Below are 59,013 nucleotides of genomic sequence, written 5' to 3'. Positions count from 1 at the left end.
GGGCCTCTCACTGTTGTGGCCTCTCCCGTTGTGGAGCACAGGCTCCGGACGCGCCGGCCCAGCGGCCATGGCTCACGGGCCCAGCCGCTCCGTGGCATGTGGGATCCTCCCGGACCGGGGCACGAACCCGCGTCCCCTGCATCGGCAGGCGGACTCCCAACCACTGCGCCACCAGGGAAGCCCTGGCAGGCAGATTCTTAACCACTGGGCCACGAGAGAAGTCCCATGCCTCTTTGTCTCTTGGTTTCCCCATGTGTTGAGAATGTAGAATTATCCACGTGTCTCCCTGTCGATTGAAAGAAAAAATGCACAAACTAAAAGTTGAGAATTTTGTTTTATTTGGTGGATTTTCTGAGGACTTAAGCTCAGAAGACAGCCTCTCAGGTAGCTCTGAGGGACTGCTCTGAAGAGGTAAGGGGGGAGCCAGGATACAAAGGAGTTTCTGCAAAAAATCCCAGGTAGTCGGAACGTCAGAAATTACTGTTGGATTCCCTGGCGGTCCAGTGGTTAGAACTCTGTGCTTCCACTGCAGGGGGCCCGGGTTCCATCCCTGATCAGGGAATTAAGATCCTGCATGCCATGCGGTGCAGCCAAAAAAAATAAAAATAAAAAGCTTACTGTTAATTAAAGAAAAACCACCAGACATCTGAAGTTAATGAATTTAGTGCTTTTCTATGCATGGGAAGATGCAAGAGTCTGGGTTCAGTGAAATCCATCCCTTTGATATGCACCTTAGCTATCTAGGGCCAGTATATACCTAGGGCCTGCTTTTCTCCATCCTGCACCCCCTCTGGGTACACAGTCGGGGCCTCTGCAGTGGCTGGTGGCTTGGCGGCCACAACATCCTTTGTTTACTGATACTGCAAGCAACATTTTTCATCCAGACGGAAAAATGAGGACTATAGCCTGGGAGACAGCCTCTCAGGTATCTCCGAGGAACTGCTCCAAAGAGGTAGGGGGCAGGTCAGTACATGTATGATTTTAGTGAAGGGGGATCCAGGCAGTGAATCCCACATTTTGGCAGAAGGTTGCTGCTAGTCACGAGGGACAGATATCTCTGTTAATGATTTTAGCGCTTTTCTAGATACGAGAAGCTGCAAGAAATTGGGCTCATAAGATCTTCTCCTGAAAATATCTATCTGAAGGCCTGTTCTGCCAGTTTTTCCCAGAACACAGAGACCCTCGTTCCTGATCTCCACCCTGGACTCCTTTCAGGGTGTGGTGAGGGTCAGCGGCTGCAGTGGCTTGCGACTTCATCCTTGTAGAACAAGATGTTGAGCGACAATTTTTAGCTGGCATCCCTGACTCCCAGGGCAGCACTGAGGGTCAGCTGGACAGCCCAAACTCTGCTGAGATCTATGCGTCCTTGCAGGGGGTGGTAGAACAGCCCGCACTGGGTCCCTCACTGCCTGACTTGGCCAAAAGGTCAGCTCTGCCTCCGTGGGGCGTTGCAAAGTAGAGGGGCTCCTATCCTGGAATAAGATCTGATCCTGTGTGCATCGCCACAGGGGAAGCAGATGGTTTGGGGAAATCCAATTTAAAAGGAAAGAAATCGAATTAGCTCTCCAGGGGTCTGCCAGCCAATGCCTGAGTGAAAACTATTACATTAGCTGCTCAGGTCTCTCCAAGCCAGCATTAAAACTGTGGGTGGGGTGGGCTGAGCCGGAGAGCAGAGAACTTAGCTTGGTGGAATAAAGTCCTAAGACTCCGATGATCCCTGGCTTGGGACCCAGGAACCTGCAGCTGACTCTACCACTGACTTTCCACGGTTCTTAGACCCCCCCCTGTAACTTCCCTTTCCCCAAGACCCACACGCATAATCCCAGCCCTCCCGGAGTGTGGTCACACTTATGTAAGGAGAACATCCTTCAACAGGCCTATTTACTCCGAGTATTCCATTGAAGATCCCCTTGGGGTGTGAGTGCTATGCGGGGGGGATCATCTAGGGAGGCTGTCCCAGGTGGTCCTTGAGCCAGTCAGCTCTAACCAGGAAAGGTGTCCAAGGAAGTTCTTTTTGCCTAATTTCCTGTGCTGGGGAGACCATGGGGCATCCTGAACGTGGACACTGCTCCCTTCACCATAACCCCTGGGACCAGGGATCAGTGTCCTGACAAGAGGTGCCAGTAGGGATGCTTCTTATCGGATAGTGCCAACTACCGTTTAGATCCGTTTCTTTGGGCTGCGTCGGGTCTTAGTAGCGGCACGCGGGGTCTTCGCTGAGGCGAGCGGGATCTTTCGTTGCGGTGTGGGCAATGATCTTTGTTGTGGCGCGTGGGCCTCTCTCTAGTTGTGGCTCCAGGGCACGTGGGCTCTGTAGTTATGGCACACGGGCTTAGTTGCCCCGCGGCATGCGGGATCTTAGTTCCCCGACCAGGGATCGAACCCGCGTCCCCTGCATTGGAAGGCGGATTCTTTACCCCTGGACCACCAGGGAAGTCCCTAGATCCTTTCTGCTAAGGGAGCTTCATTGCGAGATCAGAGAGAAGCAGAGATGCCTCATGCAGAGCTGGGATGAGCCACTGTCTCGGGCTTCTGTCAGGTCTGTTGTACGACCCAGACTAGAAGCGCAGAAACGCAGAAGTCATGGTGTGGCTGCTGAGACGCTGAATATCCTCCCCCAAAACCCCATTATTTAAGGGTTGGGGTGTTCTTTTCTTTGCATCTTTGTTACCCAAAAATTGGGTTCGCTTCTCGCTGGGTGTCGAGCCAAAAGACTCAACCAAGCCAAAGAGCGGGAAAAGGAAGGATTTATTACCTGCAGCAAGTAAGGAGAACACCGGGGGTCTTTCCCAAAGCAGGGTCCTTTCCGAAACAGCAAAATCGGGGAAGATTTAAGCTAAGGGTCCATGCATATTCAGGAAGGGGCTTGAGTTGAGGAGAATTCAGCCTAGAATTGGGGCAAAGGTCGACGGAGTCCCAGCTTTAGTTGATTGAAATCCTAGGGTCAGAAAAGGTCAACATCTGGGAGTTCCCTGGTGGCCTAGTGGTTAGGATTCTGGGCTTTCACTGCTGTGGCCCGGGTTCAATACCTGGCTGGGGAACTGAGATCTCGCAAGACGCACGGTGCGGCCAAAAAAAAAAAAGGTCAAGATCATCATTCCGATCTCCACCTGTGTTGGGGTCTTAGTTCAAAGGTATGTATCAGACTGTTATGCTCCTTGGGGAGGAACTAGGACCCTGTTTTATGGCTGAACTCTTGTTTCTTGACTGCTTTTCCTGTGTTCCTGCATTCCTTTGTTCCCTTAAGATCACTGATTACTGAGACCTGTTCGAGGGCAAGCGCTGTGGCCAGGCTTAGATCACAAAATGGCTTAGGCCAGAGATGGCTTCTCTGATGCCAAGAAAACCATGCCTGGTTCTCTTCCTCTGGGGACCCCCTACCCTATCTGCTCACATCTTGAACAGCCCAACCATGGCACTGAATATGGAAAAAACATGCAACGATTTCAGAGATAAAGCATTATTTTGAAATATTTTGGGGCTGTCCATGGAAATAGTCACCATTCCTATTACTTTAATCTTTGAAGGGGAGAGAGGTCCTCCCCTCACCCTTGCTCCCACCCCTTTCCCCCAGTGAAAAAAAAATAGAGCACTGGCTTCGTGAGTATTCGCTGGGAGACCTACGTCTTTATGAGATCTCTAAGATGCAAGGGATGCAGGAGTTCCTCAAGTCCCCGTCTCCAGACTCTCCTGCTCCCCCACCGCTCCCCATTGCCCAGGGCCCACTGCTCTATTAGACAGCCCTGGTTTCAAGGAGTTTTCATGGCATAATGTTCCCTGTGAGTTCCACCCATGAACTCTCGCTGTGGCCCCTGGGACAACATATACCCCTGGTCCACCTTATAGTTCTCTAGATACTTGCAAACAAAGTTTGTTGTGTTGTTGGTTCCCCATCCTTGCCGAGGTTCGAATCCCCTGGTCCCTCACTCTCTTCTTGGAAGACAGGGTTCTAGGTCTGCCCCCTCCAGGTCTCTGAAGTTGGTCACCTTCCTTTTTGAGGAGGCCCCAGACTGGAGCAACATATACTGCTCTGGGGCCTGACTGCTGCATCTGTGGCTTTATTTTCTCCCTCCCTCTTGACATCTACCTTTCTGGATGGAGCCCAGGACGGCCTTACCTCACAGATTTGGCTTCTGTTAGGTTTGTGATAAGCTACATTTTCATGTCTTTTTCCAAATGATATTGTTTTCTATCTTGTATTTATGGAATTGAGGTCTTCCAATCAAAAGGTGTTCCAGTATGTTTTTGTTAAATTTCCTCCTGCGATATTAATCCTGGGAGGCACCACTGTGTAAAACGTGCAATAAGACCAAAAAAGTACAGACCAATCTGTATCTAGCATATTAACTGGATGATCTTGGGACAAATATGTAACTTCTCTGAACCTCAAGTTCTCCAGCTGTAAGATGGAATAAAACACATCTGGGAATTTCCGGGCGGTCCAATGGTTAGGACTTGGCACTTTCACTGCCAGGGCCCAGGTTCAATCCCTGGCTGGGGAACTAAGATCCCACAGGCCATGTGGCACGGTCAAAAAAAAACCAAACCAAAACAACACCAGCGAGACACTCACATCTCATTTGCCCCTTTTCCACTTTCACTATAGACTGGAAAAACTAGATACTCATGTTCTCAGCTTCCTTTATAGCTCTCAGTACCCATGTGTCAGATTTTGGCTAATGATTCACAAATGGAAGTTGGCTTCCAGTCTGTTGGGAGAAGCTTTTGCATTTTAGATAGAAAGGGTAGTTGTATGGGGCATTTGCCCGTCTCTCCCACTTCCTGCTGTGAATGTAGAGATGTTTGGAGTTGTGGCAGCTACCTTGTGACCATGGGGGACAAGCCAAGAGAATCACAGCGATGCCATTTTTGACAGTGCCTTTTGCTACTAAATCAACACCTGTGGTTGCCTCTGGACTTAACACATGGGGGATAAACACTATTATCCAACCAGCCAACCATGTGCTTAACTTGCTCAGCTCCTTGAAGTGTAAGGATCAGGAACTCTGCTAAATGCATTATACTGATTGCTTGATCTCATTTACTGATTATTTATTCCTGTTAAGATATATCCTTTGGGTGTTATAATCCATTATTCTAGACCCTGAGATCTCTTTGAACTATAATTTGTTACCCAAGTTACTGGATATTTCTCAGAGCTTTGTGAAACCTACAGTGTTTAATAATATTCCAAGTTATCATTAAAAACATTGACCAAGGTAGGGCAAAGCAACATTGACCAAGCAGGGCCCTGTAGCTCCCCAGTGGAGCCCTCTGACCTTGCACGGGGGCGGGATTCACCCAGCTATAGATCTGCCGACCTGCGCTGTTTAAGTCCACTCATACTTTTCCATCTTGTGCCCAAGAAGCTCATAAGATGCCCTAGCCTGTCAGTGAAGTAAGAATTCACTGTACCCCTGGAGTGTCCTAATGCACTAGTTAAAACCTCCTTCCGGGGGCAGGGAAACAACAGAGGTCTGGAACGAGTGCTGGGATACAGGGGAGGTCTTGGCTCCAACCTTGCACCACTTGACTCTGCTCTGGAGGACGAGGGATGTGGAGAGGTGGGCCCTTGTGAGGAGAGTGCCAGGGGTGTGGGGGTTTTAAAGCACTTTCTGTCCTCGAAGGGCACCAGGTGAAGCAATAACCCTTTACTATCCACTATCCGGCTGTCTCTATTCATGTTTGTTGCCCTCGGGCTGCATTTCACAGTTGAACCAAGAGGCCAACATACCAGCTATATCCTTTTTTTTTTTTTTTTTTTTCGGTACGCGGGCCTCTCACTGCTGTGGCCTCTCCCGTTGCGGAGCACAGGCTCCGGACGCGCAGGCCCAGCGGCCATGGCCCACGGGCCCAGCCGCTCCGCGGCACGTGGGATCTTCCCGGACCGGGGCACGAACCCGTGTCCCCTGCATCGTCAGGCGGATTCTCAACCACTGCGCCACCAGGGAAGCCCAGCTCTATCCTCTTTTGCTCAAGGGGATTCTTTCTGGACCCACAGCTATTGTTGCTATTGGCTGTCAACTGCCTTTTTGTAACCTGAAACTTCCTGAAGGCCTTTGCTTCCAAAGCCCCCCAGGTCCTGAGAGCTCTGGGCCATCTTGGTTTTCCCTCTGCTGCAGAGCTTCCCCTGGTCCTGGTGGCCAGCAGTCAGAGAAAGCTCGTTCCGGCTGGACTGAGGGCAGCGAGGGCGGACCAGCTGGCTCCTTCCCCGCTGTCTGCCGGCTCTCACGATCCCTCCTCTCCCGGCCGTGGGCCCGGCCTGCAGGTCAGAGGGTGGCCGAGTCCTTATGACATGTGCTGACACCCCCACCCTGACAGCTGACTGGTCAGGGGTAGATAGTCCACTGCAACTGGGTCAGACTTTCTCTCCTAAAAACGTCAAGTGGGGCTGGTGGAGGTTGTCTCTGTGTAAGCCTGGGAGCTGAACACCTGCTCTCTTTCCACCCCTCGTAGACTGAGTAGCAGAGACAATTGGTGTCTTTGGAGAGCAAAACACAGCACCCAGAAGTGGAGAGCTGCAGGAGTGCCCAGTCCGTGGTTCCAGCACCTTCTACAGCTTAACTGTGTTTCCATGTCTGGGTTCCATGAGATACTACCTGTGTTCTTAATAAACTGTTCGCTTCTGCTGAAGCTAGCCAGGTGGTCCATTATTTATGACAAACGGAAAGACAGGGTATAACTCTGAGGTATTCCTCAGTTTATGGAGCAGCAATCTGTTTTGCTGACCCCACTCTCTCCAGCAAAGAAGCCAGGACTGGAAGTGTGTATATGGGACCTGCTTTTCCTAGAGGGAGCTGGCAGTCACGAGCAGGGTGGATATTACCTTTTTGTTTGTTTGTTTTTTGGCATGCGGGATCTTGGTTCCCTGACCAGGTATTGAGTCCACGGCCCCTGCGGTGGAAGCACAGAGTCCAAACCACTGGACCGCCAGGGAAGTCCCCAGGGTGGATAGTACCATTAATCAGGGATTGTGATGCCGTGAATCAAGACAGTCTCATTCACTGTGAGATAAAACCAACGACTGACCTGTTATTTCCACAACTGAAATAAGTAGTTAGCCTTCAGGTGCTCAGATTAGTAAGGGACTGAGGCCACAGAACAGCAGAGAGACCCAAGGATGCTAACCCAGCTTGGATTTTTTTTTTTAATTGTGGTAAAATAAACCTAGCACACAACTTACCATTTTAACCACCTTTAGGTGTACAGTTCGCTGGCACTGAGTACATTTCACAGTGTTGTGCAGCCATCATCACTATCTACCTTCCACGCCTTTTTCTTTATCCCCAACGGAAACTCTGCACTCATTATACAATAACTCCCCATTCGCCTTTCCCCAGCCCCTGGTTACCTCCAATCTACTTACTGTCTCTATGAATTTACCTATTCTAGGTACCTCATATAATTGGGATCGTCCAGTATTTGTTCTTTTGTGTCTGGATTATTTTGCTTGGCATAATGTCTTCAAGGCTCATCCGTGTTGTAGCATGTGTTGGAATTTCATTTCTTTTTGAGGCGAAATAATACAGTAAGTCCCCTACATACAAACGAGTTCCATTCCGAGACGACGTTTGTTAAGTCCAATGTGTTCGTATGTCCAACAAAGTTAGCCGAGGTACCCAACTAACACAATCGGCTACGTACCGCTGCTTTTACACTTGCTTCCGGACATCCTGGGCTTGAAATAAAAATACCGTACTACTATATACAGTACTGTACAAAGTACACAAAAGCACAACCACTTGTAGAGGATGCACGCACGCGACAACGTACGCCAGACACGAGAACTAACTTAGGTGATTGGACACGCGAAGGCACGTTCGCATCTTTGAAAGTCTGCAACTTGAAGGTTCGTATGTAGGGGCCTTACTGTGTTCTGTTGTATGGATCTACCACATTTTGTTTATCCCTTCATCTGCTGATGGACATTTTGGGGTGGTTTTCACCTTTTGCCTCTCGTGAATAACACTGCTGTGAACATTGGTGTTCTGGTTTTTTAATGTAATGGCGTTCAGGGCCATTTTGGTTCTCTCTCTCTTTTGTTAATGTTCAGAAAGAGCCCAGACTGAATCAAGGAGTGGAAAATAAAAACAGGTTTCCTACGCTTCTGTACTTCCCCTCTGTGGTGTTTATCTCACTCTGTCGTAACTGCTGGCTTGATGCTCTGAACTGCTCACTAGATTGCAGACTTTCTGAGTGAAGATCGTCTCCCCAACGGTGGCTTGGTGAGGGTGACTGGCATCCGCCAGCATGCCTCTTCCTGCTCCTTTCTGGTTAGAGTGGAGTACAACCGGAGGTGGAAATGGAGTAGCAGGCATCCCGCAGCTCACACGAATCGCTGCTGCTTTGCTGGCTTACTCAGGTTCTCCACATCCCAGCCAGGGTGTGTTCGGGTCCACCGCGTCGGGTCCTGGCCTCTGCAGGGCCCGCACCACCATCATCAAGAACGAGAACAGACGGGGATTTGTCTGTCCTCGTGGGCTCCGCGTTCTCGATCTCGCCCACGTTACATCCATCTGTCCTCTCTGACTCTCTGCCCGTGGGCGTCAAGTTCCAACGTCGGAAGCAAAGATCATAGTCTTATAGAGACGGCTTAACCAGCTCCAGCGATCGTGTAAGGCCAAATCCCTGTAAGAAAAGTACTGAATATTCTGCTTCTGTTTCAGCCCTGGTGAGTATACCCTCATTTACTCAACCAACAAATCTTGAGTACCTACCATGTACTAGGCAATAGGTGCTAGGTGCTGAGGGGATAGCAGGGAATAAAACAAAGTCTGGGCCATCGGGGAGCTCATGTTTACTACTGTATCCTCAAGACACATCACATTGCTGCAAGAAAGAGTCCCGGGCTAGGCTCCAGTGTCGAAGTGTGAACGATGGTGAGATCCTGGATCAAAATCCCTTCAACCCTGCACGCCCTGATTTCTTCGTTAGTAAAGTAGGGAGACCAACCTTCCCACCTACTTCTCATGTACGCACAGAGCAAAGAGCAGGTGCAAAACATTTGAAAAAATAAGTAGCTCTAAGAAAAATTGAGGGAAGCAAAACCCCAGAATCAGTTTGGGATGTTGTCATCATCTTTTATTATGTATCAAATTGTCTTTAACATAAGTTACAACCTGATTAAACTTGATAGACATCTTTTATCTATTTAAAGACACACACAAAAATCTCTTTATATACAATATCTTTCGCCTAGAGTCTAGCAAATATAGTACCTTTCATTGCAGGATTTCTGCTTAACATAATAAGCAAAAACAAATGACCAAAAAAAAATATAAACCAGAGCAAACCCAAATCCCTTAACTACAAATATCAATATTGAATAAAGCATTAAAAACAAACACGGAATAACTTTTTTGTTTAGAAATGCAGAATGAATACTAAAGTTAGTGGCAAAGAAAACCAAAACAAAAAAAAAAAACAAAAAGAAAACACAGAACCCCGAGAAAATAAGCAACAGTCTTCAGGGGTGAACTTTCCCGCTCACGGCTGCAGCGCTGACTCTAGACCATCTCTCGGTTCCTGCGGATGGCACAGCACAGGATCATGCTGAAGATCATGCCAAATATCTGCGAGACAGGAAGGGGTTGAGGAATTCTGTGGCTTTGCTGCGGGAAGGCGGAGGGAGAGGGGGAGACAGGAGACATGCTGGCCGCTACGAGTGACAAGGAGAAGGTGTCCACGAGGCAAAGGGTGTGAAGCAGGAGGAATGGAAGTAAGACGCTGGAGGGACTGCTGACCAGCGGGATTCTGAGTCTGCAGCCATCGGCCACTGCAGGCTGCACAAGCCAGCTCCCTGGGAACTCTCAAGGTGAGCATTCTTAGATTGAACGCTCCAACGCCAGCTATTCCCACAGTGTCTACAGGCCGATACCTTCACTTCCCTCTTCGTGTATGTCTGTGCTTGCTATTCTAGTTTTAAAGGTATCGTCACGCCTTCTACTGAAAGCTGCTTCAAGCCTTTCCTAGATGCAGAGCAGGGGTGTCAATTACCACTAAGACAGGAAGCATTCTCTCTCTGGGGGAGTCTTTGCAAGGGGCAGAGGAAGGCCGTGTCCCCTACAGAGTCTCGTCACTCCCTCGTGGGGGAAGACGGGTGACCCCAGGGAAGCTGGCTGGCCCCTGGTGGCTTCTGGGGGCTCCTGACACGAGAGGAGGTCGTGGGAAGCTTTCAGTCTCCTTCTGGTTGTCCGCCTCTGGGTGTCTTTCTGACCAGAGTGGGAGGTGAGACAGTTCACATCCATGTAGCTTTTACTGAACTGCTTTCGCGGGGCAAAGAAAAGCAGGTGCACGGTGAAAACATGTTCTTAAGATTATCCCGGGATCACTAACAGGTCTGGGTGATCTACATCCTTGCTGTTCCAAGTGTGGTCCGTGGACCAGACACAGTGGAATCACCTTACATTTATCCCTGCACCTTAATGGTCATGGGGATCGATTCTGGAGACACAGTGAGTTCACATCCCACAGATGCTTCACCCCTGACCTCAGAGACTTTGATCAACGTACTCAACCCCTCTGTCTCTCCGGGCCCGAGTCTGTAAAATGGGAATACGAACAGTTCCCACTTCGAGGATACGGCGAGGCTTAAATTGGTTGATAAAGTAGTTGACTAGTTAAAACAGTGCCTGGCCAGAGCAAGGGCTCGATCAACCTTAATGACTAAGACTCCCTCCCGACGCCCCCCAGCACTCACCATCACCACCGCTATCCCGATGCCTACGGCGCCGATGATGTGGAACTTGTTTTGGAAGACCTCTTCGATGGCTTCAGGGCAGGGCTTGCGGGGGGCAAACCAAGACCCAGGTCACACACGGTCCTGCTCCAGGCTCCCCCCACCACCCCACGGCACCCGTCTCATGCCCGGAGCGCTGGCGGTCCCAGAGCAAGGGCTGGGGACTGGCTGGTGGATGGAAAGGAGAACCAGGAGAGAGATGGGAGGTGGGTCCCCAAAATTTGGGCAAGAAATCAGGGAAGGAAGAGGGGTGAGCCCTTGTTTTGGGGTCCATGTCTTATCTGGCCATAGGGTTACCTCCTATTATTCTGCAGTTTGGACATTCGCTCTAGCTCACAATCATGAGCTGCTCACAAGTCTATAAAGCAGGAGTCCAGGCCTGGGAGCCATCGCCCATGCACGAAGGCTGGAGGGCCCAGTCGTTGCAGGGAGCTAGAACACTTTGTTATTTCCCTGGCCTTTGTTTTGCTGCCCTTGAGGAAACAGAGGCCCAGGGCAGGGGAGAAAGGAGATGGCCATCTTGGGTCCTTCCCAGGGGGAAGAGGTGTCTAGGAAGCCCTGGGATGCTGTCCTCCCAGAACAAGGGGGCTGAATGCAAGTCCACTTTGGCAGGATTGGCCCAGAGCAGCTGGGCCGGGCACGAGGGTCTTGCGCGTAAGCTTACCTTCGTCGTGAGGTTGTCGATTATGTCCTTTTTGGGGCAGATGTCTGAGATAAATTGTTCCACTCCCCCAGCCAAACCACAGCAGTCCAGCTGCAGAGGGAAGGACAGGGATGGGGGTGGGAGAGATAAATAAAGAGGACTGAAATAGAGATGCACACACGCTCTGAAGAAAGGCAAGGAGGAGGGTCTTAGCGAAGCCGGTGTACCGCGTAGTGGATGGCTTTCAGCGTCTCCCGCTGGGGCTCGTCCTTGTTTTTCAGCTTGTTGTAGGTGTCCCTGTAAAATTTCTGGACTTCCTTGATCACCTGGGATGCACAGACAAGACAGGAGCAGAGATGGCTTCGTTATGAACAAACGTCACCTGTTCCGTCTTGTTCACGTGCAGCCACAAATTCCCGGAGCGGACGAGACACTGGACCAGGACCTCCCCGCCTCGGGGCCTCCGGGGTCCCCCCTCATCTCCTCCCACGTCCTCTAGGAACCGCTCCAGCCATTTCCCCTTCTTTTTGCACCTTTGGTTGGTCCCTTCAGCCCCACCTGGCTCTTTCCCTTCTACCTAGAAACAAAATTAAATTGCCTCAATCTAAGGAGCTAAAAACAAAAATCCTACCCCTGATTCGGCTAGTTTCTCAGGCTTCCATCTTTTTTTCTTCACTCAGAGACTGGGTGACTTTTGACAAATTACCAAACCTCTCTGTACATGAGTTTCTGCACACGTAGAACGGAGATTATAATAGTCCCCACCTCAGAGGTTACGGCAAGGATTTAAAGGTGATACCGCATTAAGCCTGTCGCACAGTGTCTGGTGCAAACAGGGGTAAGGACTAGCTATTATTTTACAATACGAAGGGAGTATCGTTGTGCTTCTGCACCTGGGTGCAGCCGGGTTTAAGAATGCCTGTACCCACTATCTCTCTTCTTTTGCCCCTCCTGCTAAACATGACAAGACAGCCCTTCCTGAAACACCGTTCTGATGCAGCCCACCCTGGCCCCCCACTGAGCCCACCGCTCAGCTGTGCTCAGACCCTTTCTTTGCCGGGAAGGCCCAGCCTCCACCAGCTTTCCTCCTGAAATCCTCTCTCTCCTTCCGGGTTTAGGTCAACACCCCCCTCTCCCGGTGAAGCCAGAAGAGGGTCCCCTTCCCCACGCTGGCTTTCAAATCCCACGGGGCTTCTGATTATAAATGACTTCGTGACACTAGTCAAATGCATGTCTTTCTCCCACACTGGGTGTCAAAGCTCCTTGAAGTGGGGACCACCACCCACGCATCTCTGGACCCCCCAGAGAACGGGGTACAGCTCTTGGCTGGTGGTGGCTCCCATTTAGAGACGAGGGGAGGGGGGTGGGTGGGTCCGGGCCAGACAAAGCCATTCTTCCCTAAGTCGTGTTCCAGAGAAGTTGAGGGGAGGGCTGCTGAGGTGTGAGGGGCAGACACACCGACCCAACAATACTGCCCGAACACCCGCCCCGTGCCAGCGCCGTCCAGGGCACGGGAAGCGGTGGCCGGCACCCCCCCGCACAGGGTAGTGTGAACGCTCGCATCCCCTTCCCTGGGGAGCTCCCGGGACACCTTTCCACCGCCATCACCCCATCCCCCGACTCCCAAGAGACCTTACGGGAAAAACCTACCTCATCCTTGTGGGAGTATCCCCAGATGGCCGCAGCTATTTCAATGGCAAATATCACCAAGAGGAAGCCAAAGAACTGCAAGGGAAAGGGCTGGGGTGAGAGAGGCACAGCCCCAGCCGGCCGGCCGGCCGGAACAGGCATCTGGGGACCCGGCATCTGGGGGCGGGAAGGGATGCCTGGAAGGACGGGAGGGCGTCCACAGAACTGCCAGCGCTCAGCCACGGCCAGGAGGGGAAGGCCGCAGCGGGAGAGAGTGGCACACACCCCAGAACTGGTATCTCTGAGGTGCCAACGAAGAGTCAGTGATAAAACACCCTCACCTGCTCACAAAAACCACAGAGATTTGAGGAAAGAAGGAGGTGAATACAATCCGGAGTTTGAGGAAAACTGTAACAAATTCTGAAACAAGAAGGGGAGGTGGAGGTACCTGTGGATTCAGGGACAAAAAGCAAACGTGGTCCTCGACAAAGGGAAAAACAAGCTCCTGGCATTTAGTTGCCTAAGGGAAGTGATAAGACCGAGGCTCCAGAAAGGAAGAGGAGGAGCGTGTCATCACGGGGGCCAGGGATGGGGGCAACGAGATGGGCACTCGCTCTGCCCTGCCCCGCCCCCTGGGACACCAGGGGCTGTGGGCACAGAGGGGACACTCACCAGTCCCAGCATGCACTGGGACTCCTGCACAGCCCCACAGCAGCCCAGGAAGCCCACCAGCATCATGAGGGCGCCGGCTCCAATCAGAATGTAGACTCCTGAGGGCACAGGGCAGAGGACAGGACAAGGAGCTGTTAGCGGGGACGCGTAGGTGCTTCCGGATCCCGTTCCCTCTCTGCATCCTTACTGCCCCCCGTCTCAGGGAACAAGAGTCCCAAACAGCCTCCTCCCACCTGTCTCTCCTCTGGGACCCACCCATCAAGCCCCCATTCCCACCTCACCCTCAGCCCTCCTGGAAGGTGCCCATTACCCCCGCCCTGGGACAGAGAACATCCACGGGAGCCCCAGATCCTACTCAGGACAGACCGGTGCAGTCTGTCAGCTGTCTCCAGCTGGATGGACCCACTCCCGCTAGTTAAATCAGACTCTCCAAACTCGGGCTAACTTCCTGAGGCTCTGACAAACCTCCTGCTGGCCTCTACCCGACACAAGAGGCTAGGAGAGCAAGCCTTCAGCAGGAAGGGGCTGTGCACACGCAGACACCCACGCTCCGGGCGGGCCAGCTCTGCCACGTTCCCAGAGGGGGTGCCTCGCCGCCCTGCTGCCTGGTGGCAGCCAGGCCTGCACACTTAGCAACGTCCGAGGGCACGAGAACCCTGCTCTAGTGCAAAGAACAGCCTGGGTGTCAGAAGACCCTTGTTCTGGTTCCAACTCTGCTACTAACTGCTGTGGGATCTTGGCTAAGATCACAATTTCCTTATTTTCTTATTAGTGAAATGAGAAGTTGGTTGCTAGAAAATTTCAAAAGATCCCTTACAGCACACCAGTGAGATCTGACAGCTGCCATTCAGTTACACCAGGTTAAGAGTGGAAAGGATCCTCCTTGCTAGAGGGAAGGTGAGTGACAAGGTTTCTAAGCACTCAGTTGGGGTGTCCGATGGAGAAGGGGTGGTGAAGGGCTGTTGAGTTCCACAACTCTGGCCTGGGACAGGGGAACACAGTGGGACACAGCCCCGGCCCTAGTCATTCCACACTCCCCCAGGGAATGCCCAGAGGGGACCATCGTGCAGTTATATTCTTGAGAAGCACACCTGACCTGCGGTGACCACACCCCCTTCCCCGGTTCCCTCCTCCACCCCCCACCGGCCCCGGCCCCCCCGGGAAAACTGGCAGAGAAGTCCTAGGCCTCCCTGGCATGCAGGCATGTTCTGTCCACTGCTGGGAGGGGCCTCCTGTCACACGCCGAGAGCCCCAAATTCCTGGGTTTGAAAGCCGGCTCTGGGACCCTGGGAAGGCCACTTATCTCTCTGTGTAACTGTCTTCCATCTGCAAACTGGGGACAGGAAAAACGCCCAGCGCAAGGATTGCTGTGAGGATTAGGCCATATGCTCCAAACGTCCACAACAAGTGCTAGCTACTGCTAATCTAAGTTTCATTTTAAAATTTTTAATCTTTTTATCAAGGTATAGCTGACGTACAATCAGCTACTGCCAGTCTTCACAATAAGAAGGATGGACAATTGTGAATAATCACGATTGTGACGCTGAGCCTCACAGATGTGCTGCTCCCTCCCTGCTGTCCTCTCACCGGGAGCAGGGAGACCTCCCTAAAGTAGGCATGCTTCTTCGCCGCAACACACAACGGGACACTGCGACGAGCACGCCGGCAGGTGTCACGGTGATTTCACCGTCCCACATCCGTACCCTCCTCCCGGGCCGGAGCTGTGTAGGCAGCAGACCTCGCAGCGGCCCGTGGCTGAGACTCCCGGGCAGCACAGCGAGGGGCGCACACAAGGGAGCGTTTGTCCTCTGCCCGTCCCCTCCCCACATCTGTCGTGATGTCAAGTCACGTGGCCTTGCTGGCAAACCCCGATGAATATGGGTATTGTTCCCGTGCACGCCCGGCCCGGCCCGGGCAAGGGGACAAATGCAGCTTGTCCTGGAGTCAAGTCCCATCCTGCTAGGTCGTCCACTCCATGGGGCCCCAGGCTGCACTTGGGGAGGCAGGTCCGCCCCGCCCACACACGGGCACCGCAGGAGAAGTGGCAGCGCTTTCGGGTCTGGGCTCTGACTTGGGGACCCCGGGGAGCGGGGGCAGTAACACGGCCCCCGTTTCTCCCCGTCTCCTCATCTCTCCCCACTGGGGCAAAACAAAGGATGAGGTCCCTCCTTTGAGCTCCGTCGCAGGGGCTGAATAAACAGGGGGTATCAAGAGATCAGGAGGATTTACAAGCACATAAAATAGAGTTGAGGGGGGATGATCACATCACACAGACGCGTTTTCTCTCCGTCCAGATCTCAGCCTGGCCGGGCAACCCTGGCAGAAGGCAGGGGAGTCAGGCTGGCGGCAACAGAGAGCCACTTAAAGGAAGAAGCGTTTCCCACGCAGAGAGAACATTCTCCTCATGGGCCTGTGGGTTAATATTTAATATCCAATCTTGGGCTCAGCAGATGAAGATTTTAGGACCAAGGGTCTTGGTTTTAGATCTTGCTCAGACAGCTGCAAGATCTGGGGTGTCTTGGCTTCACCCTCTCCATCCCGTGGGGGATAAAGATGAGCAATTCCTTGGCGGCTGTTTATGGGGATTTTTAAAAATTTATTTATTTTTTTTTCTGTACGCGGGTCTCCCTCTGCCGTGGCCTCTCCCGTCGCGGAGCACAGGCTCCGGACGCGCAGGCTCGGCGGCCACGGCTCACGGGCCCAGCCACTCCGCGGCACGCGGGATCCTCCCGGACCGGGGCGCGAACCCGCGTCCCCTGCCTCGGCAGGCGGACTCTCAGCCACTGCGCCACCAGGGAAGCCCTGTTTATGGGGATTTTTTGACAGCAGCCGTCAGGCCACAGGGCGGCTCAGCTATGAGCAGCAACCCCAGAAGCCTTCCATCCACTGCAGGGTGAGGGCTGCCGCTTCAAAGGGCCATCCAGGGCTTCCCCTGGGACAGGCTCCGCCTGGTCTACACCCCGAGCTTGTGAGCAGGGGCTGATGGTGATCAATGACAAAGCATTCCCCTTTATAAAACAAGTGGATGTTAGCCTTCAGTCTGACTCATGGAAAAAGTTATTTGTCACGGAGCCTTCTCTGGGATGACTGTATTCATTTGCTTAAGGGCTGTTTATTCTGCTTTTTTCAGGCTGACATTATAGGCCTAGTCCAAAAACAAAAAGAAAAAAAAAAGCTTTTAGTGAAGCAGTAGCATCTGCCGTGTCCTTTACACAAAAGCCTTCTTTTTCACCTGTTTACTGGGGCTCTTGGCCTCGGGAAGGCAGGGGACACATCAGCCTCTCGTCATCACCCCCATCCCATCTTGCAAACAGTGCTCCCCACACCCGTTTGTGTGCAGAACAAAATCTGGCAGAGCCTCTGGCCTCCACTTGCCGAGAACAGTTTATTGTCTCCAAAGAAGTCAAGCGGGGGTTCCGAGGAACCTAAGTCTGCTCCCCGATGGTTCTCTCCCAGCCCCGTCCATCCCACTGAGGGCTGGACCAAGGACTTAAGAAGGGCTGCTGGCCTGGGACCAAGGAGAAGAAGTTCCCCAATTTGTTTGCAGCCTGGGATTATGGATACTGTTGACGGCCTGAATCGCCAGGGCCCGAATTGGAGAGAAGGCCCATATAAGGCTGTCAGCCGTTCTGGATCCACTAGAGACTGTTCTGAACGTTGCAAAGTTTCTTCCCTCGCTTCTCTGCCTGATTATGCTTTCGTTCTCCGCTTTGAAAGCTGTGGCCCCGCTGGAGAAAAGACACCCCTGGGTCCTTCAGGTTTCCTGAAGGGTCAGCTGCATGGCCAGGCTGGCCTGTGGGTTGCCCTGCAGATGGCTTGTGCCCAAGTGCAAGGGACGGTCACCCCATGATGTCAGGAAGAGCAGCCGGGATGGAGCTGGCACTCTCTGCTGGAAGAGGGGCTGTGGGTCAATGCAAAGGCTGATGTCACAGCCCGAGGGGGAAGGGGACACAGAGAACGAAGCCTCCTTGGCCCTTTGCCCGGGGATGACAATTATTCAGTTGCCCAAAGCACTCAGCGAAGCGCGGGGCCCAGCCAGGCCCAAGTGGTCAGTTGCTGACTGTGTTCTATGTGATGTCACTTGCATCACCCTCCAAGCCCTGGGCTTCTGCCAGCAGAATGAAGTCTTCAAAGCTGAGCCCTTTCCCAGGAAGGGGGTCCAGTGCAGACGGTTTGTATCTGTCTATGAGAGCTCAGGGGGCAGTGGCCACTGGTCCCTGAGTAGGGGTTGCTGTGTCTCTTTGGGATGTGCCTTCAGACCAGCTCCTGGTCACCTCAGGTAGGACCACGGGCCATCAGAAGGACGCCGCAATGACCAGGGGACCTGAGTCCTGGGAGATTCCTGGAGGCAGGCCTGGCCCCTCTGGCTGTATGCTTGTCACTCTCTTGTCACCTGCCTGACTTTCCTACCTGTCACCTGCTGGGGTGCTGGTGCCGGAGGCCTGTCTCCCCTGACCACAACTGGGGCAAAGTCAAAAGGCCTAGGGAGGGACTTCCCTGGCGGTCCAGTGGTTGGGACTCCACGCTTTCACTGCAGAGGGCCCAGGTTCAATCCCTGGTCGGGAAACTAAGATCCCATAAGCCACGAGGCCAAAAAAAATAAAAATAGAAAAGAGTGGATATATGTATAACTGACTCACTTTGCTGTACACCTGAAACTAACACAACATTGTAAATCGACTAGACTCCGATAAAAAAAAAAATACACAGAATGAGCCAGAGTCCTAGACAACAAGACAGAAACTGGTTGTTGGAAGCGACCAGAGGTATGGAGCCAGGCACCTGCAGAGCATGGGGAGGCCGGGGACTCGCTCTAGGACAATGCCACCCGCTTGCACACGCCTGCCCCCAGGTCTGCTCTCCCGGCGGAGGGTCCCCAGCTCCCTGTTGTGACGTGACTTGGAGAGATCAAGGCCTGCCCTCAGCCCCTGCCCCTACCCTGCAGTCCCACTGTCTCAGCTCACAGGGTGGCCTTCCAGCCCTGCCGAGGCCGCCAAAAACCTCACAAAAGAATGCTCTAGCTAAACAAGTCAGGGCCCTATGGAAACCTGCTCCCTAAAAACTGTGTGTGTAGTTTTCAATGTACTTTTTTTTTTTTAAACTTTATTTATTTTTGGCTGCGTTGGGTCTTTGTTGCTGCGCTAGGGCTTTCTCTAGTTGCAGAGAGCGGGGGCTACTCTTCGTTGCGGTGCGCGGGCTTCTCCTTGCGGTGGCTTCTCTTGTTGCGGAGCACGGGCTCTAGGAGCGCGGGCTCCACTAGTTGTGGCTCACTGGCTTTAGTAGTTGTGGCTCACGGGCTCTAGAGCGCAGGCTCAGTACTTGTGGTGCACGGGCTTAGTTGCTCTGCGGCATGTGGGATCTTCCCGGACCAGGGATCGAACCCGTGTCCCCCGCATTGGCAGGTGGATTCTTAACCACTGTGCCAACAGGGAAGAGCGTGTGTGTGTGTGTGTGTAGTTTAAAAAAAATAGTATGCTGTGCTTTTCTTTCCCTTACTTTCTTTCTGACAATAGGGAGACACGCCCTAAAAAACCCCAACTAACACCACCACCAAAAAGAGATGAAGGCAGGGAAACCATCCCCAGACCCAGGCGCCTGCGGGGCCACCAGCTGGAGGCTGGCCCTGGGAGGCGGGAGGGGGTCATGCACCACTGGCCACTGCGTTCTTCCTGAAGGTCTGGGTGATAACGCTCTTCAGACTGTTTGCTCTGTCTTTTTTTAAAAATAACTTCTTTGGTGGGTGGAAAGGAAGTGACCAAACTTACACTTTGAGCCTGATGACATGACAGCATCCTCCTAAAAATAGGGGGCTGCTTTTGTTTCTCGCAAATGAAGTGTTTCCCATCCCCCAACCAGGCGAGGGGAGAGGCGAGGGGATCTGTGAGCTGACTCAGAAACCAGGGAACTGCCTCAGACAGGCCCCGGCCCTCCCACTCCTGTTAGAGGTGCTTACACGGCAATATGCTGGTGAAAGTGACAGAACGATGCTAGAAGAAGATGCCAAAGGACCCATGTGCAGAAAGAAACCCGCTAAATCTATTTATCTTCAAACTGGAAGCCTTTGCCCTAAAACAAAATCACTTTAGAAAACAGATAAGACTTAACATGCATGGCCTGTGCCCCAGCGCAGGGGTCTGAGGGGCTGGTGTCTCTTCTAGTCTCTGCTATTAATCTGAATGTTATCCAGGAGGCAGGTCCTCTGGGTCTCTGAGCCCCTGTCTGAACCGTGGGGGAGATGCTCCCCCTCTCCTTCCCCTGGCTCTGTGGGTCCCCAGGACAAAGTTTTTTAAATTAAAGAAATGAACAAGCCTTCTTAGACATGAGATTCAGAGACAAGAACAGAGGTTCTGAAACCCTCCAGGGTGGCAGCAGCTTTGGCAGAGCTGACTTCACATCAGAGAATGGTCCCAGTGCCAGGCTCGGTCAGCTTGGAAAAAGAAACCACATCAGTCTAATGCAAATGCGTGGGCACGACTACACAAAAGCACAGCTGGAAAAGGACCCGACTGGCAAGGCAGCTGGAGCAAAAGTCCTCCCCAGCCCAAGTCCTTGGATCAACATGGACTCTCCACAGCTGGAGGGAACAGCAAGGTCCCCGCCTCACCTGTGTAGAAGCTGGAATTATTATTCTCTTGCTCGAAGATGCTCTTGGTCTGCGAGTCGAATCGGAGCCATAGTCCGACGGCAAGGACCGCGATCCCGGCAAGCTGCAAGACACACAGGACGTGGGCGTGAGCCTGGCCGTCAGGAGCAGCGCGGCGCCCTATCTCAGGTGAGCCGCCCTTGGCCTCTGCCCCTCACCGGGCACCTGGAAGTAGCAGCAGCCAGGTGGGGGTGGGAGCAGGGGATCGAGCCATTTGCTAAAAATACCAGCCAGTTGGGAATAAACAATTGTCTACCAGCAGTACAGGGACGGATACCTCGTGGACAACAGAATATTATACAGCCGTGAAAATGAACCAGCCACAGTTGGTGCAATACTGTGAGTGCCTCTCACGACGTTAATCAGAAGAAGCAAACGCACCGAACACGTACAATACGATTCCATACAGTTAAAAACTCTTGTTTAGGAGTGCAGGTATATCATAACAGAAAAAGAAGGAAGTGATGATCGTAAAGTCCAGTGAGTGGTGGTCTGTAGGGAGGGCGGGGTTTCTGATGAGGGAACAGCACTGGGGGGAGGGAGGGGGGAGGCGGGTCTAGGGCACTGGCAATATTCTAGCTTTGACTTGGGCAGTAGTGGCCCGGATATTCACTTCACAATTATCCTTCACACCGTGTTTTCTGCACTCCTCTGTATACATACCAGACAATAAAAAAAAGGAAAAAAATCGCCCAACGCGTAGGTACCTCCCTGGGCTGTGAGGGCAGCTGTGATTCCGGACTAAACCATGCTGCTCGGTGAAACGTACCCACATCCGGCGCCTCTCTCTTCACACAGGGAAGCCTAACAAGCTGACCCACCCGACTCCAGGCTTAGGTGGACATTTACTTATGGCTGATCCTTGTAAACATCAGATAAGAAATCTCCAGAGGATTGTCTGATCCTATAATTGAGTGAAAATCCCGTTTCATAGGTGGGCAAGTTGAGATACTGGATCCTAAAGGGCAGACTCTCCCAGTAAGGAAAGACGGAGGCATCAATCCTGGCCCTGGCCCGTCAGGCACTGCTGAACTTGATGCCAGGGAGGAGGCCCCCTGCCAAGCCCCGCCAGGCCAGCTGAGCTCCCCTCCCCACTGCTGCTGGCCTGTACCAGGGCTTGCTGGGGTGACTCACAGGCTGTGGGTGGTGGCCGGCTGGATGAGGGTGTGTGGGCTCAGGACCAATGCCCAGCCCCAGGTTTTGCTGGCCCACCCTCCTCAATAGAGGCACCCTGTGTCAGAACCCTCCTCCTCAGGGAGCTGGGTTCTTTGCCCCAAGGGCCAGGACAGCCTGCAGTATAGACAGGCCTCTTCTCTCTCTCTGCTTCTCTCCTTTTCCCATGACTTTGCAGCGGGTTTGGACGTGCTGGGTGGAGAGTGGAGACAGCAACAGTGGGAGGGGCAACCCAAGACTTCACACTGCAGTAGAGTTAAAACCTTGTCTACAGGGAATTCCCTGGCGGTCCAGTGGTTAGGACTCTGTGCTTCCACTGCAGGGAGGGCGCGGGTTCAATCCTGGTCGGGGAAATAAGATCCCGCATGCTGCCTGGCGCGGCCAAAAAAAAAAAAAAAAAAAAACAAACAAACAAAAAAAAAACACCACCCTTGTCTACTCCCGTAGCGGTAGTGAGGGTCTGGAATTCCTTAGAGTTCTGTTCACTTCAGTTCTCCCATCTGGCAAACAGGCGTGGTGAGCTCGGATGCTCTGGTTCAGTCTGGGTTCTCCTGACTCTCAGGACCTCTTAGAACAAGGGCCCAGCTGGGACATCTCGGTGCACCGGGGACTAAGACCCAAGACCCTGGTCTAGCTCCCCTGGGGTCTTGGAGAGTTATAAGAAAGAAGGTAGTGGTTCCCCCTTCTCCACCCCCAACACAAGTAGGCCCAATCAGATTCCTGGAAAATGGAAGACGGAGGCCACTGGCTTCTTTGGGAATATGAAAGCATTAACCTGAAAAGCCTGGAGGCTGGAGCTTCACACGCACTTGCAGGTAGTCCTAGATTGTGGTTAGCACTGAGCCACAAGCCCCGGCCTCAGTCTCCCCTCTCGCCCTTATCTTGGCGGGGCTGTCGCTGAGAGCACCTGGGCCTGAGAGAGCCATGTCCTTTCACGTCCTTTCTGCTCTAGGCTGCCTGTGCTTATCCAAGGATTATCCTCCAGTCATTCTCCCTGTGGATAAAGTTACTCATCCACCCCTTACTCTGCTGGAAAAATTCTTAAACGAATCACCACAAAAAGAACAAAAACAATCCCATCCAAAAGAACGAAGCTACAAAAGATGATGATGTAAAGACAGTGGTTCTGCTCAAAACAAACAAAAAAAGATGATGACAGCTCCACTCTGCCCAGAAACTTGTCAGGCCAGGAGCTGGGTCTCTTTGGGAGTGATCCCATGCACAGGTAACAGCACCCAAACGAAACTTCCATTTTTGGTTTCGAGGATCCGGAGCCAGTCGTTTACCTTTTACCTGGTCCACACGCACAGGTGGCAAGAAGAACACTGTGGGGAGAACAATGTCCCAGAAGGTCCCACCCCGGCCAAGGACAAGGCCAGATACAGGAGAGGAGTCCAGGGTCCTGCCACATCTGGACACCACCCCAGACCTAACATCAGGAGGAAGGAAAAGTGGCTGGCTCTGCAGAAGGGGAAAAAGCATGGGACTTCCCTGGCGGTCCAGTGGTTAAGACTCCGCGCTACCACTGCAGGGGGCGCAGGTTCGATCCCTGGTTGGGGAACCCGCATGCCACATTGTGCGGCCAAAAAAAAAAAAAGAAGTGGAAAAAGCAGTAATAGATCTCAGTTTCTTCTGCCTAAAAACTCACCATGAGCTAGGAGGAAGGTTCAAGAAACCCAGGAGGAAGGGAGGACAGGGGCGGGACTGGGAGGCTCGGTTCACCAAAATCACAGAGAAATGAGTACTGCTGCCTGTTTTGTTTGAATTACTGAGTTAACTGGCCTGAAGGGAAGCTGCCAACAGCTGCCCCGTTTTCTGTAACGCTATTGGAGAAACTGCTTCAGTTGGCTGGAGGTCACAGGGCCATGACACCACTTAACAGTGGCCTTCCTGGGTGTGCAGGCAGTGCTATCCGGGGAGCTCAGAGCACTTCCCAGGAGCGCACACTTTTCGGTGTGTGCACAAAGGGGTCCCCCAGCCCCCCACCTGGCTCTCACCCCCAGCTACTTGAGTCCTAGGAAAAACCAAACAGGAATGACCAGCAAGCACCAAGAGCTTTAACCTTTAAAAAGGGTGCCAGCCCAATGTTCAGAGCAGCACTATTCACAGTAGCTAAGACATGGAAGCCACCTAAGTGTCCGTCGACAGATGAATGGATAAAGAAGATGTGGTACATATATACAATGGAATATTACTCAGCCACAAAAAGGAACGAAATTGGGTCACTTGTAGAGACGTGGATGGACCTAGAGATGCTCATACTAAGTGAAGTAAGTCAGAAAGAGGAAGACAAATACCGTATGATATCACTTATCTGTGGAATCTAAAATATGACACAAGTGAACTTATTTACGAAACAGAAACAGACACACAGACATAGAAAACAAATGGTTACCAAAGGGGAAAGGGGATGGGGAAGGGATAAATTAGGAGTTTGGGACTAGCAGATACAAACTACTATATATAACATAGATAAACGACAAGGTCCTACTGTATAGAACAGGGAACTATATTCAATATCCTGTAATAAACCATGATGGAAAGGAATATGAAAAAGAATATCTACATATGTATAACTGAATCACTTCGCTGTACACCAGAAACTAACACAACATTGTAAATCAACTATACTTCCATTAAAACAAAAAGGGTGCCAGCCAGTTACTGAGGGACTCCATAAAATAAGGAAACAGGGGTCTGGGGGACCAAGAAGTTGACGGTTTCCTCCAGGGTTAATGAACAGCATGTGGCAGGAATGTCAGCCACGCAGAGGCCACGGCTGCAGCCCACCTCTTACCCATCATGGCAGGACTAGAGTGCACGGGCCAAGGATGCTCAGACAATTCCCTGCTCATGGGGTCCCTAAAAGAGGGCACCAGACCAACCGGTCTGGTGGGGACAGAAGTAGAAGTAGAAGTAGAAGGTACAGCCCCTCCACTCCCAGCCCCAGGCTCTGCCAGTGGGCCTGGTTCCCGCTTTCCAACAAAAGCCAAAGGGACACATTCCGCCTTCAGGCCAGAAAAGGTCCCACCCATTTGATATCCCAGGGAAAAAGGACAGTTTTCCCCATCGTTTTATTGGAGATTTCTTTATTTCCTCACGCACGCTCAGTTTCTTCTTAGAAGATGGGCCAGGAGAAAAACACGAGACAAAACCTAACCTGCGGACATTCTACAAAATACTTGACCAGAATGTCTCAAAACTGTCAGGGTCATGAAAAATGAGGACAGACAGAAATTGTCACAGGCCAGAGGAGACGGAGGAGACAGGACACTCGTCATGTGGTATTGTGGGTGGTATCCTGGAACAGAAAGGGGACGGGGCTGGAAAACCAGGTGAAATCCGAGCACGTCTAGCTTAGTTAAGAGTAACGTACCAATGCTGGTTTCTGAGCTACGACAAATGTGCCCTGGGAGCAGAAGCTGTGAACAGGAGGGGAGACGGGGAGGAGTACAAGGGGACTCTGTAGTATCTCTGCAACTTTTCTGTACCTCTAAAGCTGTTCTAAAACTCTGTGTGTGTGCGTGTATGTGTGTAGTGTGTGTGTGTATGGTGGGGCCTCTCCTTCAAAGCTTCCTGTCTCCTTCAAGAACCTGCTCCATTAATCCACCTCTTTCCTGCCTCTGTTGTGTGTCTCGGCTACTGTTTCACTTTTTTAAAAAAAATTAATTTAATTTATTTTTTATACAGCAGGTTCTTATTAGTTATCTATTTTATACATATTAGTGTATATATGTCAATCCCAATCTCCCAGTTCATTCCACCACCCCGCCACTTTCCCCGCTTGGTGTCCATACGTTTGTTCTCTACGTCTGTGTCTCTACTGCGGCCCTGCAAACCGGTTCATCGGTACCATTTTTCTAGGCTCCACATATATGCGTTAATACACGATATTTGTTTTTCTCTTTCTGACTTACTTCTGCCAACACACATGGGCAGGTCTGTCTATCCTAAAAAAACCCAGAAAGCAAACCGTCTCCCCCTCCAACTGCACTGCCCCTCCTGGCTGCTCTGCGCTTCACACCCCGAGCTTGTAACTAAACCACCTCCAACTCCTCACTCGGTAAGGAGTCCCCGTGGGGCCCCCTGCCCTTCGTGGACAGTGGCCGTTCCTCTGAAAGGCTCAGAAGGCTTGGGCTGTCACCAAGTGTTAAGGCTTCTACTCCATCCTCGCGCTTTTGGATCTCTGAGCAGTAACAACGTTGCACCCTGCCTCCTTCTCCTCTGCTCCTTAGATGGAATCCCTCAAAGTTTCCCAAATAAGTCTCGTAAATCCCGCCTCAGCTGGAGGGAGCCTCTCCTCCTGGAAGGCCGTCCGGGCCACCACCGAGGCCAGCTGCTTCCCCACCAAGACGTCCTCAGCTTCCTCCCCAGCATCCTCTCCAGCATCCTCCCTCCCTCCCTTCCTGTTTACACTCTCCTGGACGGCAGGATGACTTCTCGGTCATTTCAGTAGCTCCCCTGCACCCCATCCATACTTGGGACCAAACAGTCATTAGTAAATCATTATTCAATAAGTGAAGGGTGACTTCAATGAAAGGGAAGCTCTGAAGCCCATCAGAATTTCCTCTCCTGGGTCCTCTCACCTTGGACAAGCCTCCTTTCCCACCGGCTTGTCATCCAGACCCATCTTCCAACATCTCCCAACAAGGGTCAGAAACTACAAAGAACAACTACTTGCCCAGAATAAATACTGAGAAAGAGCCATGAGGGTATGTGATGAATGTCACAGTGAGATTTAGGGGCACGTCCACATCAAGTCTTTTGGAAAATGAGGGTTTATAAAAAGTCCATGCCTGCCCTGCTGTGTTCACTGCCCACCGAAGTCCAGTTAGACATTTTTTTAATGCATTCATTTTTTATTTAATAATACTTTATTAAAGTTGACTAGATATAATTAAATAAAGTAAACCTTTAACATACATAGCTTTGGATATTATTATACTTTTAATAGCAATATTCAAGTGGTGATGGGTCTTTAATTCTTTCACTCTAAAATGTATGTGGCCGGACTCCCCTGGTGGTCCAGTGGCTAAGACTCCGTGCGTCCAATGCCCGGGGGCCTGGGTTCGATCCCTGGTAGGGCACTAGGTCCCGCATGCCGCAAGTAAAGATCCCCATGCCGCGACGAAGATCCCGCGTGCCGCAACTAAGACCCCACGAAGCCAAATAAATATTAAAAAATATATATATATGTGTGTGATGTTTTAGATGTCTGGCGATAGGTGTTAAATTCATCACTCTAGAATATCTGTGAATTTATGATTCTGAAGTTTTTCTGGATGACAGATGTTTTGAGCATTGGGTGAAAGTCTCAGAAAAAGTCTGAAAAGCATCGCTATAATTTTCCATACAACCTCTAGAGTTGGGTGTTCAATTCTTTCACTCTAAAATATATGTGACATTTTAGATGTCTGATGATAGGTGTTGAATTCATCACTCTAGAATATCTGTGAATTTATGATTCTGAAGTTTTTCTGGATGACAGATGTTTTGAGCATTGGGTGAAAGTCTCAGAAAAAGTCTGAAAAGCATCGCTATAATTTTCCATACAACCTCTAGAGTTCACAGACATTCTTGAAACCATTCATAAAACCTGGAGTGTATGGATTCCACATTGTGAGTACTTGGATAGCCCCTCCAATCCTTGACGAGCACACAGGTAATCCAGTCACCTGGGGCGGATGCCAGCTTCAGGAGGCGTGAAAGCCCAGCCCCGCCCCGGGCGGGCCCAGCTTCCTGTCCTGTCCTCTCCTCTCCCCTGGCTGAAAGCACAACACGCCCAAGGCACCACGCAGAGGTGGGGATTTCAAGTGAGTCACACCAGACCCACAGGGACAGGCCCAGAAATCTCACACGAAAACACAAACCTGGGGTTAAAGGAAAGGCCTCCAATTCCAACGGGCGAATTGAAAGCAAATCCTAAGCGCAGTGTTGCTTAGGGGCACCTGGCTTCTCTGGACCCCCTCCCGAGTTTGCAAAGCCAATTCCAGCTGGAGCCCAGAAGAACGGAACTGAACGGCGGCCCTACCGCCCGAAACGCCTGAAGCAAGCGTGCAGAAAGGCTGGAGGTGACACAGAGGAAAAGAGCAAGCGGCTGACTGCAGAGGTTTCAGAGTGTGCCTGTGTGTGTGCGTGTGTCTGTGTGCGCGTACCTGTCGCCTTGCATCCCATCCCTCAGGTGGAAGGAACCATGTCTCCCCGTGGGGCAAACCGCACTTCAAAGAAAAATCCTCCCAAGGCTAACACATTGGGTGGTCTTGGCTTGGCCCTCTTTCCCCTTGGTCCCCTCTGTCTTCTGTAATATGACCTGATGGGTCACACATTTTTTAAAAGGACAAAATACTCATGGACGCTTTCTCCATCCAGCTGTCTTGGCCCAGGAAGTGCAGGGCAGATCATTCTCCACAAGCAGTTTCCTTTGAGGCTGACCTCAGACTGCAGTGGTCCCATCTGCCACTTTGGAAGCGGCTAGAGGTGGGCGGTGGTGACAGGAGGGGGTCGGGGGAGAAGGCAGTGCTTTCTTTCCTATGTCCCATTGTCCTTCTGTGAAGCCCTGGCTATTTGGTGACTTTGGTCCAAGGGATGCAGCAGACTTTTTAGTAAGGGACAGGTAGCATGACAGAAGGAACAGTGGGCAAGAGGCGGGGGGCCCTAGCTCTGCCCCCTGTCAGTTGCACACTGGTGCCAGCCACGGGGTGATGTGAGAATCACCTGGCAGAGTTCTAAACACGTATCCGCCGCCGCTCCATCCTGGGGCACCTGAGCGCTCCCAGGAGAACGCACGTCTCTGCTGAGAATGGCTGCACGTGTGGACGGGGGCGTGGCCTCTGGGGCCGATTCCAGCGCTGCCACCTAGGAGCTGTGTGACGCTAAGCACTCTCCGGAGCTTCTCTGAACCTCAGAGTTCCCATTTGTAAAAAAAGAATTTGGGGCTTCCCTGGTGGCGCAGTGGTTAAGAATCCACCTGCCAATGCAGGGGACAGAGGTTCAAGCCCTGGTCTGGGAAGATCCCACATGCCGCGGAGCAACTAAGCCTGTGCCAGCTACTGAGCCTGTGCTCTAGAGCCCGCGTGCCACAACTACTGAGCCCGCGTGCCACAACTACTGAAGCCCACGCACCTAGAACCCCTGCTGCACAACAGGAGGGGCCGCCGCAGTGAGAAGCCCACGCACCACAACGAAGAGTAGCTCCCACTCACCACAACGAGAGAAAGCCCGCACACAGCATCGAAGACCCAACACAGCCAAAAATAAAATAAAGTTATTAAAAAAAAAAATTTGATACTTTCCTGCCTTTGACCCAGGAGGTTGAAGGGGAAGATTAAATGAAGTGATACGTGTAAAACACTCTGACAACCGTGAGTGCTAGAGCCAGCCAGATTCTGGGGGGAATATCATGAGGACAGCAATAATGATAAACCTTGCGAACGACACGAAGACAAAAGTGGGGATAGTCATGGCTTCTGGTGGCCTCAGGTGGTGGGTGTCCTCCTCTGATCTGAGGAGGCGGCTGGGTGGGCACAGGGCGACTGAGGACAGTTGGGGGGTCTGTCTTCTGTGGGTCTGTGTGAGCGCGGTGTGCTGGGGGAGATGCCTCCAGAGCTCCACTAGCACCAGCCGGGATGGGGGGAGAGAAGTGGGGCGGGGAGGGTAAGGGACACGGTTGGCCGAGAGTGGAGCCCTCTGTCCTTCCTGGGATCCCAGGCTGCTTCCGTGAGCGAATTCACGCTGCAGGAAGCAGTTACTGAAGGAGCAGATCACACAGAGGGAGGGGATTTGACCTCTTTACTTCCTTCCTTCGGTAAGATCCGTATCAGCCCGGGATTTTTTTGTTAACATACTGGGCTTGGGAGACCTCAGCATAGCTGCCCCTGGCCACCCAGGAAGCCACAGAGGCTGAACCCTGAGGATGCAAAAGCTGCCTCACCACTCACGCCTGATGGAGCCTCGGGAGTGCAGATAAGGGCCTCTGTGTTCTCACGGCCTTTAGAAACAAGTCGGGCCACCTAGACCTGTGGGCTCCAGCCTCACCCATCTCCATGGCAACCCTGGCTCAGCACAGAGTGCCAAGCCTGATGGGCTGATTCACTGTCAGGAGCCTGGGCCGGGCACCGCTGGCAAGAGCAAACAGGAGCCGGCTCCCCAGTGTCTCTCTCACCCTCTCCAGGCACCCTCCTCCCCTGAGCTGGTGTCTCTGGAAGGATGAGGCACTTGGGCAGGAGCAGAGGTCTTGGAGTTCTGCCCTCTCCAGGCCCGCCGCACAGGATAACAACAGCGAAAACCAAACTCCACGCTGATCAGAAAAACACTGCCATGACTTGCTTTCCTTAAGGATCACAAGTAAACTGTGGGGGACTTCCCCGGTGGCGCAGTGGTTAACACTCCGCGCTCCCAATGCAGGGGGTGGGGGGGTTTCGATCCCTGGGCCAGGGAACTAGATCCCCCATGCATGCCACAACTAAGGAGCCCGCCTGCAGCAACTAAGGAGCTGCCTGCCACAACTAAGGGGCCCACGTGCCGCAACTAAGGAGCCAGCAAACCGCAACTAAGGACCCTGCGAGCCGCAACTAAGGAGCCCACCTGCTGCAACCAAATAAATAAATAAATAAAATAAAATAAATATTAAAAAAAAAAAGTAAACTGTTCGTTCATGGCAGAACTGAAAGATGCCAACCTGGGCGTATTACTAACATTAGTTTTATTACAGATGAACAGAAAAGCCCCAGAGATCACAGTCCTGAAGAACAACTGTCCCCCACCTTCCCCGTGAGTATGATCATTCTGGGGGCCATCTCGTCCCCTTGGGGATTCTTCTGAGCTGCACATCTACAGAAGCCTGTATCCTCTAAGGCCACTGGGAGACTTTTTTCCAGGCCAGAGGTTCCCAACACGTGGTGCCCAGATGAGCTGTAGTGGCAGCAGCATCACCTGGAAACTTGTCAGATGTGCAAACTTGTCCCCGTCCTGCACTTATTCGATTAGAAAACCAAGTGAGGTGAGGCCCAGTGATCTGTGTGGTTTTTTTTTTTTTTTTTTTGGCCACGCTGCGTGGCATGTGGGATCCTAGTTCCCCGACCAGGGATCAAACCCAATCCCACTGCAGTGGAAGCACGGAGTCCTGACCACTGGACTGCAGGGAAGTCCCAGCAATCTATGTTTGATTTTTTTTTCCGGTATGCGGGCCTCTCACTGTTGTGGCCTCTCCCGTTGCGGAGCACAGGCTCCGGACGCCCTGCATCGGCAGGCAGACGCGCAACCACTGTGCCACCAGGGAAGCCCCAAATGCTGGGTTTTTTGTTTTTGTTTTTGTTTTTGTTTTTTGCGGTACGCGGGCCTCTCACTGTCGCGGCCTCTCCTGCTGCGGAGCACAGGCTCCGGACGCGCAGGCTCAGCGTCCACGGCTCACGGGCCCAGCCGCTCCGCGGCATGTGGGATCTTCCCGGACCGGGGCACGAACCCGTGTCCCCTGCATCGGCAGGCGGACTCTCAACCGCTGCGCCACCAGGGAAGCCCTATGTTTTTAACAAGCACCTCCAGATGATTCTGCTGCCCACTCCGGTTTCAGAACCACTGCTCTAAGGCTTTCATTTAAACACTGAACAACTGGAGGAATGGAAAAGCTCTTTCTGGGGGTTCTGAACCCAGAGACCAGCTTTTGAAACGGTAGTGCCAAAGGGCACGAAGCTACGGAGCGGGGGTGTGAGCCTCCCCTGGGCGCAGGGCTCCTGTTGGCACTGGAAAGCCAGGGAGGGGGACTGGGGCTGAGGACCACCCTGGCTGCTGAATGGTGACAGCTAAGGGGGAGGATACAGGACAGGTAAGCAGGAAGGAAGCAAGAGGTAACAAAGACAGATACTGGCTAGACAACGCCCTCTTGAAACCACTGAGCGGGGAAGTCACAGTAAATGCTCAAGTCGGAACCTGCATTTGGCTTCTCCACGTGCCTCCAGCCACAGACTCACCTGGTGAACCCTCCTCCCCCAGACGCCAAAATGACTCGGCAGCCCCCGCAGCAGGGCGCTCTTGGCAAAAACTTCCCCAATTTCTGCAGCCTACGTTCTCCCCAGGACGGGCTGCCATTGTGTATGGAAGTGGACTCTTCCTCAAATCACCCCAAATTCTAGGAAAACAACATTAAAAGAAAAAAAAAAAAGAACACATGCAGAGGCTGCTGGTCAATGACCTTGTAGGTTTATCTAGAGTTACTGTTGATTTGACTGTGGCAGGCTTTTCTGTCCATTAGTAACTCCTCCAGAGGTTAGGGAAAGGAAAATAAATAATATAATAATAGTAGCAGTCACTCTTTATGAGCACTCACTCGTGTCCTACATCGCAGGAGGTGATTTAAGTATATTATCTCATTTAATCTGCTCGGCACACTTATTTTATAGGTGAAACAGAGAGGTTAAGCAACTGGCTCAAAAAGACACAGCCAGCAAGAGGCAGAGCTGACTCTGAACCAGATCCATGCAGCCAGCAGCTCAGAGGCACACTCTTCCCAACACTGTGCTCCCTCCCTGCCAGCTGGTGAATGGGAACCCCCAAGAAATTTTCGGGGTGGGGGGATGACAAGAGTCTGGTCTGGACACCTTGAATTTGGCAGGATGCTCTGACCTAAACCTTACCTTGCCTGCTGGCTAGACGAGTCCAATTTAGGGCATCAATGCCAGCCAAGGCCAGGGCCAAGGGAGGGAATGACCACGGACTCATCCTTTGGGTCTGTTCTCTCTCGCCCCTCCCCCTCTCCCTCTGGTGAGCATGGGACAGGTGGTGGCCTCAAAAGCCCACCCTCAGCGGGTCCCAGAGGAAATGAACCCTTCAGGGCCAGTTCTATCTTCCTTTCTTTGCTTCCCAAGGTGTCCATACAGAAGCAATGGTGACTTTGGCTCTGTCCCCTCTGGGACCTGGCTTCAAGGTGTCAAAAAGTTCTCCATAAGAGGGATCCAGCCCTTTGGGAAGCAGGAGGTTAGCGTTGAAGGAGAGATGCCGAGGCCGCCCCTCTTGGGCAGATTCCACAAGAGGGGCCCCTGTCAACTGGGTACCCTTATGGGCCACTCCAAGCAAAGCCCCAAACTGGTCCCCCCCTCCCTCCCCTTTCCCAAACCAGGGGAAACTCTGAAATGGGCGTTTTGTAGACAGATGAAAAGATAAGTCGTCCGTTTCACCTTCTGAAAGAGAGGAAGGCTGGTGGTAAAATTTCAGCTTTGAGCAATGCCCTCAGTGATGCGGTTTCGCAGAGCTGAAGCAATAAGTTGGGGACGAATGTGAGTGCTTTAGAACAACTTCAACCTCTGAAAAATTCTAAGGAGAAGTAGCTCCTTCCATAATAGTAACTAAACAACAGTTGCAGAAGCTGACAGCTGAGCTCTTGCTATGAGCCAGGTACCATGACAATAACCTGACGTTAAATATCCCGTTCTTGCGCCCAATGACCTTGTATTATTGTACGCAGGTTGCATGATGACACACTCATTACCCACATTAGGAAAGTGAGGCCTAAGGAGAGTCACCAACTGGCTGCCTCCCACCAGGAATCGACATTTCCAACAATTCAACCCCTCCTTCCCCCAATAATCCCCCTGGGTCATAACGCCCCCTGCTGCACTGTGTTGCTCTTTTACACAATGCAGCACCTTGAGGGGAGGTCTCAACAGCAACAAAATCCAACCACCACCCCCCCCGCACCCCCGTCTTCTCCCAAGCCAGGACCTCAGGGAGGCAGACTTCTGCTATTTAGTGCCCTAAACACTGAGAAGATTGTGGTACCTACCCCACCACCTAGATAATCCAACATTAAAAAAAAATAATAATAAAAATTGTAGGATAAGTCTAAAGAATTAACTTTCCCCAAGTTCCTGAGCACAGGCTCAGCCTGTCTGTGGACCTCTTGGCCTCCCTTTCCGGTGATGCTAATGCTCCTGGGGGCCTCCTGGGAGGACGCGGGGTGGTGGCTCAATAGCTACAGCCTGTGGGTGCCACCATCTTGCTCTGCTGGCCTCTTTTGGGCAACTGTGTTCAGCTTGCTAACAGGGGAACATTCCCTGGAAGCACATAGTGAGAGATTTCCCAGGGAGAAGAGGAATACTGGGAGACCAGAGTCCTCCTTTTAGGCCCTGCTGCCTTTTCTGAATCTGAGGATGCTGGTGGGACTGCCTTAGACTCTGCAAGGTAGTTCCGATCATCCCAGCTTGAGATGACGAAACAGGCTCAGAGAGGTAAAGTAACTTGCCCTCGGTCACACAGCAGGTATGCAGTGACTCAGCTGACAGTTCTCTCCCTGGCACATGCACAGCATGTGCCAGGCAGAGGTCAGTTTCTTAACTGCCTGTCTCATCCCTCGTGGAAGGGAGGTAGCTTGGTCCCCTCTCTGGGGTGTGGCAGAGGATGAAAGATCTTGTAAGCTTCTTCTCAGCACAGCTTTATGGAAATTAGGCAGTGACCTGGTCTGAACAAGTTCAAGACTTGAGAAATCCTCCCTCCTGAGGACTGAGCCAGCATCATTTAAAAACCAGAGCCCTGGGTGGGACTTCCCTGGTGGTCCAGTGGTTAGGACTCTGCGCTTCCAATGCAGGGGGCTCGGGTTCCATCCCTGGTCGGGGAACTAAGATCCTGCATGTCTCGCGGTGTGGCCAAAAGAGAAAAAAAAGAAAAAAAGAAAACCAGAGCCCTTATTCTGCCTAAGAGGAGAAAAGTTTTAGCTAATACAAGGTGCCAGTGTTAAGTTGTTTGGGGCTCTGAGGGATTGGGAGGGAGGCCTCTGCCCAAGGTAACCTCCTTCTAAACAAGAAGTTTCAAGTTTCCACTGCCTGCTGGCCAGACGTGTAGCAGACGTCAGCCAGCCCGTAAATCCATTTTCTGCTGAAAGCAGGCATTCTGATCTTAACCAAAATCATCTGATGTGGGGGATTGTTTTGGGGCTGTTTTGCTTTAAATTCCAGAATACCACTGTGTTTTCCATTGTGTATGCCTAACTAAGATGCCTGGTGATCACACACACACATACACACTCTTGCGGATACGCTTTAGCCACAAGGACCAGCTAGCTCTCATTCCACCTGTGGAACCTGTTACTACCACTTGCTCGCGTGGCCCCGAGTGGTGGGAGATGCCCCTTGCCCTATTCCTCTGCCACGATCCCCTCTTCATTTTAGTCTCAATGATTAAACAGCAAGCCCTCCACTGTCTGCTGTGTCCCCCGCTTCACCCGAAGCACGTCACTTGAATCATTTAATTTTCTCAACAGACCCACCGGGTAGGTAATATTAACTTCTGTTTTCGAGATGAGAAGTTTCAGGCACTGAAGTTCAGGAGCTTGTCTTGAGATCACATGGCAAAGAGGTGCCTGAGTTACAACCTGGACCCAGAACAGTCTGACTGCAAAGCCCAAATTCTCAATCATTTTGCTAAGCTCAAAGGTCTTTTTGATCCATTTTGTTAATTTCAGGGCCAGAATTTTTCACTTTTATCCTTTCTCCTTCCCGGTCACAGCTGATTCTATTTCAAAAGTGGCGTCTTCGATCCATAAAGGCCCCAAGAGAGCCCACATGTAAGAGCAGAGGGCCTATCTTCTCACGACAGGAAGGTACCTGCCATGGCCACCTGGCCTGCAGGTGCCATCGGAGTCTGGCATCTCTCTGGGGGAGCCTGATGGACAGAGTCTAGAGAGAGAGCCTGGGACTCCTCTTGCTGGCCTCTGGCTAGAGAGCTCTGGCATGTTCTTGCTGGCAAGCCAGAATTGAGTGTGGCCACAGCCCTGCTCTGGGAAACAGACTCTCCAGAGTAAGCTGGTACGTTCCCTTCTCGTCCCAGCTTCACCACTGCAAGCCTGGCAAGTGCAGACACCGCTGCAGCTGCCCATTGGCCGCTGTCCTTGTATCCCTATAGGAATGGCCTGAAGGTGGGACCAGAGCCTTTGCCCGCCCCTTACAGCACCATCCTGCCAGCAGAGGACAAAGGGAATGAGAGGGCTTCACTGCAGGCCTGTCTCACAGCCCTGGGCACGGGGCCCTGAGAGGCGTGAGGATCACACCAGCTCCCCTTTCTAAGGGTCCCTTCCCCAGCTCTGGAAGAGAATGTAATTTCTAGTTGAAATGAGTTTTCTGGCCTCTTAAGGGTTATCTGTCTTGGGGAGCCAGGGCTATAATTTGATTGAAGTGGGGGAAAGTAGAGTGTGGGACGACTTCCCCAGGCTTGTAGAAAGGAGGCTTTAAAAAGTTTGAGCATAGGGAGGGCTTCCACCAGTGGTGCAGTGGTTAAGAATCCACCTGCCAGTGCAGGGGACACAGGTTCGAGCCCCCGTCCAGGAAGATCCCACGTGCCACGGAGCAACTAAGCCTGTGAGCCACAACTACGGAGTCTGAGCTCTAGAGCCCGTGAGCCACAACTACTGAGCCTGAGTGCCACAACTACTGAAGCCCACGCAACAAGAGAAACCACCGCAATGAGAAGCCCGCGCACTTCAATGAAGAGCAGCCCCCGCGCAGCAACGAAGACCCAATGCAGCCAAAAATAAATAAGTAAATTTATTAAAAAAAATTTTTTTTTTGAGCATAGGGAATTCCCTGGTGGTCCAGTGGTTAGGACTTCGTGTTCCACAGCAGGGGGCCCGGGTTTGGTCCCTGGTCGGGGAACTAAGATCCCGCAAGCTGCCCAGCGTGGCTAAAAAAACAAAAAAAAGTTTGAGCATAATAGTAACAGGTTGAAGAGATTAGTGGTAGGACGGGAATAAAACACAGACCTACTAGAACATGGACTTGAGGACATGGGGAGGGGGAAGGGTAAGCTGTGACGAAGTGAGAGAGTGGCAGGGACATATATGCACTACCAAATGTAAATTAGATAGCTAGTGGGAAGCTGCCGCATAGCACAGGGAGATCACCCCTGTGCTTTGTGACCACCGAGAGGGGTGGGACAGGGAGGGTGGGAGGGAGGGAGACGCAAGAGGGAAGAGATATGGGAACATATGTATATGTAGAACTGATTCACTTTGTTGTAAAGGAGAAACTAACACACTATTGTAAAACAGTTATACTCCAATAAAGATGTTAAAAAAAAAAAAATAGTAACAGGTTGAAATCCATGGCCCAACATCACAAGAAGGTGCTTACAGTGCATCAGGGTGAGCAGGAGGAAGAGTCTTTAAGGGGGACGAGTTTCCTGTCCTTGCAGGACACATTCTGCTGAGGGTGGCTTCCCACACAACAGAGGCGGGCATGGATGTGAGGGGTGCAGGCAAACTGGTACACTTCAATTGTTCATTTAGATGGGAAGAGGTGGTTTTTTTTTTTTTTTTTTTTTTTTTTGCGTTACACGGGACTCTCACTGTCGTGGCCTCTCCCGTTGCGGAGCACAGGCTCCGGACGCGCAGGCTCAGCGGCCACGGCTCACGGGCCCAGCCGCCCCGCGGCATGTGGGATCTTCCCGGACCGGGGCACGAACCCGTGTCCCCTGCATCGGCAGGCGGACTCTCAACCACTGCGCCACCAGGGAAGCCCGGAAGAGGTGTTTTTGATTCAGATTTGTAAATAACTTTGTCTTAGTCCATTAAGGCTGCTGTAACAAAGCACTGTGGACAGGGTAAAAGTCCAAGATCAAGGCACCAGCAGATTTGGCATCTGGTTTGGACTCGCTTCCTGGTTCACAGAGGCCTATCTTCTCACTAGAATCTCACATGGTTGAAGGGAGAAGGGAACTCTGGGGCCTCTTCTTCTTCTTCTTTTTTTAAAATAAATTTATTTATTTTGTTTATTTGTTTTTGGCTGTGTTGGGTCTTCGCTGCTGCGCACAGGCTTTCTCTAGCTGCGGCAAGAGGGGGCTACTCTTCGTTGTGGTGCACGGGCTTCTCATTGCAGTGGCTTCCCTTTGTTGCAGAACACGGACTCTAGGCACGCAGGCTTCAGTAGTTGCGACATGCGGGCTTCAGTACTTGCAGCACGTGGGCTCAGTAGTTGTGGCTTGTGGGCTCTAGAGCTCAGGCTCAGTAGTTGTGGCACATGGGCTTAGTTGCTCTGCGGCATGTGGGATCTTCCCAGACCAGGGCTCAAACCCGTGTCCCCTGCATTGGGAGGCGGATTCTTAACCACTGCGTCACCAGAGAAGTCCGGCCTCTTCTTATAAGGGCACTAATTCCATTCATGAGGGCCCCATCCTCATGACCTAATCACTCCCAACAGCCCCTCCTCCAAATAAAACTGCATTGGACTTTAGTATTTAACATATGAATTCGGAGAGGCCTAAACAGTCTATAGCAAACTATCTTTTAAACTAAACTTCCCAAAGAAGACATACAGATGGCCAACAGGCACATGAAAAGATGCTCAACAACACTAAACATCAGGGAAATGCAAATCAAAACCATAATCAGATATCATGTTATACCTGTCACAATGTCTATTATCCAAAGGACAACAAATAACAAGTGTTGATGATAATGTGGAGCAAGGGAACCTTGTGCAGTCTTGGTGGAAATGTAAATTTGTGCACCCAGTATGCAAAAGAGTATGGCGGTTTCTCAAAAGATTAAAAATAGAACTACCACATGATCCAGCAATTTCACTTCTGGTTACATAGCCAAAGAACATGAAAACACTAATTCGAAAAGATACACGCACCCCTATGTTCACTGCAGCACTATTTACAATAGCCAAGACATGGAAACAACCTAAATGTCCATCCATAGATAAATGTATAAAGAAGATGTGGTACATATATACACTAGAATATTATCCAGCCATAAAAAAAGAAAGAAATCACACCATTTGTGACAACATGGATGGACCTGGAGGGTATTATGCTAAATGAAATCTGGAAAACAAAACAAATGAACAAACCAAACCAAACCCAACCCATAGACACAGAGAACAGACTGGTGGTTGCCTGAGGGAAAGGAAGGCTGAGGAGGTAGGTGAAATAGGCGAAGGGGATCCAGAGGTACAAATTTTCAGTTATAAAATAAATAAGTTATGGGGATGTGATGTACAGCAAGGTAACTATAGTCAGTGATATTGTTTTGCAAATTTGAAAGCTGCTCCATCTCAAGAAAAAAAAATTCTGTAACTTTGTATAGTGACAGATGGTAAGTAGACTACTCTGGCAATCATTTTGCAACGTGTATGAATGTCAAATCATTATGTTGTACACTGGAAACTAAAGGAATGTTGTATGTCAATCATACTTCAATTAAAACACACACATGCTGTAAAGCAGAAATCAAACACAACATTGTAAATCAACTATACTTCCATAAAATTAAAACACACACCAAACTTCTATTCAGTTGAAACGCAATGAATTCGCAACTATGTATGATTTTGCTGATCTTTCATTTAAAGCTTTAATAAATCAACCTTCTCATTTGCTACTGAGTCAACCAGTGTAAGTTTAAAGATAAATTAAAACTAAAATGCTATAGAAATGTGTTTTGAATTCACTAAAACGGTCTAATTTACTTTATTATATTTTTAACCCCCAGTCAAGGATTTTCTCCTATGATCCACGTGTGGTGTTGTTTCTGCCCTTGGACACTGACATGCAGCTCAGACTGGGAGGAAAAGGGGCCTCCTCTCAGCAGTTTGGAGGCAGGGGCTCGGTAGAAGTCATGGCCCCCATCTGCCTGGGTCTGAGAGAGGTGAAGACTGGGACCTTGAGAGTGTAGCGGGTAGCCTGTGGAGGGTGACTTCCCTAACACAGCCAGGGACACCGTTTCTGCTCCCTTGCACAATGCTTAGCAAGAGGACTGAGCAAAAGGACGGAATGACTTTCTCCACGTCAACAGTGCACACACCTCTCTACCCAGGGATCTTCCCTGGGATCAAACAGATCGGGGCCCTCTCCTCCAAGTCAGCGGGCTTCGTCCTCCCTGCTACGTAGCCAGGCTGTACATCACAACTCAGAGGTCTGCGTCTCCAGAGACCCCAAGGAGACGCATCACCCTTTCCAAAGTCCTCAGGGGCAAGGCCAGAGAAGGCCAGCCGAGCCTTCTAGTTTCCATTTGTGGGAAAGACAGGACCCTGCTCTTTCCCAGCAAAGACAAATCACCCAAGCTCCAGACAAATTGCCCAAGCTCCAGGACTAGGAATACAGAACACTCCTTAAATTAATCTCGAGGCCAAGCCACTCCTTGGGCGAGGATTAAGCTGACAGTCAGAGCAAGGATGGGTGGGGAGGCCAGAGCTCCAGTCAGGGCTGCCCTTGATCGTCGGGGAACCTAGGGGCTCTCTAATGCCCTCCTCAAAGTCCCCCCAGCTCCCCTGCGCAGTCCTGGAGAGCAGTGAGGCAACCCACACCTCATGGCAGAAACGTGGGATTCAGGACAGAGCAGGGGTTGCCTGGAAACCAATATGTGGTGTTTGATATGGGGAGGTTCATGGGTCTCTGGAGAAAAAAGCAAAAAAACGGGGACTGTGTGTTTCTGGAGGCAGGTCCGATTGATTTCATGGGATTCCCCCAAAATGTTTGGACCTGCCAGTCGAGGATGACAGCAAGCAGTACTTAAAAGCTATCCAGGGACTTCCCTGGTGGCGCAGTGGCTGGGAATCCGCCTGCCAATGCAGGGGACACGGGTTCGAACTCTGGTCCGGGAGGATCCCATATGCCGTGGGGCAACTAAGCCCGTGTGCCACAACTACTGAGCCTGTGCTCTAGAGCCTGCGAGCCACAACTACTGAGCCCATGTGCCACAGTTACTTAAGCCCGTGTGCCTAGAGCCCGTGCTCCGCAACAGCAGAAGCCACCGCAATGAGAAGCCCATGCACCGCAATGAAGAGTAGCCCCGGCTCGCTGCCACTAGAGAAAGCCCGCGCGCAGCAACGAAGACCCAACGCAGACCAAAATAAGTAAATAAAAAAATAAATAAATTTATTTAAAAAAAAAAAACCAAACAAAAAACTATCCAGAACTAAGTATTTCTTTGGTGGAGGGGAGGAATTACTGGATGGATGTAATTAAAATAAAATTATCTCATCTGGAGACAGGACGCTGCTTTCCACAGCTGCCTGCCATCACTTGACGGAAAATGCAAATGTCCCTGGACCAGCATTACTTTTTCCACGGAATGAAACAGGCAAGTGATCTGCAGTCAGACTTCAAAAACATAAATTTAAAAATATATATATTGTTTAGATTAGCGCTTTTGGTCTCCTTAATTCCCTCAGTTGCAAATGATTATCTCTGGGTGAACCTGGGTTCGACAGGCTCTTCCCCAGATTTTCAAACCCCCAAACCACGAAGTCACTGCTCTTCTGTAAGTGAGAGGGAAAGACGGTTTCTGCAAGTCTTTGGTTGAAAAGACCTGAGGCGGCTCCAAATAAAGTTCCCCTGACCCCGCCCCCGGGGGGAGGCAGGAACACGGCACAAAAACATGCAGCTTCTTGAAACTTTTTCTTCACGTTCCTCTCCCCAGACTCTCCGGAATATGCAGCCACCAAGGAGGCAACGGGACCACAGAAGCCACGGTAACCCGTGACGTCGGGTCCCTCACCCTCACAGCCAGACACACCCAAGAAAGACGGTCAAGGCTTGTGCTCTTTGGCAGAAAGGGTGCTTTTGTTAAGTCCCAGGCGTATTATTAAGTCCCAAACTGTGCAACCAATCCCCTAAACCGTGCCTCCTTGTAAAATGGAATCGAACAGGAAAACAGACAAACCGACCACGGACACACAGCCCTGTGTGTTAAGAGTGAGGATGTGTGCATCTGACACAAAGGAAAGATGTGAGAACGGTGATGTGTGAGGTCTGAAGCCGCAGCAGACTCGTTTAGCGGAGTAAGTGCTCGGGGTGAGGACGGCCCTCGAAAGGGCTTCTTATCAAAGCGGTTCCAAACTCAGGTCCGAACCGGCAGCTGCTTCCCTTGAGCACAAGAGGGTATGGTCTGGAATGGTGCCAGGTGAGTGTGCGCGTGCGCGCGCGCGTGTGCGCGTGTAGAGGAATCCTCCCCATCCCCCAAATCAGGACTCCAATCTGTTGTTGACAACCATCGCGGGGCAAAGTGGGGGGAAAGCCTCAGGAGCCCGGACAGGCAGAAGTCTTATTTTCCTGAGCAGATGCAGGCACCTGGCCTCCCCAAACCTGCCAGCCTCTGTGCAAACACAGCCGGCTCTCGCAGGGCTCGGGCTGTCTGGGTGCCAAACGTGGAAGCCATTTCACGCAAGAGCCCCAGCTGCTTGCTCCGTCCAGCACTGAAGGCAAACAGCTTCTGGGTGAAGCAGCAGGTTGGGTGGGAGGGGCTTCTGCCAGTGCCACCCCGCTCGCCCATCCCCCGCCTGGACCCCGCATTCCGGATTTCTCCGCACGCAGTTTTATTTTCAGAAGTGGGGCTGCCCCACAGTCAGACGTGCGGCCACATATGAAATGGAGTCAGGGTCCTGATGTGGGAATCGCAGAGGTGTGTGGAGGAACGAGGCTGGAAGTGATGCAGGACGAGAAGAAGAAGGGGGGACGTGTGTGGACGTGGGGTGTGCACCTGGCTACCTCTCTCTGGTTTCAACTTCCACTCTTCCTCAGGCCATTGCTCCCACCCTCCCCACCTCCTCAACCCCCTTTCCACACAGGGATGACAAAAGCTCCACCCTGGAAGTTTACTCCTCATCCAGGACTAGGCTCCTGGGCTAAGTGCATCACGCGCATGCGCTCATGTAACCCGCAGCAACCCCAGGGGGTAGGCACCAGCTCCACCCTGGAAGTTTACTCCTCATCCAGAACTAGGCTCCTGGGCTAAGTGCATCACATGTAACCCGCAGCAACCCCAGGGGGTAGGCACCAGCTCCACCCTGGAAGTTTACTCCTCATCCAGGACTACGGTCCTGGGCTAAGTGCATCACGCGCATGCGCTCATGTAACCCACAGCAACCCCAGGGGGTAGGCACCAGCTCCACCAGGTGACTGGCAAATCCAACCCAGAGCCACTCTGACCACTAGGCAGCACTGCCACAAAAGGCTGAGGGTGACCAAAACAGAGAACCCCCCCAGACAGAGAGACCCCACCCAGGGGGAGTGGAGGGAACTTGGGGTTACCAGGAAAGAGGGGCACGACTCAGGCCCCAGACGTCAAGAGGCCTCTGAATGAAATGAAGCCACGCTCTGAGTCAAGCCTGGGTACCCACTGCACACTTCCATTTCCTGACTCCTGTTTTGGGTCGTGTGGGAATGTCCTTTGCTGTAGGCCCTGGGGGTGGGGCTGGTTTCATAGACTGAGCTACTGAAGGGACCTTTCTGGACCGTTTGCTCCAACCCACTGGTTTTACAGATGAGGAAAATGAGGTCTGGAATTCAAAAGTGACCTGCTCAAAGTGAGCTGGGGGCAGAGCTGGACTAACACGCAGGTCCCTGAACTCTGGTCCAGGCCTCTGTCCATGATTCTGTGAAGCCTGCCTTAGGCCTGCGAGACACCATTTCTTGGGAAAGAGAAATTCCCTGCTATTCCCATCAGTGAGGGAGGAGACGGGGTGAGAGGCAGGGAACAAAGGGGTGGGGGTGGGGGTGGGGGTAGAATGTGAAGGCCTTGCTCCTGGCCTGGACCAGAAGAGGTACACCGCTCCCCTCCCCCGCCCCAATCATTCCCACTGCTGCTGAGGTGGGCTTCTCCTCTCTGGATCCCTGCTGGACCACCCCTCAGCATCCTCTGTCCACGAGGTACTGGTGGCCCCTAGCCTCCCAACCCTGCTCTTCAAGGCCCACATCAGGTCCCAAACACCAAGTTTATAAATTCCTGGTCTCAAGAGAGAAAGGGAAGTGATGACGTCATAACAATCCAAGCAAGCAGTTCCCTCAGGTCATAGCTTCTCTTAAAAGCTATTTTTTGAGAGCTTGTTGCCATCCTCCTTTCATTCCCACTCAGCTGGGAATAGCAGTAGGTGGTGATGGAAAGCGTGCTGAACTTGGAGCCAACCAGACCTGCCTTCAAACTTACCTCTGATGCTATCCTGCCACATGACCCTGGCTGAGTCGTGGAACCTCTCTGGGGACTAGTTTCCTGGTCATCAGTAAAATGGGGATAATGCTACCTGCTCTGGCTGTACAATGAGATGTGGAAAAGGACTTTGCAGTAGCACGCTGCACAAGGGGATCATGGTGTTCCTTTATTCCAACACCTCCTAGGAGGGAGATGAGGGCTTCATCTCTACAGGGACCTGAATACCGGACGACTGAACAATAAACGATTTAGAGACATGAAGCTACTGCTGACCCCCACACACCACCTGTTACCAGGTCCCCTTGTTGGTTTTGTGATGGACGGAAGAGGACAGGACTTAAGGGAGCTAGGGGTTGGGGTACTGGCTGGGTTCCCGTGACGCTAGGCAGGTCAGCCGCTCTGGTTCCCGGTTCCCCTCTGTGAAGAAGAGGCTGGACTGAATGACCTCAAAAGTCATTTCTAATTCTATACCCAGCCGTTCCCAGAATGAGTCATTTCTGTTTCAGATGACACAGCCCATCAGCAGCACCTAGCGCAGGCAGGGGCAGGTCTGGATACAGTGGGGTGGCAGGCTGGAGTCAGTGAGAGGCTGAGCAGATACCTGAGTAGCCCGGGAGCCTCCCGCCAGGCTCCTGCAGGTGCCATGGGGCGGGGGGTATGGAGGCACCCTGGGAGTCCGTGGGTCCCCACGCCCCAAACCCTCACACAGCCTATGCAGATAGCTCTAGAGTAACCAAGAGACTGGCAGGGGAGAGACGGTGCTAGGGCGGAGGGAGAGGAAAACTCCTTAAAGGACAAGGGCGGGGTGGGGCGGGGTGGGGCGGGGCTAGTCAGCCTTCTACGTTCTTTCCTAGAGCCGGAGTTGGGGAGGCGGGGAGCCAAGGCTGGCAGCTAGCTGGCTGGCAGGGACACCCGGGAGGAGGGGGTGCTCACCACAGGAGGGTCTCCCTAGAGCAGGCCATGGGCTGGGCAGGGCACACCTATGCACTGTCCTCACTAGAGCAGGTGTTGGGTGTGATGAGTCTTGCAAGGGCAGGTCAATCTCATACCCCGTCAGCTCCAGAGAGAGGAATAAATCTCAGGAGCTTTTCCCTGGGGTTCATGGGGAAGCAGCTCCAAGGAAATAAGCACATTTTTGTTACAAGCCTCTGGTGGCTCGCCCCTGCTTCTACAGCCATCTCTATCGAGAGTGGCACAGGGCCTGCCTGCCTTTCCAAATGCTTTCCTGACTGCAAAAGGGCAAACACTGTCCACCTGTGAGCAGGGGACGTGGCCCGTGAACCAGGACACCCAAGTCCCCTATTCCTTGCTTCTTTCTTTGGGTGGCCCCTTAATCCCTCCAGGAGAGGTGCGGAGGGGCCACTCCCCTTCCCTGCTGCCGGCCTTAGCCTTCCCACTTGCAGACAGGCTGAGAGTGGCCGGCAGCAGAGAGTCCTGGAGCTCCCTGGCCTGCGTCCTCCCCAGGTGACAGTCCATTCCCTGTGGCCCCGCTCGGCTGCTGGGTGGGCTGGCGGGGAAGGGGGTGAGGCCGGCACCCGATCTCTCCCGGAAATGGAGAAACACAGGACTCATCCTACTGAGAGCGCCGATAGGCATCTGCCCCACCCCTGCCCAACTCTCCCGGAGTTCTCAACAGCTCAGATACTTATCGCTCTTCGGGGGGAAAAAAAAAAAATCAAGACAAGTTAGTCTTTCAGGTAGTTTCGAGGGAGCTCGGACTTTCTCACGCCGGCTCAGAATCAGTCTGAGAGCACGGGGGCCTGAAGGTTCCTCCTCGGGGGTGGAGGAGGGATCCCGACGCTCATTCAGGGACGGGGCCCGGGACGCTGACACCCGCGACCGGCGCGCCCCTTGCTCTCCGGCGTAAAGGTGCCAACAGACCTTCACTGAGCTCCTCCGGCGCCACCTTAGTCCCTTGGAGGGTCCGCATCCTCCCCTCCCCGCGGCCTCGGCCACTCGGGGGGACCCCACCCAGGTCACGAGCTGCACTGCCCGCCACAGTCCCCCTCGGGCAGGGCCTTGAGTCCCCAGCAGAGGGGGTGCTCCGTTTCTCCCTCCTGCACTCGGAGGGGATCAGGGTGGCAGCAAACACACCACCCCACCCCCGGCTCACTAGGGCCCCGCGCCCTCTGCCTGCCCCGCTTCGGACCAGCCCCGGACCAACGCGCTCTCCCAGCCCGTCTCGGCCCCCGCCGAGGAGCCAGCTGGCGGCCGCAGTGCCCTCTCCTCCCGCCAGGAGTCTTCCCCTGCGCAGGCGATGCCGGTGACCGGCAACCCCGACCGCGGACCGGCTGCCCGGGGCGGACAGGTGGCCCCGGAGAGGAGCGCGCGGCAGTCGCGCTCACTCACCCAGAAGATGAAGTTAAATCCGAACAGCAGATATTTGATGCACTTGGTGCCTCCTTTGACCGGCATGGTGCGCGCTAGACTGGCCTGGGCCGGACTGGTGTGGGACGGGGGCGCTTGAGGCCGGGACGGGCGGGACCAGGATTCGGACCGAGGTGCTGGCAGCTGCGGGTTGGCCTCAGGGCTGCACTTTTAAAAAGTGCCACTCCTCGGGCGCGCGCCGCCGCGGTGCGCATGTGCCGGGCTCCGCCCCCGCCCCGACCCCGCCCCGCTGGCCCCCGACCCCCGCCCCCGCCCCGCCGGCCCCGCCCCTCCCCGCCCCGCCCAGGTCCGGTGGCCGCGGCCCCTCCCGCCTCTGGCTCGGCCCTTCCCACCGAGTCGGCCGGCCTTGACTTCCCGCCATCCTCCCCGTTTCCTCCCAACAGTCCTGGTCCAGTCCGTCATCTTCGGCTGCTTTCGTCCCGGAGTAAGTGGAGGCCTCGCCCTTCCGGTTGTCGCCTGGTTTCCGCCCTTCCCGAGCCCTCTGCTTTGGGAGACCTTCCCCGGTGGTCGGGGCCGAGGTCCCTAAACCCAAGGCCGGCTGCCCGCAGAATGAGGGCTCTTCTTTGGCCTCGATTTAAAGGGAAGCTGCCTGGCCTTATGTCTCCCTGGGGCGGCTCCTTGCAAACCTTCACTCGTGAAGCACACTGTTACTCGGCACATCATGCGGAGCAGGAGGAATTAGAAGCTCGCCGTCCAGGTGGGAAGATCGGTTGGAGGCTTATGGGAGTAATTCTCAGATACCATCACTGAATAGTAATATGTCTGAGGGCCGGGCAGTCTGGGAGTGCTTCCTGGACTCGAGGTTCAGATGGCCCAGAGGAGAAGACAAAGGCTGTAGCCTGCCTTCTGTCTTGCCTCTACTCCCCACCACCCGCCCTCTTGCCTTTTGACTCTGCCCACTGCTACCTCTTTGATGCTCCAGTGCCAGAGTTCTTAGGGTGTTTCTCCTCCGCTCAAAAATGTCCCGCAAATGATAAATGTTGGCGAGGATGTGGAGAAAAGGGAACCCTCCTACACTGTTGGGGGGAATGTAAATTGGTGCAGCCACTATGGAAAGCAGTATGGAGGTTCCTTAAAAAAATGAAAAAGAGAACTACCCAGCAATTCCACTCATGGGTATTTATCCAAAGAAAATGAAAGCACTACTTGAAGATATATTTGCACCCCTGTGTTCATTGCAACATTATTTACAGTAGCCAAGATATGGAAACAGCATAAGTGTCCATCAATAGATGAAGGGATAAAGAAGATGTATATATACACAATGGAATATTACTCAGCCATAAAAAAGAATGAAATCTTGCCACTTGCAGCAACATGGATGGACCTAGAGGGTATTATATGGAGTGAAATAAATCAGAGGGAGAAAGTCAGATACTGTATGATTTCACTTACATGTGGAATCTAAAAAACAAACAAATATAACTAAACAGAAACAAAGTCATAGACACAGAGAACAAACAGGTGGTTGCCACAGGGAAGGGGTGTAGGGGTAGGAGAGAATTAGGTGAGGGAGATTTAAGAGGTACAAACTTTCACTTACAGAGTAAATGAGTCATGGGAATGAAATGTATAGTGTGGGGAATATAGTCCATAATTATGTAATATCTTCGTATGGTGACAGATGGTAACTAGAGTTGTGGTGATCATTTTGAAATGTATAGAAATATCGAATCACTGTGTTATGTATCATGAACTAACACAGTGTTGTAGGTCAATTATACTTCAAAAACAAGCAGACAGACTCAGAAAAAGAGATCAGATTTGTGGTTACCAGAGGTGGGGAGGGGAGGGGAAGAGGAATTGGATGAAGGTAGTCAAAAGGGACAAACTTCCCTTTATAAGGTAAATAAGTACTAGGGATGTAATGTACAATATAATACATAATTAACACTGCTGCAAGTTATAAAGGAAAATTGTTAAGAGAATAAATCCTGAGCTCTCATCACAAGGAGAAAATATAAATATTTTTCTATTTCTTTAATGTATGTGTATGAGATGTGGACATTCACTAAATCCACTGTGGTAATCATTTCATAATGTATGTGAGTCAAATCACTATGTCGTACACCTTAAATTTATAGAGTGCTGTAGGTCAGTTCTGTCTCAGTAAAACTGGAAGAAAAAAATTCTGCAGCTCCCCACATTCAATGAGATAAGTTAAAATTCCTCATCTTGCATCTGTAGGGGACACTCTGCCCTCCCCAGCACCCCAGGGCTGCACCTGGCATGTGATGTGTGCCCTCTGGCCGGCCTGCCTTCCCATCTTCACTTGTAGAAATTCTATGGCCCCTTAAACATTCCTTTCCTGTTTCTCACCAGAGGATGAGGAGATTCCCCCTACTTTTGAAATCCCAAAACCCTTTCGTATTTTTTTCAAAATGAAGTTTCCTTTGGTGTTTTTTTTTTTAAATTACAAAAACAAAACCTGCTCAAATACCGAAACATCAGAAAATGCCAATAAGCAAAAAAAAAAAAAAAAAAAAAGTAACTCAAAATAACACTCACCAGAAACAGCCTGCGTTACCACTTTGAAGTACATATTTTTCTCTGTTTATGATCCTTGTTAGATCTGTCTCATTGATGCGTTCATTCAAAAACACGTTTCAGTATCCTGTTAGGAGGGTATGTCCTTAGGGCAGGAGGGGGATGAGCGCGTTACAGGAGGTCAAGGAGAGAGGCTTAAAGGCCAGGGGGGCTTAAAGGAGGGGCCTTTGACCCAAATTGGGAAGCATGCTGCAGAACCCCGGGAAAAGTGGTTGCAATCATGGGAGAATCAGGCAAAGCTGGGGCTGGCGCCGTCTGGGGTCTGGGCTGGAGCTCACAGCTGGGGGAGGCGTGTTGGGGAGGTGAAGGTGGGGATGTAACTAGAGGTGCCGCGTGGTCCTGGACTCTGCACGCGGGGGTGAGGGGTCACTGAAGCGTTTATAAGCAGGGAACCTGTGCTTTAGGTAGTTGGGTGGCTGGTGGCAGGGGGCGGTTGGGGGTTGAGGGGAGGAGCAGGCAGGAGGCTCCCTGAGGACAAGGACCATTGTCTCTCTCTCTAGGCCTTGGCTCAGAGCTTTGGGGGGTTAGACTGAAAGGTGAGATGTATCAGGGCACCTGCAATTGGGGAGGGGGGCAGCCGGAGACGAAGGTGAGCTGGGGACCCGTGGAGGTACGTTAGGAGGCTGTGGAGTAGTTCAGGTGAGAGACCAAGGGGTGGGGCAACGGGGTGGAGGCTGGAGAGAGGGGGGCAAACCAGGAGAGGGGGTAGCGAGGGCAAGATCAGAGTCAGGCCAGCTGGAGCCGAGGAGGATATCATCGATTTCTTCTTCCAGTGTTTCTGGAGAGCCTGCTCTGTGTCCTATACATCCCCGATGCTAAGAAGACATGCCCTCTATCTCACCTGGAAGAATCTCAGTGCAGGCCAGACCAGTATAAGCCCCTGGGGTCTTTGCTTGTGGTGTAACCGAGCAGGACCCTATGGTGCCTTTCTGGGACAGGCCTCCCCCATATCCTCCGCTTTAGCTCGTCTCTTAAGTACCTACGTAATGGTATTTGATGCACATTTCCTGAGTTGTTTTACAGATGCTAAAACCCCCCACCAAAGGGAAGATGTTAACTACTTGATGACCTGAACACATAGCCCCAGGCCTCCTGGAGCCTAAGGACTGGTCGTGTTAACCCCTGTGGCACCGCCCCGTTACCTCACCGTCAGCCAATCAGAGAACTGTGCACAAGCGGATCACAGACCCTGCGACCCTTGTCCCTTGCCTGGCTTTTAAAAAAGCTTTGCTGAAACCCTTCAAAACCCGTCCCCTTGTATGGCCTGCCCTGATAAACCTTTCTCTGCTCCAAACTCCGACGTTTTGGTATGCTTGGCCTCACTGTGTGTCAGGCACACGAACTCGTGTTAACGGGGTGAGATGCGGCCTAGGAAATAGCAGGGGCTGGGGTGTGTACCCAGGTCTGCCTGAGCCGGGAGAGGCTTCCAGCGAGGGGGACACCGCCCGCCGCTGACTTTGGAAGGCGGGCCAGCAGACAGGGCTGGGGAGGGAACTCCAGGCCGAGGGAGCCATGTGGAAAGGCCCAGGCACAAAACCACAGGCAGCTGCTGGGGAAACCACCATAGTGGGTGAGACAGGGAAGGAAAAAGGACTGGGAAGGAGCAGCAACGGAAGCAAAGTTCCCTAAATGTTGCCAGTAGTGGCCAGGCCGAGGAGTTTTGCTGTTCTTTGCCAGGTCACTGCCCCTGACCCACCGTGGCCAGGGACGGTTGGGGTCCGGCAGGGTGTGGGGTGCTGAGGCCGGAAACCAGACAGGGTCTCGTGGTGCTGTTCTCAGCCAGAGTCCACCTGCTTTGGGAGAACAGGTCTAAGGAGAGAAAGGATTTGATCTTTTTAATATTCTCCTCTCCTCTCCCCGCCCCACCTCCTCATTCACAAGCCCAGATGGGAGGAGTTGAGCAAATATTTAAGCTTATAATAGAAACTCCTTCTGAGGATAATTGTGAGCACTGACTGAGGTCATCCACCTGCCACTGGAGTCCCCAGGGAATGTTGGCTACTGTCACTATTACTGTTATTGTTTACCCTCAAGGAACCATTGGTGGGAGAGGGCTAGGGTGGAACGTCAAATTCTGTACAATCAAGGAGCCCTGAGAGTGTGAGTGAGGAGATCTGAATTCTGTTCTTGAGCCCACCCTTCGGTTTATTTTGGACAAGCCACCTCCTCTGTCTGGGCCTGTACAATGACATTTTGAATTAGGAGATGTCAGGTCCCCTCTATTCTGTGGTGCCCTGAGCCTCCGCCCCAAAGTGTGTTTGTTAGAGGCGTTCAGTCCTACAGCCAACCAAGAAAGGGAGCAACGGAAAAAATATGGTTTGCTTTAACTGGAAGGGGAAAATCTGGGTAAGCCCCTGAGTCAGAGATCACATGAAGGCAGTGAGGCCTTCCAGGCTCTGTGGTGATGGAGTGGGAAAACTTTTCCTCCCTTCTCTCAGGACATCCTGTTTCTGGGAAAAACCCCTGCTCTGGCTGAGGGTTCACTTTGGCTCTTGTGCCCCACCTGGTGGTAGGATTTGAACACAGGGCTGGGGAGCCGAGGACTGGCCACACCCATCTGCCTGGGATCGTTCTTGCTTCCCGCCGTGGGAGGCGGCTGGAGAACCCACTCTCATGGGCCACTAAGGCCTCCCAGCTGCCACACTGGTGGCCATTTCTCCTTGCCATGACCCTGCTGACCAGCCCTTCTTTCTAGACACCTCTCCCTTGCTGTCCCTGGGGTTGCACCATCTTGGTTCACTCCCTTCCCTTCTAGAAACGTCTTTGCTGCTCCTCTTACTAAGCTCAAATGTCACCACTCCGTGAAGCCTTGAACACTCGGTCTTTTCCTCCATGGATTACCTTGTTTGGATCTTTCCTGTGTGACTCATTGGCCTTCATCGTAATCTCTCCTGTGTACACGTTTTGGAGGCGAGCTCCTCTAAATACACGTGCATTTGGTTAGTTTCTGTGTTCTCCAAGCATCCAGTCCCTGGCTGGCCCATAGGAGCCCTCTGCAAACTTGTGAAAAAACTGCCAGGGAGTGGGTCTCCCTCAGGCACGGCTCCTCTGTCCTCTGCTCCCCTCTTTCCCTGGACGTGCATCCCACCTTGTTCCTGCCACCATTTTTCTTTTGAGCGTAAATTCATCATGATATCTGAGGGCTTGTAGAGCATTTCCCTAACCCTAATGTCCCCGCAAATATGCCCACATCCTAACCCCCCAAATTCGTGAAGACACTGCCTTCCATGGCAAAAGGGATTCTGCATGTGTGATTACGTTACGATCTTGAGATGGGGAGGCTATCGTGGCATGTACTCATGGGCCCCATGTAATCCCACGAGTCCTTAGAAGAAGAGGCAGGAGCGTCAGAGCCAGAGAGGGAGACGTGGAGGTGGAGGCCGAGATGGGAAGGACGCAGGGCTGCAAGCCAAGGAATGCAGGCAGCTCCAGAGGCTGGAAACGGCAAGGAAGCAGATTCTCCCCTAGAGCTGCCAGACGGAGCAAATGTCATCCTGCCGACTCATTTTGGGCTTCTGACCTGCAGAATTGTAAAGTCATGTGTGCTTATTTTAAGCCACTAAATTTGCGGTGATTTGTCACAGAATCAATAGTATACTAATAGACATCTCAAAGTAAACATCAAGGGGCTTCCCTGGTGGCGCAGTGGTTGAGAGTCCGCCTGCTGATGCAGGGGACGCGGGTTCGAGCCCCGGTCCAGGAAGATCCCACAGCAGGTGCACAGTAAATATTTTCTGGATGTATGAAAGGCTCATGTCCTCATTCTAAGCTCATCATGGAGGCCCTCTGCTCTCTTGTCATTACCTATAGTATTTACAATTCTGTTCCCTCTCTTGGGACACTGCCTGCACACCCACACCTATGGCTGGGTTCCCACCTCCTCTTCCCCTGGCAGAGCCCCAGTCCCTGGCCCATCCTTTTCTCTTCTCCCCCATAAGCAGCCCCCATCTTTGAGGCCAGCTCGGCCCCTGCCTTTCCCGAATCCTCCATCATCCCAGTCTGCGCTGGCCGTCCCTCTCAGCGCTCCTGTAGCGATTTCTTTCTGAATCACCCACTAGACTCTGATCAGACATTGTCCTGGATGGTAATTTCATGTGTGTGTTTTTTTTTTTTTTTTGGCTGAGCCGCGAGGCATGCGGATCTTAGTTCCCCGACCAGGGATCGAACCCGTGCCCCCTGCAGTGGAAGCACGGAGTCCCAACCACTGGACTGCCAGGGAATTCCCGGTAATTTCATGTTTCATGCATCTTTTAAAAAAAACGTCCCCCAATAGATGATCAGCTCCTGTAGTACCCACAGTAGGTACTCTGCAGACACTAGATGAAAAAATAAGCCCAAAGAACGAACACTTGGATGGGTGCAACTGCTATGCGTAAACCCATTTAATCCTCAAACGGCCCTCTGAGGTTGAGAGTCTTACTGTGTCCATTTCACACATGGGGAAATGGAGGCCGCATGAATTCACTTGCTGGTGGAGCTGGGATTGGAGCCCAGGTGATTTGGCTCCAGGACCCAGGTGCTGAGCTACCCCTGCACAGCGTAAGTGGCTGTGTTAACATCCGTGCTCTCTGTCTTTCTTGTCCTTTGGTTGTGGAGGTGGGTGAAGGGACTGCAGGTGACACCCGAGGGGTTGTGCCATCTTGAAGGTGCCCCCAGCCAGCTGAGCATCTGAGTCTTAGGGGCCGAAGACAGGTGGAGAGTTTGCGTCTTGGTCCTGCCTTTGCTGGAGCCTGTCCTTCTGAACCCCCCTTTTCACAGCTGTGGAGCCGGGAGGATGACTGCTTTTCCTCCACCGCGGGGAATGGGGATGGCTGCTGACCTCTGTTCTGGGTGATGGTTCTGGATTCCCGGGGGGAATTAGAGGCTGGACACAGGGCCCCTCCTAGATGAGCTGTGTATGTGTGTGTATGTGTAGCAGACCTGGGATCTTTGTGTGTTCAGGCACATATGGGCAGGTGAAATATAGTTAAGATGAACATGAAGGTAAGAAACTGTGGCTGGTGTCCCCCTGGGGCCTGTGGGAAGGGTTCAGAAAGAGGGGACATCGCCGTGGAGTACTGCCTGCAGAGAGATGGAGTCTGGACCCCGTGGTGGGGCACAGGAGGCCCCGGTAAGCCGGCCTATGCAGATGCCCATCACCCGTTCCCCCCTTCTGGCAACTTAAATGCTTTAGCCATTTTGTACTGCTCTTCTTTTTGTCTTTTTTCCTTCTCTCTCTTTCTTACTAACTCTTTTATTTAGGAATAATTCTAGGTTTACAGAAAAGTTGCAAAGATAGTACAGCTTCCCCCCAATGTCAACATCTGAAAATAAGTGGTTTGTCAAAACTAAGTACAGTACTATTAACTAAACTGCAGATGTTATTCAGATTTCACCTGTTTTTCCACTCATGTCCTCTTCCTGTCCCAGAGTCCAATCCAAGATCCCACATTGATTTAGCACTTTGAATTCGTTTTAATTCTCTGAACGCCCTGGGCTCATTCCCGCCTCTCTTCCTTTGACTCTGTCATTCTCTTCGTCTACAGTAAATTTCCTATTCCCAGCAAACTCCTATCCATCCTGCAGCAACCCCTCTTTCAGTCAGGGATAATATGGGGAGTGGTGGTAGGAGTGGGGCTTTGGGATCTGGCTGTTAGCAATATTAAGCGGGGAGAATTTCCACTGCTCCTTCCGTACTCAGGATCTCTTTGACTCTCATTTTTTTTTTGGTTTTTATTTTGATAAATTTATTTATTTATTTTTGGCTGCATTGGGTCTTCGTTGCTGCGCTCAGGCTTTCTCTAGTTGCCGTGAGTGGGGGCTACTCTTCGTTGCAGTGCATGGGCTTCTCATTGCGGTGGCTTCTCTTGTCGCAGAGTGCAGGCTCTAGGCACGTGGGCTTCCATAGTTGTGGCGTGTGGGCTCAGTAGTTGTGGCTCGTGGGCTCTAGAGCGCAGGCTCAGTAGTTGTGGCTCACGGGCTTAGTTGCTCTGCGGCATGTGGGATCTTCCCGGACCAGGGCTCGAACCTGTGTCCCCTGCCTTGGCAGGCGGATTCCTAACCACTGAGCCACCAGGGAAGCCCCACTCTCATTTGGTTTTTATGTAACCTTCTTTATGCAAATCCAAGCACATGCTGGTGCATACTGTTGCTCACTCCCCGCTCCCCCAGCCATGGTTACTTAAGGTGCTGCATCTGCAGGTGACCTTCACAGGACCCTGCAGACGGCTGAAGGCAGAGGTGGCACAGAGCTCAGGTCTCTCAGCTCGGGGAGTTTCAGCGGCTCCTCCGTCCTTGGTGATTATCTGCCTCTATGTTCTTCCGCTGTCTGGTCTGGGGGTGCTTTGGTGTAACACTAGGCTCAGTTTGGTGGGTAGTGGGTTTTCCTGTGGTTTCTCGGCAGGCTGCACATTTCGATAAGGTTGCATCATACTTTTATTTATTTATTTCTAAAGTCCCCTTTGGGGACTTTCCTCAGGATGCTGCAGCCTAGGCTGTCGCTGTTGTCCCTGCAACCCTTCCGCCTACCTCTGCCAAGCAGACCAGGAAACCCCCCAGAATGTTGGACCCCTGGGATCCCTGACTCCACCCACCTCCGGGGGCTAAGGCGGGGCCCCCCCTTCCCCCCGCCCCTGTCCTCTCTGCTCCTGAGTCCCCTGCTTGGGATGCTCTTCTTCACCCCCATCCTTTAACTCTCCGCGCAGCATTAGATTTGTATTGTCTCCCGAATTGCACTTCTGTGTAGATCATTCATTTACGTGATTGAGAAATAAAGATATAAAAGTGTAGAGAGGGAAGAGTGTATCTCCTGGAAATTGTTATAGATTGAGAGAAATTTAGGACTCATCTCAACCCAGTACAGCATGAGGGCCTTGTCTGGGTCCTGATTCAAACGAACCAATTATTAAAGGGGTGCTTTGGTGTAACACTAGGCTCAGTTTGGTGGGTAGTGGGTTTTCCTGTGGTTTCTCGGCAGGCTGCACATTTCGATAAGGTTGCATCATACTTTTATTTATTTATTTCTAAAGTCCCCTTTGGGGACTTTCCTCAGGATGCTGCAGCCTAGGCTGTCGCTGTTGTCCCTGCAACCCTTCCGCCTACCTCTGCCAAGCAGACCAGGAAACCCCCCAGAATGTTGGACCCCTGGGATCCCTGACTCCACCCACCTCCGGGGGCTAAGGCGGGGCCCCCCCTTCCCCCCGCCCCTGTCCTCTCTGCTCCTGAGTCCCCTGCTTGGGATGCTCTTCTTCACCCCCATCCTTTAACTCTCCGCGCAGCATTAGATTTGTATTGTCTCCCGAATTGCACTTCTGTGTAGATCATTCATTTACGTGATTGAGAAATAAAGATATAAAAGTGTAGAGAGGGAAGAGTGTATCTCCTGGAAATTGTTATAGATTGAGAGAAATTTAGGACTCATCTCAACCCAGTACAGCATGAGGGCCTTGTCTGGGTCCTGATTCAAACGAACCAATTATTAAAAAAAAAAAAAAAAAAAGTTTGTAGGCAATTAGGGAAATTTAAATATCAACTAAGTATTAGGTGATAGTAAGAAACTATTTTTAAGTTTATTAGGTGTGATGATGGAGTTGTGGTATACTTCTGAAAACCCCCGTCTCTTAGAGCTACATACTGACGTTTTCAAAGCTAGAGTGATACAATGTGTGGGATTTGTTATACATTTTCAGTCCTTTCCCCAAAGGTGGGGAGATAAATGAAACTAGAAGGCAAGACGGTGGTAACTGTTGATGCTGGGTGCCGGGTAGAAGGATTCACGAGACTGTTCTCTCTAGTTTTGAGTGTGTTTGAACACTTCTGGAATAACACAAAATATCACCACCCAGCCTTGTCCCCCATCAGCCTGGTTCTCCTCCAATAACCAATGCTGGTTTTATGTATCCTTTATGGAAATGCTAATACATATAATTACTCACTCTTCCCTCCCTCCCTTTTTAAGTACCTTGCTATTGGTGTATTTGCTTTTCCCCCACTTTTATTATAAGTGCAGTAGGCAGAATAATGACCCCTAAAATGTGCACACCCTAATCCCCGGAGCCCGTGAATGGGTTAATTTACATGGTAAAAGGGACTTTGAGATGGGGAGGTGATCCTGAATTATCCAGGTGGACCCAGTCTAGTCATGTGGATCTTTAAAAGCAGAGTCTTCGCTGGCTGTGGTCAGGGGAAGATGCGAGTAAAGGTCAGAGAGACATAGCAAAGCTGGCTTTGAAGCCGAAGGAAGGGGCCACGTACTGAGGGTTGAGGATGGCCTCCTGGAGCTGGAAAAGGCAAAGAAACGCATTCTCCCCTGAGCCTCCAGAAGGGAAGGCAGGCCTGCTGACACCTTGATTTTAGCTCGCGCTTCTGACCCACACAATATTATATAAACACGTGTGTCTAGGTTTGTGGTAATTTGTTAAGCAGCAATAGGAAGCGATTGCATTCTGTCTTGGAGCTATTTCTGTATCAGGGCAGAGATGGCAGAGGCACCAGCCCCTCACTTGCACTCGGGGTCTGGAGTCTGACAGGTCTGGGCTGGAGTCCCAGCTCTGCCACGTTCGCTGTGCAGTTTTGGGCGAGTTACATCCCTTCTCTGGGCCTGTCTCCTTGTCTGTAACAAGGCGATAAAAGCACCTGTCTCACAGGGGTGCTCTGAGGGTTAAATCCTACAGTGCATCCAAAACATTCAGCACAGTGTCTGGCACACAGTAAATGCTCAAAAAAAAAAAAAAAAAAAAGACAGCTGTGAATAACACTATTAACACTATAATTATTAGTACAAGGTGCTTTCCCTGGGTTCTCCAGGCCCCATTGTCCTGTCTTTTGACTCCTTATAAACCTGGGAGGCGGCACCTAAACTAGCCCTTGTTTCTGCAGCAAACACCCTCTCTTGCCCGGGTCTGGCGTGCTTGTTTCCCTTTGTGTGGGAGCCCCATTTCCCTAGAAGGCCCTCAGCAGCCTGAGGGCGGGGCTCTGTTCCAACGCCTTGGTGCTGGATATTAGGGTTGCAAACTGCTTGAATGATTGATCCATTAGCAGGCAGCTTCCAGAGACGGTTCTCTTCTTCCCAGACTCAAGGTTCCCTCCCTCCCACACCAAGGGCAGGGCAAGGGCAATGTCAGACCCAGGCAGGGCAGGCTCCCGTGCTGCTTCCACACGGCACAGACCCTGAGAGCGAAGGGGACCTCCTGGATCCCTCTCACGGCGCCCAGCAGCCAGCTTTGGCGTGAGCTTGCCGCGTTCCGAGGCCAGCCACTTACTGTCGGGTAGTTCTGGTTATTACAAAGGTTTCCTCCACACCTGTGACCCCTGTCCCTGTTCTGCCCTCTGGGACCACCTGGAAAGGGTCTGCTTCCCTTTCTGCCTTTTAGATGAGTGACAGGTGCAGAAGGAGTGCAGGCTTGGGGGGCAGAGCCGTGGGGTCCAGTCTCAGCTCTGCCACTGACATGCTGGGTGGCCTTGGGATTATGTGAGTCTTTTGAACCCTGTTTTCTTCTTTCCTTCCTTCCTTTCTTCCTTTCTTCCTTCCTTCCTTTCTTCCTTCCTTCCTTCTTTCCTTTCTTTCTTTCCTTCCTTCCTTCCTTTCTTCCTTCCTTTCTTTCTTCCTTCCTTCCTAACTTCCTTCCTTTCTTTCTTCCTTCCTTTCTGCCTTCCTTCCTTCTTTCTTTTCTTTCTTTCTTTCCTTCTTCCTTCCTTCCTTCCTTCTTTTTTTTTCTTCCTTTCTTCCTTCCTTCCCTCCCTCCCTCCCTCCAGTGGCAGCACAGAGTCTTAACCACTGGACCACCAGAGAAGTCCAGAATCCTGTTTTCATAATCTGTAGAAAAGGAACGAAATACCCACCTTTCAGGATCATTGTGGGACCCTATGGAAAACACCCCCATCTAGTGAACACCCAGTAAGTGCTGTGTCCCTTCCCTCCACTCCAGGCCACTCCTGGCCTCCTTAACTGCTCCCTGGGGAGGAGGTTTGGAGGCGGCCCCAGCCCTCTCTGCTGCTCTGGCAGGGATGGGCCAGCCTCCAGGGTGGGCCAGCAGTAACGCCTGGAGTCTTCCTTCTGCTGCGGGACAGCCTTTGCCTCAGTCCTTCCCTGCCCGACCTCTGCCTTCTCTGGGCTTCGACTTCCCAGCTGGGAAGAGGAGAGAGGTCTCCTCTCTGGGGGGAGCACCACCCTCTCTCACTGCTGAGACGGGGGCCTGGCCAACCCCTCCCTCTCCTCTTCTCGGCCTCACTGTGCCTGGGGGCGCTGAAACTCCCCTCTCCTCTGCCACAATCCCACAGATGCTAACGCTTCCGCTCGGCATAGAAACACCACCTTATTTTTAGTTCTGGCCCTGGTCCATCAAGCTGTACCCCTCCCTGCGTGAACTTGTCCAGATCTGCAAGTTGTTTTCCCACATCCTTAGAACCACAGGAATGCTCTCGGTCAGTACATTTACATGGCTCTGCTCATATTTCTCTCTCCAGTGGCCCCGGTTGCTTGTACACAATCTGTTTCTGCCACAGACACTCTCCAGTGTGCTTCCCAATTCCTTCCCCATCTCCTGTACCCGCCCCCTGCCCCTCCCTCCAGAAGAGAGAAACAGTCCCAGGAAAACCCCAGAGCTGGACGGGACAAAGGAAGGCAGCCGTGGGTTGATGCACACCCCGCCCCGTACACGCACGCACGCGCTGTGTTCCGCTCCCCATGGCGT

At 52.0% G+C, this 59,013-nt stretch overlaps 1 protein-coding gene across 1 annotated transcript; it reads right to left on the bottom strand.

Annotated features, from left to right (window-relative positions):
* Positions 1 to 9,055: 9,055 nt before the first annotated feature.
* On the bottom strand, positions 9,056 to 45,964 carry CD9 (CD9 molecule). Its single transcript, XM_007103670.4, has 8 exons — positions 45,758 to 45,964; positions 20,287 to 20,389; positions 13,683 to 13,780; positions 13,032 to 13,106; positions 11,609 to 11,707; positions 11,403 to 11,492; positions 10,700 to 10,783; positions 9,056 to 9,572 (listed from the first exon to the last, which is right to left on the bottom strand). The coding sequence occupies exons 1-8, from the start codon at positions 45,821 to 45,823 to the stop codon at positions 9,507 to 9,509; spliced, it is 681 nt and encodes a 226-aa protein (XP_007103732.1). The 5' UTR covers positions 45,824 to 45,964; the 3' UTR covers positions 9,056 to 9,506.
* Between the last annotated feature and the right edge of the window lie 13,049 nt (positions 45,965 to 59,013).

Source organism: Physeter macrocephalus, unplaced genomic scaffold (genome assembly GCF_002837175.3).
Source record: "Physeter macrocephalus isolate SW-GA unplaced genomic scaffold, ASM283717v5 random_434, whole genome shotgun sequence".
Lineage (NCBI taxonomy): Eukaryota > Metazoa > Chordata > Mammalia > Artiodactyla > Physeteridae > Physeter > Physeter macrocephalus.
Note: the sequence above shows the minus strand (reverse complement) of the source record. Positions and strands in the feature narration are given on the sequence as shown.

Bases quoted from the DNA above. Each gene is read 5' to 3' on its own strand.
- CD9 (XM_007103670.4), bottom strand. From the start codon at position 45,823: ATGCCGGTCAAAGGAGGCACCAAGTGCATCAAATATCTGCTGTTCGGA. The intron at 11,708-13,031 runs GTAGGTTTTTCC...TGTGCATCCCAG, and splicing joins GATACTCCCACAAGGATGAG to GTGATCAAGGAAGTCCAGAA. The intron at 10,784-11,402 runs GTAAGCTTACGC...GCCCCCCGCAAG, and splicing joins TCGACAACCTCACGACGAAG to CCCTGCCCTGAAGCCATCGA.